General features: G+C 40.7%; 5 protein-coding genes, 2 long non-coding RNA genes and 1 pseudogene across 10 annotated transcripts in view; 2 read left to right on the forward strand and 6 right to left on the reverse strand.

The window, feature by feature from the left end:
* Nucleotides 1-82, reverse strand: part of LOC108261418 (glycine N-acyltransferase-like protein 3) — a 5,253-nt gene extending 5,171 nt beyond the window's left edge. The window contains exon 1 of one of the 2 annotated variants that reach the window (XM_017462316.3): nt 1-82. This exon is cut by the window's left edge and continues 1,405 nt beyond it. The gene's annotated coding sequence lies outside the window, so the exon portion shown is untranslated. The other variant, XM_017462315.3, reaches the window with a different exon arrangement.
* Nucleotides 83-20,959: 20,877 nt separating this feature from the next.
* Nucleotides 20,960-33,870, reverse strand: LOC108263175 (glycine N-acyltransferase). Its single transcript, XM_047154397.2, is given in 8 exon segments — nt 20,960-21,950; nt 21,953-22,278; nt 22,665-22,788; nt 22,968-23,076; nt 23,166-23,276; nt 24,082-24,158; nt 24,516-24,595; nt 33,513-33,870. Coding segments are annotated over 6 exon segments (801 nt in total). The 5' UTR covers nt 24,157-24,158; nt 24,516-24,595; nt 33,513-33,870; the 3' UTR covers nt 20,960-21,894.
* A 318-nt stretch (nt 33,871-34,188) lies between these two features.
* Nucleotides 34,189-39,335, reverse strand: LOC108263174 (glycine N-acyltransferase-like protein 3). 2 transcript variants are annotated; one of them, XM_053679445.1, is made up of 5 exons: nt 39,042-39,335; nt 38,034-38,141; nt 37,527-37,635; nt 37,291-37,414; nt 34,189-36,677 (listed from the first exon to the last, which is right to left on the reverse strand). In XM_053679445.1, exons 1-5 carry the CDS (start codon nt 39,168-39,170, stop codon nt 36,266-36,268), a joined length of 882 nt encoding a protein of 293 aa, XP_053535420.1. In that variant the 5' UTR covers nt 39,171-39,335; the 3' UTR covers nt 34,189-36,265. The 2 variants fall into 2 exon arrangements, with proteins under 2 accessions (XP_053535420.1, XP_053535421.1); XM_053679446.1 differs by lacking the exon at nt 38,034-38,141 and having other exon boundaries at nt 39,042-39,320.
* Nucleotides 39,336-41,442: 2,107 nt separating this feature from the next.
* LOC128632706 (uncharacterized) lies at nt 41,443-56,214 on the reverse strand. The gene is made up of 3 exons (XR_008396256.1): nt 55,937-56,214; nt 55,689-55,793; nt 41,443-45,174 (listed from the first exon to the last, which is right to left on the reverse strand). It is a non-coding gene; the product is annotated as an uncharacterized LOC128632706 (long non-coding RNA).
* LOC124627722 (uncharacterized) lies at nt 46,013-47,136 on the forward strand. The gene is made up of 2 exons (XR_006982241.2): nt 46,013-46,298; nt 46,719-47,136. It is a non-coding gene; the product is annotated as an uncharacterized LOC124627722 (long non-coding RNA).
* On the reverse strand, nt 46,736-49,086 carry LOC108263177 (glycine N-acyltransferase). Of its 2 annotated transcripts, none has more exons than XM_017463706.3 (4): nt 47,671-49,086; nt 47,231-47,341; nt 46,977-47,046; nt 46,736-46,866 (listed from the first exon to the last, which is right to left on the reverse strand). In XM_017463706.3, the coding sequence occupies exons 1-4, from the start codon at nt 47,743-47,745 to the stop codon at nt 46,739-46,741; spliced, it is 384 nt and encodes a 127-aa protein (XP_017319195.2). In that variant the 5' UTR covers nt 47,746-49,086; the 3' UTR covers nt 46,736-46,738. The 2 variants fall into 2 exon arrangements, with proteins under 2 accessions (XP_017319195.2, XP_047010351.2); XM_047154395.2 differs by having other exon boundaries at nt 46,977-47,085.
* LOC108263176 (glycine N-acyltransferase-like) lies at nt 49,703-53,231 on the reverse strand. Its single transcript, XM_017463705.3, is given in 9 exon segments — nt 49,703-49,946; nt 49,949-50,277; nt 50,665-50,788; nt 50,967-51,075; nt 51,165-51,275; nt 51,868-51,944; nt 52,311-52,390; nt 52,511-52,723; nt 53,097-53,231. Coding segments are annotated over 6 exon segments (801 nt in total). The 5' UTR covers nt 51,943-51,944; nt 52,311-52,390; nt 52,511-52,723; nt 53,097-53,231; the 3' UTR covers nt 49,703-49,893.
* Nucleotides 56,215-60,061: 3,847 nt separating the features above from the next.
* On the forward strand, nt 60,062-66,094 carry LOC108263173 (glycine N-acyltransferase-like protein 3; annotated as a pseudogene).
* Nucleotides 66,095-72,089: the final 5,995 nt, after the last annotated feature.

Genomic DNA, 72,089 nt, shown 5'->3' on the forward strand with positions numbered 1-72,089 from the left:
ATTTCAATTTACATTGTCCCATATCAGGGGTGGCTAACGACCTAACCACTGCAGTCAACACCTTGGACCTGGCTGGCCCAGACCTATGCAGAACAAAAAAGACAAGAAGAGGGGGAAATGGCTTATATATATATATATATATATATATATATATATATATATATATATATATATATATATATATATATATATATATATATATATATATATATATATAACATTATGCCATAGTTTGCGGCACTATAAGAATTTAATCGTATTTTTCCAGTTCCCTCTTTCCATTTTATCTGTCCTTTTCCTAATGCATCTATAATGACAGTTTTAAAAAAAACAAACCCACACATTTCACTCCTTAATGAGTTCCCAAAACTGAGTTTCCCTAACAAACATACCCTGCATTTATAGTGCATTAACTGTGTGGTTTACAGACCTGTTGTGACTGGGGAAAGTAATGTCTGAGCACTTCCTCAGCTTTCTTCATCTCCTCCTTATTCAGCACCTTCATGGCTTTATAAAAATATAATTTTTAAAAGTATTGGAGAGTCCAGAGATACCCAGATGGACACGGGGAGAACATGTCAAACTCCAAACTGACAATAACCTGAACTCAGGATCAAATCGGGTATCCTGGAGCTGTGAGGCAACGACACTGCCTGCAGAGATAGTACGGCATTTGAATAAGAAAACTGTCAGGAGAATTTTCATCAAATGTTATGATCAGGTGTAAACATACTCAACCTTAAGGGCCACTGTTCTTACATTCGTAATATTGGTACCCATTATACACGTTTTTCATGTATATTTATAATAAACATTTTGATAGATTTATTATGTAAAACAATGTGAACAGCATATTGTTTTTCATGTCATTTTATTTGTTATATGTTTTACAAACACTTTAACAACTACTCAGATTAGCATGGTCCCTTCAAAATAATTCAACGTTGTGATACCAGGTAAAGCTTATGGAATGGTGAGGGAAGCATTTGTATAAAACTGAATAAAATCTAAATAAACTAACATGATTAATTAAACTTAATCCAAGCAGCCCTGTAAGACGGATCCATAGTGAAACCTAAACTGGTAAAGAGCCTGTAGGACAACTGGTTCTCCTCCTCAATGAAGCAGTACACTGGGTAGCCCTCTGAATGCAGTTTCTTGGCCAATATGGTGACCAGGGCTTTGGCGTAGCCTTTCCGTCTGTGCTCCGGCATTGTGTACAGCATTCCCATCGCACAGGAAGCATAGGTCAATATCCATGACACCGGCTGACCCTCTGAGTCCAGTACACAACACGAAGGGAAATTCATGATCCTTTCCCTGACGTACCATTCACTGAATTCACCCATGCCAAACTTCCATGTGCTATTGACCAGAGCAAGGTGAGACTCGTTAAGTGAGGACACTTATTTGGTATTTGATATTTGGTAACATTTGTACTATTTACTAGGTTCCGTTTCTTTTGAAATAGAAAAACCCATGTAAAAATATTTTTTAAATCTATTCAGTATATATAGTATATATATTCCGTTATTGGCTTGATAAGGAAGATATATGAAAAGAATAAGTGTATCTCCCTCTCCATATTAGGCCACCAGTACTTCTTCCGTAACAGATGGTAGGTGCGTTGTGCCCCTGGGTGGCCTGTGCCAACCACCGTGTGGGCCCAGACGACAAGTTCCTGTCGATATCGTTCAGGCACAAATCGTCTTCCCGAAGGGCGTGTTTCTGGAACTTGTGACAGAGAGATGTTCTCTAGCGCTTGATCCAGCTCCCACTCCAGGGCACTAATAATACATGAGGGTGGTAAGATGTACTCGTCATTGTTCCTCAGAACCACAGTGTTGTCCAGATAAGACAGGGCATCAGCCTTAGTATTCTTGGATCCTGGTCGGTATGACAAGGTGAACTGGAACCTGGCAAAAAACAGTGAACATCGGGCTTGACAACTTCTTTGCAGTACGTAGATATTCTAAGTTTTTGTGATGAGTGAATATGACGAAAGGGTGTGTAGCTCCCTCCAGCCAGTGCCGCCATTCTTCCAGGGCTAGTTTAACGGCCAAGAGTTCTCTATTGCCCACATCGTAGTTTCTTTCGGCAGGTGACAGTTTTCGTGAGAAGAATGCCAAAGGATGGAGTTTGGGCTTCTCTCCAAAGCGCTGTGAGAGGAGCACTCCTACACCTGTCTCTGATGCGTGGACCTCCACCACAAATGGTTTGGATGGGTCTGGGTGCTTGATAAAGGGAGCGGTTGTGAAGGCCTTCTTGAGCTGATCTAGTGCTGCTTGGGCAGCTGGGTTCCATGGAAGGCATTTGGGTTTTCCTTTCAACAAGGACGTCAGTGGGTTTGTTATGGAGCTGAAATTTTGGAGGAACCTTTGGTAGAAATTGGCGAAACCCAGGAATCTCTGTAACTCCTTCATGGTTGCAGGCTTGGGTCAGTCTACTACTGCTTTTACTTTTACTTGGTCCATGGTAACCCCCTCAGGGCTGATGAAATGGTGTTTTCATGGAACTCACATTTTTCGGCTTTGACGTAAAGCTGGTGCTGGAGTAATCTTTGCAGGACTTTACGGACATGGTGAACGTGCTCCTCCTCGGAACTGAAATATATCAATATATCATCGATGTACGCGATTATGTTACGTCCCAGCATGTCCCTTAAGATTAAGACACTGGAAGACAGAGGGAGTGCTAGAAAGCCCATACACAGTGCCCGGAGGTGGTGCTAAACCCCGTCTTCCACTCATCTCCCTCTCTGATCCGGACCAGGTTGTATGCACTGTGGAGGTCCAGCTTTGTGAAGATGGTAGCAGCACAAAGTTGTTCTAGAGCGACTGGTACTAATGGAAGAGGGTAGCGATACTTGATACAGCATTGGTTTAAATCCCTGTAGTCTATGCATGGTTGTAGCCCTCCTCCCTTCTTCTCCACAAAAAAGAATCCTGCAGAGGCAGGGGACGTACAGGGTCTTATGTAACCCTTTTATAGTGCCTGTATTGGATGTACTCCTCCATAGCGCTCTGCTCAGTCTGTGATAGTGGGTAAACCCTGCCTCGGGGTGGCGTAGTTCCCAGAAGCAGATCGTTGGCACAGTCGTAAGGCCGATGAGGTGGTAATCCACTAGTCTTTTCTTTGCTAAACACCTCGCTGAGGTCCTGGTATTCAGTGGGAATGTGGACTGTGGTAGTTTTGTTTGGGCTCTCGATGGAGGTGGTCGCTAGGATGATCACGGGTGTCTGAAGACAATGGTTGATGCAATGGGGGGGACCAGTGCGTGATCTCCTTTTGAGTCCAGGAAATACTCAGGTTATGGTGTTCTAACCAGGGGAGGCCTAGGACCACTGGATGTCTGGCGGACACCATGACGTAGAACACCATGCTCTCCTGATGGAGTGCGCTGGTCCGGAAATTGAGTGGTTCAGTACAATGGGGCCCCCATCGATGGCTTGAATCCGGCGTGGTGTGATTAGTGGACGAACAGGGATGTTGTGCTACTGTATGGTGGTCTGGTCAATGAAATTCCCTGCTGCTCCTGAGTCAATCAGCGCTTCTAAAGTACAACATAGTCCTGAGTGTTCTACTATGACCGGCAGCAAGAATGCAGATTGAAGTATATGTTGGCTCGAATTTAGCCTATTACCCAAAAACATTTAAAATTCAACTTAGAAGCCAATACTCACATCTACCTCTGAGACCAGTTGGAGATAGAAAAAATACACCAGCCGTGAGTGAGAAGAAGCAAGGGTCCAGCTTTATTGTTCCATTCCACCACACGAGATCCACACCGATGAGAATTCTCAGAAGTGATCCCCCCTACCCTGAGCTTAAGCTCCAGTATTTATACTGTATTTACACACTAGATAACCCATAGGTTTCCAGAAAAGGCCTATTTCACTTACCCATAGAATTGAAACCCGGGGTTTTACTTTACACATAAAATCAGAACTCAGGCATTTCCAACAACCCAGGAAACAAAAACCCAGTGTCTCTATTTACCTAGGTTTTCAAAAACCAGGGTTCTCTTTTACCTAGGTCTTCAAAAACCAGGGTTCTCCCTTACCCAGGTCTTCAGAAACCATGATTCCCATTTCCCTAGGTAGTAAAAATGACGTAAGCAAGACGACTAAACAACCGGGAGGGACCTTGGTCTTATCGTTATCTCGAGGGGGGGGGCAGCCACCCTTATAACTGGCTTTCTTCATGGTTCTCTAAAAATTAAGGCTTTCCTTGCGAGACGAGAATCTTCACCATCTGAATCATGAGTAAGTTATATTTTCCTTTTTTCCCCGTACTTCTCATTTATAATTTATTTTCATATTTGCACTATATTTCTTATTTTATATATATTTATACTACTTGAAAAGCGGTTTACTGTACTTCCAACTTCTTAATATCATTACAGTTCTACTGTCCTGCATATCCTACTATTCTGTTTTTTATAGAGTTTCTCTATTACTATAAGATATTATTAAAGTTATTCATGTGTGTGTATGAGGAAGAGAGAGTGTGTGTGTATGTATGTTGTGTCTACTTGCCCGCCCTTGACTGTACGAGTGTGTGTGTGTGTGTGTGTGTTTTTAGCACTCCTTAGCTCGTACACTTCTTTTTGACTTTTTTGACTATTACTGATCTTAAATTGCTCGTAATTCCAATCTGTCAATGTCCGCCTAATCCCGCTTCTACGTGTCAAGGTGCCCGTTTTTCCTTCTTCTCCCTTATGTTTATTTTATGACATTTTTTATCCACAACATTTCCCCCTCTGAGGCTGTGAAGCCTCATACACTACCTTAATTAAGCGGGTATCTGTGGAGGAACTGGTTCTGCCGCACCCCATGGCCGTCCCCCGCTAGCTGTCGGAGGATTACTCTAACAAGGCCATAATCCCTGCGCCCGTCGTCCCCGTAATCCAATGGGTCCCTTACATTAACCACTTCTACGCAACACTGATCCGAACAGGAGCTGAGGAGGTTTTGTAGACCTGGTGGGAGACGTGCTAGTGTTGTGCGCCCTGGGGTCTCATAGTAGATTGGCAGCTGGAGAATGGGCCTTAGGACCCCCCTACATCCACTTTGCGCCGGACATGTGTAGATGTACCTAGCCATAACTCTTAACCCTTAACTTACTTCTCCTTTTAACTATGTATATATATATCTCATTTCGAATTTAACTACCTTGATTATACGTTTGTTTGCCTACATCGATTATAAGATTAACTGAGTTCCTCTAATCATTTATTACTACTACTACTGCCATACGTATGAGTACACTACAGTAACTAACTACTTGATCTACACGTCCCTATCTTTCTCAACTAGGCCTGTCAGCCCACAGTTTTGTATTTGTCGGGACCTGCAGATTCTTGCTTCCCCTCAAAAACCAACCCCAGTCTTTCGCAGTCAGGGGTGGGCGAAAAAACCTCTTACGAGGAAAAATTCCCACCCTGCCAGCACCATGTGCTCAGCAGCACCATTATACTTTTCTGTGCCTGATTGCGTCACACTTTTTTGCCCATCACATTACATGTCATACATACATACACATTTTATAACACTCGGCATAACAGTCTCTATCGGCAGTATCCCTCTGTATTCCAGTTGTCTTCGGCTCAAGCACTTTACGTACTGTAGAGAACCACCCTTTGGGGAGAGGTTAGGCTAGCACTTACACCCAGGGTATGGATCATCACATCTTCTTCTCACCCCTCAGGGTTCAGTAGATCTGCAACACACATGAACATATAGAAAACACCAATAGGTCCCGTTTGTCTCGGATAGGCCCATTACCTTGCCACTACCTTGTACAAACGGGTCCTTGCGCCCCCTTTCCCATCAGTCCTGGCTCATGTCCTGTCTCATGTTCTCGTAGACGCTGGTGTTGCTGCTGTCACTGCTCATTGACCCCCGTCGCATGGTCTCAATCACCACCCCCCGTTGAGGCGGTAACGCCTCACCCTTAACAACGTACTGGCCAGAAAAGGAGGCTGAGGACATCACCATCCGCCGTGCGCAGGGGATCACACAGCAGGCCACCAGAGCCATAAGGAGAAGGAGGACGAACAGGGACGCTCCCAAGCGGGTCAGGGTAGCATTCCAATCTCCAGAAAGAAACCAGGAGAGCCACGGCGGGAGGCGGAGACTAGACCCAAAGCCGGAGTTAGCCGCTTGCTCCGTCTGGAGGGCTTGTAGTTGGCCCAGGACCTTGGAGAGGGCTCCCTCAGAACCAGTGTGCAAAGGGATTGCAGCACAGCACTCGGGACCAATCATTGTACAGACACCTTCCTCGGGGGCCCGCATCTGGTCCAGGACAAAACGGTTCTGAGCAGCCATGAGGGAAGTGGCATGGAGCTGATCACGGACCAGTCCGAGAGCACTCAGTGAGTAGTTAATGAAGCGTTGCTCGTTGTACCACATGTAATTAATCCATGCCACGTTGCGGTTGATCTGCACGGCCGGGAGCAAAATAGACGCTACACCACTGCCAACGGCCTCCATGGCTCTGTAGCGAGCAGGAACGCCAACGGGGGTACCCCCAAAGTCAAGATGGACGGTCTCATCAGCAGCCCAGTCAGAATAGTTCGCTGCATCAGCGTCACGGACATACTGAGTCCATTGGGCCACGTCGCGGCGTGAACGGGACCGGCCGGATGACGGTCGGTCAGCCACCAACAAAACACGGGTCTTACCATCCAACCTAACCGGGGCGCAGCATCCCTGCCACTCCGCAGGCAAGGTCTGGCGTACACGTTGGCCCCCGCAAAACCAGAACACATCCGCAAGGGGAACAGTACCACCACTAAGATCAGGTAGGGGAATTACCACGTTGGGGGTGCATGGGGGTGAATCACAAACAGAGGGGGTTTCAATTTGCAAATCATTAGCGAACAGGGAGACATTACATCGGACAGACATATTTCCCACAGGATATACGCCAACAGAGGAGCAGAGGCAGATGGGAAAGAACGAGGGCAGAGATGGTTGGACGCGGACAAAAGTCGACACTTGAGTGGTTACAGGGTGAAACAGGCATGAGGAGCTTGCATTGTGCATCCACGATGGGCCAAAATCAGCCGAAAGGGCCCCAAGGAGGCACACAGTAGGACACAAAAAATCAACAGAATAGGGGTTGGTGAGACATTCTTTGAGGTTCCCCATGGACAAAATGGGGGGTGAGGCTACGATCATGACATACGAGACACGAGCGATCCGTCACAGATCGAGCAGTGTGGACCATCCATGCCATGTACATGTTACTCTGCTCCTCCGTGAGCGAAGTGTTAGCGGTAGAGATTGAATAATATTGTAATTTCATTAATTTATGTGCGAGCGGAGTTGACATCGGGGAAATGAGGAGGGGGTGGAGAGCCCGGGATGCGAAGGGTGACCCTGTACCATCATGGTAAGAACATGCCGTAGCCGAGCAAAGGAACGGTAGCCACAGGGGGCCAATCGTGGGCAGCTCGAAGGAGCACCTACTCGTCCGTGCCCTACCAGTAATTCTAAGATGTCCTACGCGAATCTCCACAGACCGAGCTGGGGAGAAAGTGAATGAGGCCAAATAGGGACTTCTCCCAATCAGGGACTCTTCATGGGCGAGTCTAAGGAGAGCTAACGCGCACATCGAGCTACGGGAACCTATAGTGGAGCCAGGGGCCGTCCAGGATCGAACACGCCTAATACGAGGATAGAGGGCTGTGCGGGAAGTAGCAGTCGCTAGTGGGTGTAATGTATGATAGGAATCCAGGGCATTTCTTTTAAACATTGGGTCGTAGAAAAAGAAAAAGAGTACTATTAGCCCTGCTGTAAAAATCAGTTTACCCACATACGTGCTACTATTCTGTGGAGCTTGTTCCACCGGTCCACTCCGGAACCGGGGGTAGGGGAGTGCGCAAGGATTCATGCGGAGACTGACGTTCAGGAGTAAGCTCGGGTAAGTTCAACTGTGCTGCTAGAGACTGTAGCGTATCTGAGTTGATTAGGCTCAGAGGCAAAGCGGTGTCGTCAAGGTCCTGACAGAGAGTGGCGAATGTAGACAGAAAATCCTCCGTTGCTGGGGTTACAACTTCCTGTGGGCAGATAACTACACCCGTCACTTCTATTTGGGGCGTGAGAACGGTGAGGCTACTGGCATCAGACTGAGACAGTCTATCGAGTTTTTCCACAGCTCGCCGCTTGTTCTGGGCTCGAGTGCTGTAGGCAGGGCTCAGGGATGCACCCGAATCACTGTCACTATCAGTGAACACCACTGCCCCAGTGGGCTTCCTTGTACTGTCTAGTCTTGAGGTCGATGGTTGTTCGTCGGTAGTGTCTTGCAGTAGCGGTCCCTTACCTGGTTCGGCGCTGCTGCAGTGGTTCAAGTGATACCAGTAATTCCTCCCCTCTACTTTCACAGCCGTGGGGGTTGCAGCGACCACGGTGAATGGTCCTTCCCGACGTCCCGCAAGGGGGCTCTTTCTCTTGAAAACACGAATGTATACCTGGTCCCCCGGTGCCACTAGGCGTACGTCCTCCCGTACCTCGCTCTCTCCATGGACTGCCTCACGAACCTGTGAATACAAATGTCTATGGATTTTGGTGAGGGTTCGCACATAATCCTGCATTTCGTCCTCCAATTGTGCCAAAGACGGCCCTGTGTATGGACCTCGGGTGAATGCCATAGGCATTGGGCGCCCAGTAAGCATTTCATGAGGAGTCAAGTGCGTCATACGATTGGTCTGAGAACGCATCTTCATCAAGGCCAGTGGTAAGGCCTGTACCCAGTTCAGGCGAGAGCTCTCGCATATTTTTGCCAGTTTATTAACTAGGGTACCATTCACTCGTTCTACCATGCCCTGGGATTGAGGATGATACACACATCCTAGCTTATGATCTATCCCCAAGGCAGATGCCACATTGTCAATGACGTTATTCACAAAGTGGGTACCGTTGTCCGAACTCAGAAAATCTGGAATACCGAACCGGGGAATGACTTCGCGACATAAAAATTTAGCCGCGGTCCTTGCATCTTCCTTGGAAGTTGCAGTTGCTTCCACCCACCTGCTGAAGCGGTCTACTACTACTAGAATGTAGCGCTTCCCTTCTTTCCGGTTGTCTGCTCCCATGTCTACATAATCCATCATTATATGCCGGAATGGCCCTGTCGGCGGGGGAATATGTCCTAAAGGAGCAGTGAAGTTCTTTCGCACATTGTTCTTGATACACACTTCACATCTATTCAATGCATAGTCCACCATACTGGCCAGAAATGGGGACCACCATTCCTGACGGATTTTTCGGATTGTTTCGGTTCTATGGGCATGATCCAAGCCATGGGCTTCTTTGATCAAGAGCGGGAGGTAACTGGCTGGGGCTATACACAATCCTTCTATGCTGCGCCACAATCCAGTACCCGCCTCTTTTCTCGCCCCCCGTTTTATCCACGCCGATACTTCAGCCACACCTGCGGTGTTCTGCAGCTCCACCAAGTGGGCTACATTGTCTACCTGCGGATGCCGCATCGGACTTTCCCCAGGCTGAGTTAGGGCCATCATCTGCCCCGGCCCTACGGCAGCTTTCTTAGCTGCCTCATCCGCCAGTGAGTTTCCTTTAGTGATAAAGGAGTCATCGGTCCTATGTGCCCTGCATTTCACTACAGCTAATTTTGCGGGCAATGTCATAGCATATAGTAAATCTGAAATCGCCTCCCCGTGGGTCACGGCGGTCCCATCTGCCCGCTGGAATCCCCTTTGAGCCCAGATTGGTCCAAACACATGGCAGACTCCATGAGCATAGGCTGAGTCCGTATATATATTGCAACTCTCATTACGGCCCAAATTACATGCAGCTGTCAACGCCCGTAGTTCAGCTAGCTGGGCCGAGCAGGGTTGGGGGAGCGGAACACTCATCACTACCTCAAACGTCGCCGGGTTTCGTCGTGCTTCTACTACTGCCAACCCAGCCTTATTGCCCGTATTAGTACGATAACAGGAACCGTCCACAAAATACGTATGCTTAGCATTATCAATAGGGCAGTTCTCCAAATCTGAACGCGCTTTCAAAAATATCTCTGATACTGCTACGCACTCATGGGGCACACCATCTATCGGGGTTACCAGTTTATCGGCCGGATTCACCGTGGTGCACCGTTCTATGGTGAGCTCCGGGGCTGACAGAATGGAGTCATATCCTGTTCGACGGGAGTTCGTTATCACAAAGGTCTGACTCGTTAGGAGCGCATGCAGTGCATGGGTCGTATATAATGTAACTGGGTGCCCCATGGTGATTGAGGACGCTTTCTGATATGCAAATGCGGCCGCTGCCAAAGACCGATAACAGGGGGGCATCCCTTTTTCCACGTTATCAAGAGCCGTGCTGTAATAGGAGATGGCCTGTTTTCCCATCCCTTGTTGCTGCTGAGTTAGAACGGCTGATGCGTACCCCTTTCTTTCGGATACATAGAGGTGAAAAGGTTTGCTATAATCTGGGTTAGCCAATGCAGGAGCGGTCATTAAGGCCATTTTAATATCTGCGAGTGCAGCTAGAGCTTCAGGAGTCCAGACGAGGGGGGCATTTGGCTGTGATTGGTCTGCTGCCTTAATCATATCCCGTAATGGTTGGACCCTTAGCGCGAACTCACATATCCATGGACGACTGAACCCCGCCATTCCTAGAAACGCCAACATCTGTCGCACGGTGGTTGGCTGTGGGGCCTTGCGTATGGCCTCTACATGCTTTGGTGCTATAGTACGGCTTTCTCCCTCTAACACACGACCTAGGTATTCCACTTTTTGTCTACAAAATTGCAACTTTTCTTTACTTACTTTGTGGCCATTTTCGGCCAACATTCTTAGAACCTTTAGAGAGTCGTGCTGGCATTGCTCTTTAGACGCACTACAAATCAAAAGGTCGTCGACATATTGCAAGATGGTGCTACGGCACTCCAGGGCTGAGAGGTCTTGAGCCAGTACCTGATTAAATATGGATGGGCTTTCACAGTATCCCTGCGGAAGTCTAGTGTATGTGTACTGCTGCCCTTCGTATGTGAAAGCAAACAAATGCTGTGAGTCTGGGTGCAGTGGCACGCTAAAAAATGCTGAGCATAAATCTATGACAGTATACCATTTGGTCCCTTCTGGAATGTTCGACAATAGGGTGTGTGGGTCTGGCACTACTGGTGTTTCCGGTATCACAATTTGGTTAATAGCACGCAAATCATGTACTAGCCTCCACTTCTCTGAGTCAGGTTTTCTAACTGGAAAAATGGGGGTATTGCACTGACTTCGCGTGGAGATTAGAACTCCGGCCTCTACCAATCCGTGTATTGTGGGCCGTATGCCTTCTCTAGCTTGCACTGACAACGGATACTGTTTCTGGTAGGGCAACCTTGCATTCTCTTTTACCTTAATCTGAGCTAGGTCGGCGGATTTAACCAACCCTACGTCGGTCGGATGTTTTGTCCATAGCTCTTCTGGAATAGTTTTCAGTATTTCCTCATTGTCCTGATCTTTTGCTGCCTTAACTGCCATTTGTAAACCACTCCGGTCCGTGTTCGTGCATATGCAGACACTATTGGCCACGGCGGTATCAACTGCTGTTACTGAGATTCGCACAAACTTTCCATCAGGCGACTTGTGCAAGGATGGATTGGTAGTTGGCTTCCACTCTTGTACTTCTTTTGCCTGCCCTATCATTGGCTCTACCTCTTCCCGTTCCAGGCCTTTGGTGACCATGAGTGTGACATGGGGCGCTGTCCCTTCCAGCTGATACCAGTTAGCGATTCTATCTGGGAGCTTTATAATAGCCGCCACTCCCTGTGGGCCGCTTATTATTTCCATGGTTTTAATGTCCATTACTTGTCCCTGTTCCATGTCCTCCCAAAGCTGAGCATATTCCTGGTCTCGTCCACCGTCATCATTTTTAATAGTGCAATATAAAGGGGCCTCCACTTCGGTGCAATCGGGCCGCATGTACTGTAACCATGGTTTCCATTCTGCGTATCTGTGCCAGAGTTCCGAGTTAGCTGGATCGGACATCTCTAGCCAGTATACCATCCTCACATTACGGGCGGTGCTAGGTGGCTCGTGCAACAGTAAGAATTGTGTGGATATTGATTTGGGGAACGTCACCCAAATCCCAGTCGCTTCGCACTGTATCTGAGCTCCCAACTTACACAGGGCATCACGTCCCAGTAAGTTAACAGGCGCTCCTGGCGAATATAACAGTGGTGCTTGTATTGTCACACCATCCAGAGATAGTTCTTGAGGCTCGGTGAATCGTAAGGTCTGTATTTTTCCTGAGAAGCCCATAGTTTGAATAGCCTTACAGGTGAGGGGGAGCTGTGAACCTTCTTTCCCTATACTTGAATATGTAGCTCCAGTGTCGATCATAAAAGGTGCTTGCAAGGTGTTTCCGATCGTCACTGTAACAGTTGGCTCTTGTTCTGGATGCAGTGTGGTGACGGACTGCATGAGCTCCCCCCCGGGCTTCTCTCGGCCTCCTCAACTCTGGCTGGGTCCCGGCTCCCCATAGGGGCCATACATGGGGCCACCTTGGGGTACTGGTGGCATTCCATAGCTCTCCGGTGCTCTCGGTCCAAGCACCTGACCTCTTCTTTCAGCCCTATCCACGCGGTCTCCCCAAGTTGGTCGTGGGACATGTGGACAATTTCTCCTGAAGTGGCTGGGATCACCGCATCCCCAACACCCTTCAGTTGCCATATTTGGCCTGGGCAAAACTCGACCCCGTCCGTATCCTCGTCCCCTCCCCCAGGCAGGTGGCATTCCCGGGTGCATGGGGGCCCTCATATGATATATGTAATCCATCCGGTCGGGGTGCAGCATAGTAGTTATGTGTGGGACTTGCTGTTGTGGGTGGGTTTGGTATCCCTTGGCCAACAGCATAGGGTCAGCCTGTGCTGGGGCTGACGCTTGTGTATGGGGCACCATCACTGCCGCTTGTTTAATGTGCTCCCTCCTCCGTTCCTTCTCTTCCTGTTTAGTCCTGGTCAGTTCGCCGAGCTGTGCTTTATAGAGTTGGCTCATTAGGGTTTCAGTGGCATCTTTAGCTTCTTTTTTCAGCTTCCTGTGTTGCTCCACGTGATGGGTCACATGTGCCAGAAATGAAGCCCATTCCATTGCGTTGAGCCCCACCACTTCCTCTAACTTCTTCTGTACCTCCCCAGGGAGAGCCTTCTTCAATAGCAGTTTGAACAGTCCCACACTTGCCACTGAATCGTCCCATTTGGCACCCGTTTCATCCCTCCATTTATCTTGAAACTTTTGTATGAAGGTTATCACGTTTTCTTCGTCTTTCAGTTTTATATTTTCAAGCTTCCCAGGGTCCATCTTAGCCGGATACATACTCCTCACAGCATCCCATATTTCTTGTCGGTATAGGCCAAACGGGATGGCATCAGCCTTGGGGTCGTCTATCAAATCCCTGTGTTCTGCCCCATCGAAAATTTCTTCAGCCCGTCCCTTGCCCACTGTTTGGCAGAGAATGGCTTTGATATCGCCTATCGCCAGGTGCTGTCCTGATGTTTTTTCCTCAAACTGTGTAATCCATTTCTGCCCCCCTTCACACATGTTGGGTAATCGTTGGATCAGGCCCGTTAGGTCCATGAAACTCCAGGGTGCATAATGTAGGGCTTTTCCTTTAACCATGAGGGGCATCTGAGTAAGGCTGGGCTCCGACTGGGAGCGGGCATGCGCCAAGCACGCTGTGACACCAGGTTCGAATCTCACTGGGGGCCTCAGGCTTTCCCTGTTCCGTAGTGTTCTAGCTCCTCTAAGCTTCAAATCGTCCAAGTCCTCCTCCTCATTGACGTCTTGTTCAACTTTTCCTTCGTTGTCTGTTTCAGCCCCCTCGCTCTCAGTCCCCACTTGGTCGTCCAGTTCCATGTCTGAACTTACTTGCTTCTTCTTCTGCTGGTGATATATTAGGACTTTTGAGGCCTTACTCAGGCTTTTCACATGTTTTCCTGCTGACTGGTTCAGTGCTCTTCCCGACCTTTGTGATTTTGACTCTCCCAAACGCGGCTTGTGCGCATACTTATTTTTCACAGCAGTCGCCATCTGGAACGCTTGACCTGCGAGATTTTTCAATTCATCCATTTTACCCACGCCGTATGATATCCCGTCCTCTAGCCGTCGAATCCTGCCCTCCAATTCCTTATCCTCCTCGACAGCATATGGGGAGAGCACCACATCCCCCTCTATATGGACCATCCGCCCCACATTGTCTCTCGGCTCACTTTTTCCTCCTCCTTTAGTATGTGGAGCCCCTCGTGCTCCGTTTCCACCCTCGTGCCCTCTCTCGCTCCGACAACTTTCTTGATTGCCCCTGGTCCCATGCCCCTCCTGCTCCTGTATTTCCTCCAGTTCCTTGTCTTTGTGCTTGTGCACCATCGGCCGTGACCCTGGCCTCGGGGTGCTAGTGCTGGGGGGAATCTCCCTGTGCTCCGGCCACCCCGGAGTGCGGGTCCAGTTTTTCATATACTCCTGTAGTTCCCTGTCCCTCTCCTTGTTGCCTACCTGTGGGAGGTCCAGCCGTGGGCTTTCGCTCTCGACCGGGGTTCTATCCTCGTATCCGGCAGCTCCTTCGTCCATTTTGATACGTTCTTCATCCTCCCGCATGCGATGACTCATTCTTTGGTATCCGGTGAATGTTCCCTTTATGTCCACCTCAGTTTCCTTCCATTCATCTTCTCTGTCTTCCAGGTCTTGCATCATGTAGAGCCCGGCGGGTGGGGCACTTCCGACAGGTCTCACTGGAGGGCGGTACTGAGGATTATATGAGGGCGGGGCCTCGGCCCATTCCTCCTGAATGGCTTCTTTTATCTTTTTTCCTAGGCTTGCTTCCCTTTCTTCTTTCTTCCGTATCACCGCCTCTTTTCGTTCTCTCTGCCGCCTATCCTTCTCCTTCTCTTCTTTCCCTGCCTCCACAAACCAGTCCACTATCTTCTCTGTCTTCACACATTTCTCCCTCACTCTCAAGCCTTTTTTCTGCTCATTCCATACAGCTAATCTCTCTTTCATTATCTGGCATAGCTGTTCATCAAAAGTACCTTCCTCGGGCCATTTCCACTCACCACTAGTCTTCTCACTCCATTTTTTACAATAATGTCTAATGTCCTTCTCATCTGTACAGTGTTTGCTTATCACCCTCTCTATCGGGCTCATCTTTTTCTTACATTCAGCCATAACTCTGGTCGTGTCTCACACCTCTCAGCTCTTAAAGTTGGCCGCACACACCCCCTAAATCCACTAAGTTATGCCTCACAGCCAAATGTTTTCCTCCTACCTTGTCCGTTGTTCCCGCCTGCTTAGCCTATCTCGTACCGATTTACGCCCGCTTTTCCCTTCCGTCGGTACTCGGCCCAGCCAGCCTCCCTAGGGACTCACATACACTCAAAGTACAATGTCAAAAAAAAAAAGTACAAAGTACAAAGTCAATTTACTTATGATGATTAATTAATTAAGTTAAATGATTCAATTACTCTTATAAGCTTTAAGTTTAACTTTAGGTAATTCACACAGCCTCACACAACAGACAATTCTTACATGTTTACAATATTCTTAGACATAATATTTACCTATTCAACATTACCCAATTTTGGGTAATTAAACAAAAATTAAATTGTATTATTATTTGTCATTTAACTGAACAACACCTTCATAATTTATGGAATATAAATGAAAAGGTCCCAATGGACTGACTCCCTGATTTCTCAACAATTTTGTTATATATTACTGGTCTGGAAGTTCTTATTCACCCAATGGGCAGTCTGACAGATGCCTAAAATATTAAAAAAACAAAAACAAAAAAATGTTTTTTTTTTGTTTGTTTGTTTACAATTCTTGCATGCTCCTCCAGTTTTTAAAACAGCAGTTATTGATACCAATAAAGTTATAATACACACAGTCACACTCGACTCACAGAAAGTCCATATCAGATTCAAAACATTAAAACAAATTTAAAAACAAAAATCTCACACTGTTCTATATTAGTCAGCTCAATCTGAAGTGCGCACACACACACATTTTTCTTCTTTTCCTTTTTTCCTTTCCACACAGAAGACAGGCCTGCTTGTGCAGATAAGAACAGATAGGAACACACACATACACCCCTTTCTATCAACAACGTCGGCACACTCATATACACATTGTGTCACACACTCTCTTACACATATTTAGTTATTACATACACACCATTGTGGTCTCAGAATATAAAACGCCTTCACACCAGCTCGCATGTATGAAGCTTATAGTCACATAAATTAAATACAACTTTTTCAAAAAAAAAAAAATTATTATTATTATTCTCCCTTTTTTTTTCCCTTTTTTCTTTTTCCCTAAATCTTATCAAGCGTCAAATGTATGGAGCTCTCTTGTTCAGAGCACTAATAAATACTTTTTCCCTGTCTCCAAAACTTACACGCTCTCACACCACACTCATATTATACATATTATAAGCACATATATTTTAAGCACACACATTTGTTAGTACATATTCCATTCATACACCGGGCATGCTGTATTGCACGACCCGGACCTGGGCCCAGGATTTATTCCCCTCTCTATCCAGCCCTGGAATCTAATCTATCTATCTTTTATCTAATCCTTTTCCAGCGGTATTAGGGGTCCCCACCAATGCAGCCACCACTAGACTGCTAGTCAAGTCTAGTAGCCGGTATCTGGGGTCTGAGGCCTCATTTTTCACCTGCTTTCTATCCCAGCCCTGGAGTATTTCTCTATTTCTCTTTTTTCTACCTTTTTTCTACCTCCTCCAGCGGTATTGCAGGACTTTCACTCACACAACACATATACCATTTCTTTATTATAATTATAAAAAGTACATTCTATAATCTATACTTCTCTTACCTCTTCTCACTCACTCCAGGTTCTTTTGGAGACCCACTTAGTCTTTCTTCCCACCCCGGGGCTTCTCAATCGTAACAACAGACCACTAAAACAGAGCTTTGAAATAACAGGCGTCTGCAATGCCTTTTCCTATACGGCCTGTCTGTTGCTTAGAGAGCGAAGTCCCACGGGAGAGATTCCAGACATATAGATCTTAGCCCAGTCCCATCTGGGGTGCCAAATGTTGGCTCGAATTTAGCCTATTACCCAAAAACATTTAAAATTCAACTTAGAAGCCAATACTCACATCTACCTCTGAGACCAGTTGGAGATAGAAAAAATACACCAGCCGTGAGTGAGAAGAAGCAAGGGTCCAGCTTTATTGTTCCATTCCACCACACGAGATCCACACCGATGAGAATTCTCAGAAGTGATCCCCCCTACCCTGAGCTTAAGCTCCAGTATTTATACTGTATTTACACACTAGATAACCCATAGGTTTCCAGAAAAGGCCTATTTCACTTACCCATAGAATTGAAACCCGGGGTTTTACTTTACACATAAAATCAGAACTCAGGCATTTCCAACAACCCAGGAAACAAAAACCCAGTGTCTCTATTTACCTAGGTTTTCAAAAACCAGGGTTCTCTTTTACCTAGGTCTTCAAAAACCAGGGTTCTCCCTTACCCAGGTCTTCAGAAACCATGATTCCCATTTCCCTAGGTAGTAAAAATGACGTAAGCAAGACGACTAAACAACCGGGAGGGACCTTGGTCTTATCGTTATCTCGAGGGGGGGGGCAGCCACCCTTATAACTGGCTTTCTTCATGGTTCTCTAAAAATTAAGGCTTTCCTTGCGAGACGAGAATCTTCACCATCTGAATCATGAGTAAGTTATATTTTCCTTTTTTCCCCGTACTTCTCATTTATAATTTATTTTCATATTTGCACTATATTTCTTATTTTATATATATTTATACTACTTGAAAAGCGGTTTACTGTACTTCCAACTTCTTAATATCATTACAGTTCTACTGTCCTGCATATCCTACTATTCTGTTTTTTATAGAGTTTCTCTATTACTATAAGATATTATTAAAGTTATTCATGTGTGTGTATGAGGAAGAGAGAGTGTGTGTGTATGTATGTTGTGTCTACTTGCCCGCCCTTGACTGTACGAGTGTGTGTGTGTGTGTGTGTGTTTTTAGCACTCCTTAGCTCGTACACTTCTTTTTGACTTTTTTGACTATTACTGATCTTAAATTGCTCGTAATTCCAATCTGTCAATGTCCGCCTAATCCCGCTTCTACGTGTCAAGGTGCCCGTTTTTCCTTCTTCTCCCTTATGTTTATTTTATGACATTTTTTATCCACAACATATACTCTGGGTTAAAGGACCCAAACTCTGGCTCATGTACTCTGGACCCAAACTCCCTGGCTGATGTAGCTTAGCCGTTCCATTGTCTCCTTCGTCACGGCATTGTGTGAGAAGTATTGCATTGTCTGACAAAGTGCTTCTCATCCACAAACTTGTGATTCATAGTCTTTTCCAAACAGTGTAGGAGGTGGTGATGCTGCTTCTCAAACGTAGGATTAGTCTTGCAAACTAGCGCCTTCCCTGCCTCATTCGATGACATTGAGAATACGTAAGCAGATGCAGGCAGCAGATTCAGGCAGTATAATCCAGAGGAATAGACAAAGTTTGTTGTCAAGAAACAGGCAAGGGTCAGGCGATCATGCAAACAAAACAAATCGACTTTGGGAACGTAAACAATGGTCAGTCACTTTGCAATAAACACGGTAAATGAGGCTTGGATAACGACAGAGAAATAAGTCAGCTGAACGTTTACTTCGCAAGGTCTGTATGCATCCAAAGTCTCTTATATGCTGTGGTGAGAGAGCGATAATGATTGGCTGCAGGTGTGTGTGATCAGAACACCGGGGAAGGTGAGCGCATGCGTGTGTGGGAAGTGTAGTCCTCAGCGGCCATGTTTGATGTAGGTGTTGTTTCTCGGGAAACAGAGTCATGGCTGGGCTGAGATATGACGATTCAAAGCTTTCATTTCAAACACACATGGATGAACCACACAGTACATCAGCCTCACATTTGTCCCAATACTGAATCTCACTACTAACATATCACCATGTCACTGTTCGACCTCACCTGTGACCCTGCCTCTCCACCTGCCTCTCCTCATGCTCTGTCAGAGATATTACCTGGCAGGTCTGCTTCTGTCACCTGACCTGACAAAATTACACATTGATGCATGCCACATGAACATTTATGGCTTAGTTAAGTATTATTATTACCATTATTGTTGACTCTACACATTAGAAATTGAGAAAATATTTTAAATGATTTACACTTTGACTTGTAAAGTAGCTCCTAATGACCGCTCGTGTGTGTGTGTATGTGTGTGTGTGTGTGTGTGGTAGGTTTTCTTCTTCTGCTTTGTGTGTGTTGTTAAAGAAATCCCACGCGATGATCCAGTTGTCATGTGATTTATTTTTGGTTTCCAGTTTCTGTATCAAAACAACAGACACCATTAGTGTCATATCACAGCAAACCAGTGACTACATTTCCCATACTTCCCGGCGGCTTACAAACATGGCCGCCATGAACTGCAATTCCCAGATCACGTTTATTTCGTGACAATTAGACACCTCCGACAAAAAGAATCTCTGCTCTAGCCGTGCCTCTCATTGCCAGGACATGATGGGAGAGAGAGTGTGTCCTGAAATAACATCAGCTGTGTCCTCACCGTTACACATAACTTGCGTAACTGTGCTTCCTGGACATTTTATTTAGATTAGCAAAAAAATTTTTGTAAAGGTTACACAAATAAATACGTATAATTGCATAAAGAAATTAAAACAAGACTTAAAATAACACTTATCAACATATCATGCTCATGATCACATGCCCATAGCTTACTCGAAAGTGTAATTTCTCCCAATATGATTTATTTTAAAAATAAAATACCACTGAATGAATACTATTAGTAATTAATGCGTTTTATAATCTAGTCTAACAACATACACTCGCCACATGTGTATGTGTGTGGCATTAGGAGCTACTTTACAAGTCAAAGTACACAAACGCACACAGTTAGTAATTACCAAAACATTCATTCTCATTCAATTTGAAAACTACCGGCAATAACCATATAAAATGCTGCTAATATTATGAAAAGGTTAACAGAAGATCTAGAGATCTCAGTATACCTGTCTACCTGTTGAAGCGAGACAAATAAACAGAAACATTCTCAGACTTTTCTTGTGATTAATTTGCTACTGTTTTGTACATGCTCTCAAGGTCATTTGAATTCAAATTCCTTTTACATAAAATAATTGTTTATTAATTAATGTTAAAAGGGGCACTTTTGAATAACTTAGAAAAAGGGCAGGGGCTCGACCCCCTCTTTTTTTTCTAAGCGTGTATATGAGTGGTTTATAGCATCTCTCTTTGAAATGTGACTTTTGGAGGCTGACATCATCCAGCAAGCAAATTTGAATGGGCAATTGTTTATGATCTGTAATATGTATTAAACACTCAAAACTGGAATAAAAAAACTGAAAAAAATAAATAAATAAATAAAAATCCAGTAGATTTCAGCATAACCTCACATGCTTTCTTTCACAAACTGGGACAGGAAGGTCAGCCCTGTGCAGTTAATATAAGTTCAACCAGAGATGAACATTATGAAATTGATTCAACTTTGTTTATTCCTCTTTCTCCCTCTTCTTTCATTGCAGCCCGTGTTGTTCCAGTATCTGTGGTAGTCTAATAATAAACTAAAATTGTTCAGTAATAAAATGTTTATTTACACCAGGGAATGACAACAAAAGGTTGGAGAAATGATTGTTCTTCGGTTGTACTGTTTACTACTGAACCCAAGAGCTGACAAAGGGTATATGTGATCTCATCAAAAGGTGTCAATCAGGAGAGGGGTACAAAATAATTTCCAAGAGGCAGTTTCTTCCCACCAATTCCTGCCCACATATGCCGCCACCACTAAATGGTGTTTATCCTTCGGGTTATCTCAAGGAGTGGTTGAATGTTGTAGGATTATTAGTGGATATAAAAAGTCCAACATTAACATGACATAGCAACCAACAAAAATCAAGTAAAAATACAATTTAATTTTATAATCCAATAGAAAAAACAATAACACTTATGTATAATTTACAAGACTGAGTTTGGTGTTGAAATTTGTTTAAATGAGATCAATCGACTTTTGGAAAAAGACATTTGGTATGGGGTTTCTACAATATGCATATACACCTGTTTAGTTTACAGAACACACAAGATTAACAACTAACAACATAATAAACATTAAGTTGTTTTCTCATGATTCAACTTTGTTTATTCCTCTTTCCCCCTCTTCTTTCATTGCAGCCCGTGTTGTTCCAGTATCTGTGGTAGTCTAATAATAAACCAAAATTGTTCAGTAATAAAATGTTTATTTACACCAGGGAATGACAACAAAAGGTTGGAGAAATGATGGTTCTTCGGCTGTACTGTTTACTACTGAACCCAAGAGCTGACAAAGGGTATATGGGATCTCATCAAAAGGTATCAATCCAGAGAGGGGTACAAAATAATTCACTTTTTATGTACAATTTACAAGACTGGGTTTGGTGTTTAACTTGTTTAAATGAGATATCATTCGACTTCTGGAAAAAGACATTTGGTATGGGGTTTCTACAATATGCATATACACCTGTTTAGTTTACAGAACACACAAGATTAACAACTAACAACATAATAAACATTAAGTTGTTTTCTCATGGTTTTATTTGTTTTACTTAATGCAAGAACAATGATATGATAAAGGAGGAGTGGACAGCCAACCAGTCATGGGGTACGTGTGGATAAGATAATGAATGTCTGCTGAACACACCCTTCAATCGTGCAGTCATGACAGGAATGTTCCTTGTCCCAAACTACTTTCAATGATTCAAGTTGTTATACCAGGTAAAGTTTATGGAATGGTGAGGGAAGCATTTGTATAAAACTGAATAAAATCTAAAACAAACTAACATGATTAATTAAAGTTAATCCAAGCAGCCCTGTAAGACGGATCCGTAGTGAAACCTAAACTGGTAAAGAACCTGTAGGACAACTGGTTCTCCTCCTCAATGAAGCAGTACACTGGGTAGCCCTCTGAATGCAGTTTCTTTGCCATTATGGTGACCAGGGCTTTGGCGTAGCCTTTCCGTCTGTGCTCCGGCATTGTGTACAGCATTCCCATCGCACAGGAAGCACAGGTCAATATCCATGACACCGGCTGACCCTCTGAGTCCAGCACACAACACGAAGGGAAATTCATGATCCTGTCCCTGACGAACCGTTCACTGAATTCACCCATGCCAAACTTCCATGTGCTATTGACCAAAGCAAGGTGAGACTCGTTAAGTGAGGACACTTGTACGGGAAACCTGTGGTAAATCAAGCGGTGGGTTTACCTTGATATTTGGTAACATTTGCACTATTTACCAGGTTCCGTTTCTTTTGAAATAGAAAAACTCATGTAAAAATATTTTTAAAATCTATTCAGTATATATAATATATATTCTGTTATTGGCTTGATAAGGAAGATGTATGAAAAGAATAAGTACAAAATAAAATTTAAAATGAGTCATTTTTACAAAACACAAACGAATTTAACAGTCATTAAATGAAAACAATGCAATGAAACTTTTGCATTTAAACAACATAGAATCAACAGCTTGTCGATTCCATGAAAGATTCGGCAGGTTAAAATATGGCATGAGTGGCTGTATTATTAACTGTTAACTAAGCATCCTAACGGTAAATCAGTTACCTTTCAGTTGTAAGGTTGGATGGATTTTGCAGTTTCATCATGTAGCAGACATGATCTTTTCTCATTGGCACGCTTCTGCTCGCTGCTACAAACTTTAGCATCTCCTCGTGGCACAGATCAACACCTGAACAGATGTTTTATAAGTTTCAGAGTTAAATTAACTTATTCAACTGGAGGAGAATATCTAAATTCTTGACAAACTGAAAGCACATCACGGGAGGGAGAACAACATCTCTTTTTGTGTGACACTGATTATTATGATGCTCTTAAAATGGCATAAAGGGAGGTCTGAGAAATGAATACTTAGACAGAGGTACTGCTTCCAGTCAATAACGTCTGTCCTGTTCAGTATGCTCCTGAGAGTTGTTTCATCCTTAGTAAAAACGCACATGTCCTTGAATAGGTCAGCTTTCTGTATGTGAGAGAAACAGGTCAATATGAAAAACTTAACCGTAGCTAGTTTTTGTTGATATTTTATACTAAAGTTATCTCATGCAATACCTCCTGCCGTTGTGGTCTGATGAGTAGCACATTAAAATCTGGCCACTGGTCCACCAGCACATCTATGGGATCAGCTTCTACTCGATTAATCATAAAAACATATCCATACACCTAGACACAAACCATTCCTCTTATAATGTATTCAATATAAAATATCTATAAAAGACCTATATATGTATTTCATTTATGGTTGAAATTATATATTAGATCATAACTCTAACATTGACTCTGTGAACAGAAATGATTCATTAACCCTTATGTTCTGTTTTGGTATAAATGAACCACTCTGAATTTCTACTAAAGCTGAAACATGATTGTTAGTGTTAGCTGGGGTAAAACCTCACAATCCTGACCTGTTCTAGCTGTTGTTCAGTTTTCTCTTATGGACATGAACACCACCAGCATATATTTCACTATATTGTGACTATTTTTTGCTTCCAGATTGGTGCTCAATATAAATATCGGAGTGATTTACACACAAAGACATCAGAAAAGCTTCAGAATACAAGAATCAGTATTACTCTGTATCGGATGGACAAATAAAGCAGTTTTTGGCATTCATTCGTTTCTCTTCTTTAGGTTCAAAGTCTGTGTGTAACCTGACAGAGTCAGATCAGTTATTCTATAGTTATATAACAGTAGAGTTCTAGTTAATGAGTCACAAAAGCCACTATACATTAGTTATTGATAAACTTTAGATTTAAGATTTGATTTTTACATTATCCAGCAAACTTTTCCAATGAGCAACTGTTTAAGCCACTCGCCATAAATATATGACTGATGCATCTGTAATGACAATTTAAAAAAACAACAACACACATTTCATTCCTTAATGAGTTCCCAAAACACTGATTTTCACCTGACACTAACAAACATACCCTGCATTTATAGCGCATTAACTGTGTGGTTTACAGACCTGCTGTGACTGGGGAAAGTAATGCCTGAGCGCTTCCTCTGCTTTCTTCAGCTCCTCCTTATTCAGCACCTTCATGGCTTTATAAAAATTAAATTAAAAACATGCCGACATGTCAGAAATGCAGGCCACTTTTGGCGCAGCTTATTTAAGATCATTCTGTGTTTCCAAAGTCCTGCCCACTTTTTTTTTTTTTACACTTACTCAGCAGGAGATTTATGGGAATTTTGCATGCCACAGATAGATTACTAGTGTAATATACATGTGGTCACACCTATTGACATTGGTGGGGATATAAAAGCAGTCCGCACAGACTTTCCTATTTAAAGCTTTCATTTCAAGCACACATGGATGAACCACACAGTACATCAGCCTCACATTTGTCCCAATACTGAATCTCACTACTAACATATCACCATGTCACTGTTCGACCTCACCTGTGACTCTGCCTCTCCACCTGCCTCTCCTCCTGCTCTGTCAGAGATATTACCTGGCAGGTCTGCTTCTGTCACCTGACCTGACAAAATTACACATTGATGCATGCCACATGAACATTTATGGCTTAGTTAAGTATTATTATTACCATTATTTTTGACTCCACACATTAGAAATTGAGAAAATATTTTAAATGATTTACACTTTGACTTGTAAAGTAGCTCCTAATGTCGGCTCGTGTGTGTGTGTGTGTGTGTGTGTTAATTCTTCTGCGTTGTGTGTGTTGTTAATTAAATATATCCCACGCGATTATGCAGTTGTCATGTGATTTATTTTTGGCTTCCAGTTTCTGTATCAAAACAACAGACACCATTAGACACCTCCGACAAAAAGAACCTCTGATCTAGCCGTGCCTCTCATCGCCATGACCTGACGGAACAGAGAGTGTATCCGGAAAGAACATCAAGAGCTGTGTGCTCATGATTACACCTAATGTAACTTGCGTAACTGTGCTTCCTAGACATTTTATATAGATTCATTTAAACAAATTCATTAACAAATTCATTTAAATAAATTAAAGGCTAAACAAAACCAATAAAACAGAAAAACAAATATAAATATATAAAGAAATGAAAACAACACTTAAAATAACACTTATCAATACATTATGCTTATGATCACGTGACCATAGCTTACTCCAAAGTGTAATTTCTCCTCATACGAATTATTTCAAAAATAAAATACCACTGAATGAATACTATTAGTAATTAGTACATTTAATAATCTAGTGTAACAACATACACTCGCCACGTGTGTGTGTGGCATTACTTCACAAGTCAAAGTGCGCGCGCGCACGCGCAGACAGTCTCTGTCTGTTTGGTATCGTGTCTTTGCTGGCTATATAACGTACATATAATATATAACAAGGTTACTTGCATGTAGCTGCTCCCAAACTTATTCTTCTGGTCAGATTAAAACGTACGCTTCGACCGATGTTTGTCGTTTCTTTTATTGCATTCCTTCACAACTTAAGCGCATTCAATCACCGTCAAACACCATCAAACACCGTGAAAAATTGAAATAAAGTACATAACACATTCTCACATGAGCATATTGTACACAAGCATGTTCTTAAGAGTCCATGAGTATTCATTCATCTTGCTCACATATTAAACTAGTATTAATGGCCTTAGGAAACATTTGCACTATTACATTACAATACAAACCAACATAGCGAACTTCCGACCAGAAATCTAGGAGTAGCTGTAATGCTTTACTGTTTAATTATACTCTTCTTTAGCACCTAACTCCGTGTACAGCGTAGCACCAAAAACTGCATGCACATTTTTACACTGCTATTAGTTAGGCTAATCACATGACCACAGTAACTTAAATTAAATGCAGCTCACTAGTTTAACCTGTAGGTGTGATTATTTCTACAACTTATTAATATTTATATTGCATTATTGTAATAACAACAACATAACAAATAAATACTTTAAAGGCTTAAAGAAAGAAAAGACCCATACATGTTTTCAGCGACAGCTACTCTGCCACCAAAATTACAAAGATTTATGTTAACCATATTCTGAATAAAGTGAATAAATCGTGTAATTTTCCTATACATTTAGCAACTAATTTTTGACACTTGGTTTTGACCAGCTTAGTCTGAAAGTTTAATATTTCCTGTTTAATAATTTAGGATACTAGTCTATGAATTCTGCTCCACTAGCACCACTAATTTTTTAACTGGACGCTCAAGTAAAGAAAGTTGCGTTATGCGCTCACCTTTCTTTCCTAAATTACTTTGTTCTATTTGAATTTTGACCTTTCGCACAAAACCATCACCATCTGCCCTTGCCTCAACAACTCTGGCTAGCTTCCACTCATTTCTGGGAATATTGTCATCCTTGACAATAACGACATCCCCAACTTGCACATTTATTCTGGGCACATGCCACTTTTGTCTGAGGTTTATGCTGGCCAGGTATTCCTTGCGCCACCTGCTCCAGAATTGTTCCGAGAGGTACTGCACTCTACGCCACCTCTACTTGGCATACAAATCTTCCTGGACAAATTTGCCTGCAGGCACGAGGGGCACAATGGACTTCATCGTGAGCAAATGGTTAGGTGTCAAAGGTTCAACACCTTTAGGATCATTGATTGTGTTTGTTGTGAGTGGACGACTGTTAACAATTGACATGGCTTCATAGAAGAATGTCCTCAAAGAGGTGTCATCCAGTCTCCTTTTAGCCTGTGCCAGAACAGAACTCATCACGCCCCTAACCGTCCGTATTTGGCGTTCCCAAATGCCTCCCATGTGGCTTGCTTCAGGCACATTCATCAGGAAGTCACATTGCTTTCTTGCAAGGTAAGTTGAAATCCTTTCTTTGTCAAATTCCATTAGACCTCTCTCCAACTCATTCTTTGCTCCAAGGAAATTAGTACCTTGGTCAGATCGGATTTGTCTTACCGCTCCTCTAATTGCTATGAAGCATCTCAAAGCATTCAACAATGCATCTGTTGTGAGATCCTCCAACATTTCTAAGTGGATGGCCCTGTAGCTTAGACATGTGAACAACAGACCATACCGCTTGAATTCCTTTCGACCTTGTTTCGTGTAGAATGGCTCGAAACAGTCAATTCCGGTGTACAATAATGGAGGAGATGGATCTACTCGGTCAACAGGTAAGTCTGCCATTCGCTGTTCTTCAGTCCGTCCACGCACCTTTCTGCAAGTGACAACTCTTGATGTGCTTGGCCACTACCTTGCTGGCACCTATTATCCCATATCCGCTGGCTCTGAGCTCATTCAAGGTTTGCCCTCGGCCTTGGTGCTGAGTCCTTTTGTGACAGTGGTCAAGTATGAGCTGTGTGACAATGCCTTCCTTAGGAAGGATCACTGGATGTTTCAACTCAACTGATGTGGAGGACATTCTCAACCTGCCACCAACCCTGAGCAATCCATTCTGAAAGATAGGGTCAAGTTGATACATCTTGTGAGTTTTTGGTAGCTTTGTGGATTCCTGACTAAACAATTTCAGCTCCTTTTCAAAGGCTTCTCTTTGTGCTGCTCTGATGAGCGCAAGAGCGGCTTCTCTTCGTTCCTCTACACTAATGGGTCCAGACCTGTCTTTATGTGCCAGTCTCTGAATCCGAGCAATAATGTTGAGGGTTGTATTCCAATCTGAGAGTCTTGACAGCCTATGGAGGAAGCTATCTCTTTCAACAGCATCTGTTTTCAGGACTTTGACCTCTGGGTCACCTACAAGAAGCTCTGGGGATCTTTGGCTAAAAACAATTTCTTGTTCCCATAAGAACTTTGGTCCTCTGAGCCAATTTGATTCTATTAGGTCTGCCACCTTGAGACCCCTAGATTTATGGTCGGCTGGATTCTGGCTTGTTTCGACGTAGAACCACTGACTAGAATCAGTAGTGTCTCTTATTTTCTGGACGCGATTTGCTACAAAAACATGAAAGCGCTGGACGTCATTCTTGATGTACCCGAGCACCACCTGTGAATCAGTCCAGAAAAACTCCTGGTCTATTTTCAGCTCCAGCTCTTCTCTAAGAACGCTACTCATAGCAGCAGAGACTGTAGCTGCAGTGAGCTCAAGGCGTGGAATGCTGACCATCCTTGTGGGTGCCACTCTGGCCTTACCCATGACTAATGCACAATGCACTTGTTCATCAGCAACAATCCTGATATAAGAACATTGCCCATAGCCATTGTTGCTGGCATCTGAAAAATAATGCAGCTCAATTTTTTGTACTGTGCTGAGGTGATCAGGAATGAAGCATCTTGGTATTTGAATTTTCTCAAGATTTTCCAGGTCATGGAGCCATGTTTCCCACTTTGGCTTCAGTTCAAGGGGAACATGTTCATCCCATCCTACACCTCGTTTGCACATCTCTTGCAGCACTCTTCTCCCAGTCAAGATGTAGGGAGAGAGAAATCCTAATGCGTCGTATACACTAGCTACCGTTGATAGGATTCCTCGCCAGGTGGCTGCCTTTAATTGAAGACGACATTGAATGAGAACGTATCCGTCTCTATGCTCCACTTCACTCCCAGCAAACTCTGCATTGAAAGCTCGCTGTAGTTCAGGTCCACATCCTTCACTGCACTTGCACATTCACTCTCTGGAATTGCATCCAAAAGAGACAAATTTGTGTAAGCGCAGCTGTCCTTTACTAAAGACTTCTCGTGCTTCATTCACAAGCTGGTTGACTCTTTGAACTGAATCGACACTGATAAACCCATCATCCACATAGAAATTTTTCCGGATGAAGACTGCAGCCAATGGGTAATCATTCTCATATTTGCTGGCGAGGTATTTCATGCCATAGTTAGCACATCCAGGCGATGATGCTGCTCCAAATATGTGAACTCGCATCTGGTATTCTTTGGGCTCTCTTGTTGTGTTCCCATTTTCCCCACCACAGGAACCTCAAGAAATCCCGATCTTCTGGGGTTACGTGGAAGCGGTGAAACATTTTCTCAACATTGCAATTATTCGCGATCTGATGCTGGTGAAATCTACACAGCACTCCAGTCCGAGTATTTGTTAGATCAGGTCCTGTGAGGAGGTGGTCATTCAGAGAGGTGCCTTCACATTTGGCAGAGCAGTCAAATACGACCCTAATCTTCTCAGGCTTCCTAGGATGATACACCCCATGGTGCGGAATGTACCATGTGTTGCCTTCCTTTGGGGTGGCATTTGTTTCTCCTGCATCACCATCTCTAAAGACATTGTCCATGAATTTGATATAATCTTCCTTGTACTTTGGACTCTTTTCCATTTTTTCTTTTAAATGTTTCAATCTGACTGTAGCCAGCTGCTTGTTGTTTGGAAGCTGAGGACACTCTCTAAATGGTAGAGGCATTTCCAGATGTCCCTCTTCATTATGTTGAATTTTCCCATTCAAGAGATGCAGAAATTGAATGTCGTCTTGGGATATTGTCTTTTCTCTTGGATTTGTGTCAAGAAAATCTCTCTCTAATGCTTTGATCACAGAGGCAGGTGTGATAGGTGGAAGTTCTTTCACAGAGATGCGATGGCAGAACCCTTCGCCATCCCTATGTCAGTGCAAGGCATGTTGGCTCCAACTATACTCCAGCCTAAATCTGTCTTGACTGCATAAGGTTCATACTCTTCCCCTGATATCACTGCTTTTGGTTTCAGAGCCCTTGCACAGTCATAGCCAATCAGAAGTCCTGCAGGACAGTTCAACAGATCTGGCATCTCTTCGGCTATGCTCAGAAGGTGAGTCCACCCTGCTACTGTTTCACGAGTGGGAATGCTATTCTTCTCTAGTGGGATGTATTCTTGAGTGTATGCTGGAGGTAGCTCAATGTACTCTTGTAAATTGTACCCTCTCACCTTCAGCAACTCTGTGACAATTCAGTATTGAACTCTTGTCAGTCATTGTTGACGACTTCAGTTTGACAGGTTCAGTGTGTGCTTGAATTTTTCCACAGACATCATGGTCAATGAAGGTACTGGTATTGTCCGTTCTCACAGTGCATAAGGCAAGAATTGTCCTTTTGTGGTAATGCTTCTAGCTTTTCTCCTACAGGGCGTTCTTCATGAAGTGGAGATGGATGACTCCGTCTACAAATATTGCAAGTAGCCCTCTTTCTGCAATTTTTTGCAACATGTCCGACTCTGAGGCACCCGAAGCACATATTGTTGCTAATGACAAATTTTTTCTTTTCCTCTAGAGGCATCGCTGCAAACTTTTCACAGTTATAAATAAAGTGATTTTGTTGACAGCACACACAATCTATTTGTCTTTTGGTTTGAGTGGCAGGAGAGTTGGCTGTAGAACTTCCTGATGCACTTGAGTCCTTTGAAGTGAAGCTTGATCTTTGAAACACCTTTGTTGACGTTGCTAGAGTGCTGGCTTTGAGAGGCTTCTGTTCCTTTCCATTTTTCTCATCTGCTTGTTTTAATGCAAAAAGGGAAGAAACTGGATTGCAAGCAATGCGTGCCTCTTCGGCTACAAAGTCTGAGAACTCCTTAAAGGCAGGATATGGCTTCCCTTCATCAAGTGCTTTAGTGACGTACCGGTTCCAGCGGTTTTTGCCCAGTCAGAAGTTTTTGTAGCAACTTTTGGTTTTCTTGACAATCATCTAAAACTTTTAGACCATGAACGTAAGGTATTGCATTCTTGCAGGAGATGAGGAAATCACTAAATTCCCTTAATTTCAGTGATTCCTTTGGTCCAGTCTTGGGCCAACTACTCAGCTTCCCCCTGAATGCTCTTTGAACTATGAAGGGGTGGCCATAACGTTTGTTAAGGGCATTCCAAGCCTGTGTGTAGGCTTCCTCATCACGTCTATAAAATGTTCCTTCTAACACAGAAAGTGCTTCTCCACTGATGTATTTTTTCAAGTAATATAGCCCTATGAGCTGGGTTTGTGCAACTTGTTGTGATTAAGGCCTTGAAGCAGGTACGCCATTCAGTGAATTTAAGTGGATCTCCTGTAAACATGAACGGCTCTGGTGCTGGAAGTCTAGTCATTGCCAGGGATTCTTTTAATGCTTGAACTAGCGAGGCTTCATTTGATTTTGGTTCTATTTTGCTTTCAGAACAAAAAGGGATTGAAAGGTCTTTGGGATTCTGGGTGCATGGAGTGCTTTTATGCTGCACTGGAAGCTGACTTGGAGACAAAGTGAAGGTTTCTCTAGTTTCACCTATTTCAGCATTCAATTTTAATTCCTCTTCAGCATATACATTGTATTCAGCTTCCATAGCTTCAAGATCCCTTTGTTATTCCATAAGTTTTAACTTCTCTTGCTGAGCTAGCACCTCTTTTCTTTGTGCAGATATTTCCCTTTCCCTGTTAAGTTCAGCACGTTTCGATGCCAAGTGTGCCACCACCTCTGCCTTCTTTACTGACACTTGACTATCTTGCACATTACCCACTCCAGCTCTTGACACAGTTGACCCATAAACTGACCTTGCGTCTTCTCTCTGGAGTAATTTCAAAAGAGTTTCCTTAACAGCTTCTGCAATAAACTCTTTATCAGCTTCTGCGTAACAAACTTTCAGAAGTGTAGTTATTTTAGAAGTCACTGATGTGCAGATATCCATTCCCCTTCGTATATCTTGGGCTGGTGTGGTCAGTGCACGTAAGCTCTTATATTCCTGCTTTAGTTCTGACTCATACTTTTCCAAGGTTCTTATCATTTCGCCTATGTCTGATTTACAACATTCTTCCTTTAGTTTAGTTCTAATATACTGAACCTCAGCTTTGAAGTTTACATATGTTAACATGAACTTTCTTTCCTTTTTTTGTGCTCTCCTGTTTAATGAGCTCAAGCATCTTTTCTGTTGGGTGTTTTTCTCTTTCTGACCGCCTCACTGCTTGTTCAGTGCCAGGTGTTGGCTCCTGGAGCCCTATCCTATGTATTTGGAGATCTTTATTAATTTCAGCTAACCGTTCTTCAATTCTTTGTTTCTCTGAGGTTTCAAGTTCAGTTTCTAATTTCTTCTCTAATTCTGTTTTCTCGTTTTCTAGAGCCTGTAGTACTCCTTCTAGTACACAAACATCTGGTGTGCTTTGATCCATTTTAGTAAACTATTTTGAAACAACACATATTGAAAGATTAAATGATGAAAGGTAAACTAGAATGACCAGGAAAATACACACTTTCAAATGATCAAACAAGTACATTATATACACACTGCTATTCAACTTACAAAACTATTCAGATGCAGTTCTCATTTTTCCTTTGTTTCAAATAATATATTGGAATTGCAAGAAATAACAATTTTAAAAAAACTGAGAAATGTAACTGTACAGTCTGACCTGGAATCCAGATGTAATGAATGTTCACAAAATCAATTTTCCAAAGATGTTGTGTTGTTGCTTCCGTGTGGCCGTTCTTGGCAGCTGCAGCACCGTCTTCTTCTGGGTTCCACTTTCGCGCTGAACTGAAGCTTGCGAGGTCACGTTGGACGATTGCCAGGATGGGTAGGCAGGTCTTTTACGTTGAGTGCGGGACGGAGACTTCATGAGGGGCAGGCCCGTACAATATTCCCTGGGATGCTGGCGATCATTGCTCACTCCCCAATGGCTACGTTGTCCATGTCCATGGATGGCGATGTTTTACACCACACCAAACAATATTTTTTCACTGCAGTTCACGAAGCAGTATGTTCTTCACTGTGGCTCGTGGCAGCAGGCCACGTTTTTCACTGCTTTTCCAGAATAGGCCTACGTTCTTCTTCACTGCCTTACCAAAGGCAGTAGGCCACGTTTTTCACTGCTTTTCCAGAATAGGCCTATGTTCTTCTTCACTGCCTTACCAAAGGCAGTAGGCCACGTTTTTCACTGTAGCTCCCAAACAAGAGTGTGTCCGGAAAGAACATCATGAGCTGTGTGCTCATAATTACACATAATGTAACTTGCGTAACTGTGCTTCCTGGACATTTTATATAGATTAACAAATTCATTTAAATAATTTAAGGGCTAAACAAAACCAATAAAACAGAAAAACAAATATAAATATATAAAGAAATGAAAACAACACTTAAAATAACACTTATCAATACATTATGCTTATGATCACGTGACCATAGCTCACTCCAAAGTGTAATTTCTCCCCATACGAATTATTTAAAAAATAAAATACCACTGAATGAATACTGTTAGTAATTAACGCATTTAATAATCTAGTGTAACAGCAAACACTCGCCACATATGTGTGTGGCATTAGGAGCTACTTTACAAGTCAAAGTACATACACACACACACACAGACACACACATACACACGTCCTCTCTGTCTATTTGGCATCGTGTCTTTACTGACTATATAACGTACATACAATATGACAAGGTGACTTGCATGTCTGTAAATGTAATGAACTTGAGTAGCTAGTACTTACATTCCCTCTCAGTCAATTTGAAAACAACCGGCGATAAACATATAAAATGCTGCTAATATTACAAAAATCTTAGCAGAAGAGCTAGTGGTTTCAGCATACCTGTCTACCTGTTGAAGTGAGTGTAACTGGTTGGTGTCTGCGTTGTGTGTTTTCTTTTAACCAATTAAATAGGCAGACGGCAACTGGGTCGACGCTTCATTTACTCTCTGACAAAGAGATAACACAGTCTCATATAGTGTGTGCTTTCGCCCTCAACGTATCTGTAAAATAAATTTCAGGTTCACTGCGATTAACACGTGCTTCAAGTTCACGGATGACGCATAAAACTAATCATAACCTTAATTAAAATGAAAACATGAAAATAATAAATCATGCATGGGAAGTAATAAATAAGATTTAGAAAAAGAATGCTTGTTTAAAAGTGATTTTTAAGGCAAAGATGAAATTGGATTTATCAGAGCTTATTAAAATCCTACCTCTCCCATGCAACCACACTGCGGAAAGGGAAGAGGAGGTGCAAAGACAACAAGTTAACCTTTACATGCTGCAGTCAGAAAATTAAAGGGAAAGATGCACACATACAGACAGTCACTTCAGGTATACATTTTTTGTGCAATTCTATATATTAAATGTATGGAATACTTTCCATACTCATTACACGTGATTGAACAAAAAGACTATCTGACTGCAGAGTCGGACAAATAAATAAAAAAATGCGGCCCGTGTTGCTCCAGTATCTGTGGTATTCTAATAATAAACCAAAATTTTTCGGTAATAAAAACGTGAACATGTTTATTTACACCAGGGAATGACAACAAAAGGTTGGAGAAATGATAGTTCTTCGGCTGTACTGTTTACTACTGAACCCAAGACCTGACAAAGTGTGTATGGGATCTCATCAAAAGGTGTCAATCAGGAGAGGGGTACAAAATAATTTCCAAGAGGCAGTTTCTTCCCACCAATTTCTGCCCACATAGGCCGCCACCACTGGGTGATGTTTATCCTTTGGGTTATCTCAAGAACGAGTGGTTGAATGTTTGAAGGATTAACAGTGGATATAAAAAGTCTATACTCCCATGTTAAAATGACGCAAGATAAGTCACGTCAGATATTTCTTCCACCATTAACATGATATAGCAACCAACAAAATTCAAGTACAAATACAAGTAGAAACATTTTAGGGAAACATTTGCAAACACTTTTATAATGGGGCATTGTGACTGTGCTCCGAATTAATCAAACACTTTCAAACTCATGTTCAAAAGTAATTATCATACATCTGTCATCAATGTGATTTTCTTGACATATTCTTGGTTTTATCTGACTGCTGAACCCATGAGCTGACAAAGGATGTACAAGATCTCATCAAAAGGTATCGATCAGGAGAGGGGTACAAACGAATTTCCCAGACATGGCTGTAACATGGAACACTGTGAAGGCCATCAACAAGAAGTAGAGAAAATGTAACATTACCAAGAACAGGATGTCCCTCCAAAATTGACAACAGGACAAGAAATAAATGTATAAGGGAGGCTGCCAAGGGACCTACAGCAACGTTAAAAGAGCTGCAGGAATATGTAGCAAGTACTGGTCTCTCCCTGCATGTGTCAACAAGGTCTCATGTTCTTCACGTCTTGGCCGTGTGTTAGGGAAGCTAGACGAAAGCCCTTTCTCATAAAAACAAACAAACATCCAAGCCCACCCAAATCACACCAAACCATGTGGTAAATTTAGAAAATAACTGTAAAATATATGTTTGGTGCAAAACCAAGATTATTATCACCCAACAAATACTACACCCACAGTGAAACATGGTGGTGGCAGCATGCAATCTGGCTGCTTCTCTTCAGCTGAGACAGGGACTGTGTGGGACTGGGAAACCCACATTTATAGAGGTTAACCTTTATTTTATACACCAACGTCGGAAAAGACAACTTTTACCAACTAAAACCAACTAGTCATTTCAGACTTCAGCGAGTAACAAAGATTAAGTAAGTGAATTGTTACTTACTTCCTCCAGAGTGTAACATTAGCTAAGATTCAACACCATAAATACAGTGAGAGCTGATCAGCAGCATTCCATAATGTTATGATAGCTACAGTTTTAGCTAGACAGCAGGCTGCATGTTTTCAAAAATATTTGAAGCCTAAACTCAAACAGAGATTTTGTTTTACTTTTTGTGATTGTCTGGTGAAGTCATAGGCCACCGGAATTGTTAAAATTATATTTCAAAAAGTGTGTGGAAGTTAGAAGAGCTTCTAAACAGACATTCATGCTGCATCAATATCATCATCTGACCCATGTGAAATGTGAGCTTAGAATTAACCTAAAAATAAAATGAACCTAATAATAAAGAAAAGAAAAAGAAAGCGACCACCAAGAAGACGTTTTTACTCCAATACCCAGCTTTCACTACCATAAGAAACAGGGAAGTATCCATCTTTTTTAGAGCTATCATTATGTGTAATTTACCAAATAATGTTTACTATAAATTTAAATTGCTAATCCAATAGAAAAACAATAACATTTTTTATGTATAATCTAAAAGACTGGGTTTAGTGTGGAATTTATTTAAATGAGATATCATTCGACTTTTGGTATGGGGTTTCCACAATATGCATATACACGTGTTTAGTTTACAGACAACATTAACAACTGATGACATAATAAACACTGAGTTGTTTTCTCATGGTTTTTTGTTTGCTTTACATAATGCAAGGACAATGATATGATAAAGGAGGAGTGGACAGCCAACCAGTCATGGGGTACGTGTGGATAAGATAACGAATGTGTGCTGAACACCCTTTTCAACCGTGCAATCTTGACAGGAATGTTCCTTGTCCCAAACTACTTATGGAGTCAGAGACAACTGATTGAAGTAAAACCAAGCATTCCTATAAGACAGATCCTCAGTGAAGCCTAAACTTTTTAAGAGCCTGTAGGACAACTGGTTCTCCTCCTCAACGAAGCAGTACACTGGATAGCCCTCCGAATGCAGTTTCTTTGCCAATATGGTGACCAGGGCTTTGGAGTAGCCTTTGCATCTGTGCTCTGGGAGTGTGTACCCCATTCCCATCGCACAGTTAGAATAGGTCAATATCCATGACACCGGCTGACCCTCTGAGTCAAGTACACAACATGAAGGGTAATTCAAGATCATGCTCCTGATCATGGGCTCAGTGAATTCACCCTTGCCAAACTTCCATGTGCTGTTGATCAGAGCAACATGAGACTCCTTGACTGATGAGACTTGAATAGATAACCTGTAGAGGTTGAAGGAGAGTTTGGGTTTACATTATGTTTAACTAACTACTACTATATATAAACCACTACACTGCTGACATCTCAATACTAATTGGTCATAAGGTGGTGATTAAATTTATATAATTTCAGGCTCAGACAGTAGTGCTGACTGTACGGCAAATCACAGCATTATCTTTATGTGCTGGTTCCTATAGGGTATCATTTATAGAGTTATAGCAAATTACAGCGGGCTCATATGGCAGACAGTCCACATAATATAAGACTAATAATAAAGAAAAAACAACAACAATAAAACCATAAAATTGTTGATATGGTGGAACCTTCTGTAAGGAAACATTTATTTAAAATTTATGGAAGGAGTCTCCAGTGTCAGTCAGTGTTAGAGACCACAATATTAAAGGTTATTATAAACAGGTAAAAGGTATGGCATTCTGATCTGTGATAAATAAACATTGTAATCTTTGGCAACATTCTGTGGTATAAGAGGAATAAAGCACTGCGGGATGGGCATGTTGAAGCAGTTCATTTATTTACAGTGTGAAATTCTTTGCAGTTTTTTTACTCTGAATGGATTTTTTTTTAATTCAGTTACAGTAAGAGTAAATCACTTACTTGTCAGCTGGAAGGTTGGATGGATCCTCCAGGCTCATTACGTGGCTGGTACTTATTTTGTTCATTGGTACACCATAGTTCAATGCTACAGCATTTAACATTTCCTCATGCTGCAGATCAACACCTATATGTTATAGATATGTAGATATAACACAGGTATGTTATAGGTTGCAGTGTTAACGCGTTCCATGGTGGCAGTGTTTGTACTGCTGCAATAAGAAGTTCGAAATTAATACTTAGACTGATGAACTGCTTCCAGTCTAGGACGTCTGTCCTGGTTAGTATGTTTCTGAGACATGATTCGTCCTTAGTAAAAATGATCACATCTCTATAAAAGTCTGGTTTCTATATATGAGAGAAACAGGTCAACTATTAAAACTGAGATATATTGTTACATTTTTCCAACACTTTGTCTGTTATTCCTAACACGGATTATTATACTTTAAGCCCCAATCATTTCCATATTGAAGTCATCTTGTGCAAAACACTGTCATGGATTTCCCCTGCTCCAGCACTCACTTGACAGCATGCACTTCTATTGTTTCTGTTTTTCTATTGTTTCAACATATTGTGTATGTTTATTGATTCTTGATTCGCCTAGTTTGTGTTGTTTGTAGATCACTTGAACCTCGTCTGTTCTTTGACTACATTCTTGCTTATTATTTTGGTTTTGTCTGCCTGGCTCTCTTAATAAAGCTCTCTGCACTTGCATCCTGCATTACCCTTGCATTTGTAACAAATACCTGCCAGTTTGTTTTAACAAGTAGCACACTGAAATCTGGCCACCGGTCCACCAGCACATCTCTGTGGTCAACTTCTGCTCGATTAATAATAGAAACACATCCATACACCTGAAGACGTAAAAAGTACAACATCTTACTTTAGCTATTTACGTCTTTTTTTCTATTAAATGTTGCATTAGAACATTTTGTAAATTTATGCCTTTTTAAAAAATAAATCAGTTTTAAGTAAATAAATCTATACCGGTTTTCTGTACGCTATTTTCCTTTTCCTTTTAAACTGCAACCCTTTCCCCCTGGGACGTGCAGAAGGGGGGGCTCTGGGGCTTCGAGCCCTTACCCTTTTTCTAAATTATTTAAAAGTGCCCTTCTCAACATTAATTAATAAACAATTAAATTATGTAAAAAGCATTTGAATATAATATATTAATATATATACATATATTAGTTATACAATATACATATACTAATTTTCCACTAATATGGTAAATGCAGTCCTGTAGCCTAAGTGATATGGAAAAATTGTGATATAAGATCATTAAAATCTCAATTTATCTTTTTTAAATGAAATTCAGAAGGGAAAAAATCACAAGCTGTGAGACTAAAAAGACAGTTCAGGAAGCAGTGCTGCAGTTTTATGGAAATCAGAGTGCTGTTGCAAAATGTAAATTTAATTGTGAAATTAATAGTTTTACTGACTTTACAATAAGTCACATACAGTGGGTGTGTCACTACAGTTGTGGATGGTAATATATGTAGTAATAGATAAATAGATGTAGGGTTTTTTTTCATTTCATAATGTTTAAATTTTCTTTTAAAGATTCTTTGGATTCATCTCCCCACTAAAAGTTGCGGTGTTGTTTCAATTATTTCTATGATAGTAAAAATAAAATATTGTTAGGTTATATTAGTAGTGTCATTATCATATTCATTCTTGTGACCACACACACAGTCTGTTTACAATGTCTACCAGGGTGATAAGAATATGCAGTTAAATTAAAGTTTACAGACCTCTTGTGACTTGGGAAAGTAATGTCTGAGTGCTTCCAAAGCCTTCTTCAGCTCCTGCTTCCTCAACACCTTCATGATTCTGCAAAGCCCCTGCTGCTCACAGTCACATATACAATGCCATTGTGACATGTTTTATGACACTCCTAATGTCAAACATAGCAAATGACATCAGAACATACTCTAACAGAGCCACAGTTGAGGAATAATAAAGGACATTAGACATTGGATGCTTATTAACTTCCTTTCACTTAATTCTGAGAAGAAAGAAGTACTTTTACTAGGACCACATGTAAATACAAGTAAGCTCTCTGATTACACAGTGACTCTGAATGGCTTACCTATTTAACCATGTGCCGCAGTAAAAGACCTTGGTGTGATGATTGACTCCAGTCTTTCATTTGATACTCATGTAGACAGTATTACTATGATAGCCTTATTTCATGTCAGAAATATTGTTAAGATAAAAACTATAATGTCACTACATGATGCAGAAATATTAGTTCATGCTTTCATCACCTCTAGGTTGGAGTATTGTAATGCCTTACTGTCTGGATGTTCCAGTAGTAGCATAAACAAGCTTCAGTTAGTCAAGAATGCAACTGCAAGAGTCCTTACTGGAACCACAAAGTATGACCACATCACATCTATCTTATCCACAATATATTGGCTCCCAGCAAAATTTCACATTGATTATAAAATACTACTATTGACCTATAAAGCACTGAACGGTGTTGCTCCACAGCAGCGAAGTGAACTTTTGGTCTTCTGTGATCCGCCACGTCTACTTCGATCAAAAGGTGCAGGCTATTTGTTGGTACCTAGAATAGTGAAGGCTACAGCAGGGGGAAGAGCGTTCTCTTACAAAGCCCCACAGTTATGGAACAGCCTTCCAATTAGTGTTCGGGACTCAGACACAGTATCGGTGTTTAAGTTTAGGCTGAAAACAAAGTAAAGTACACAGTCTTATCCATCAGAAGATAGTAAGCATACCTAATAATAGCTCCCTCTTTTTACCTCCCTCTCTCCTTCTGTCGAGCCACACCTGATTTTATGGCGATGCCAGTGACCCTGACCCTTTCTGCTCTCCGGACGTGCCCGATCCATCCTGATGCCCTACTTCTGGATGGAGCCGTCATCAACTGGAGGCTACAGCCTGGAGATTGCTGAGGATGGTACTGCTTGGACTGCAATAACCACACGCATTTTTGCACTCAGGTCTCCTGAACAGTGAAGCAGAACGTTTTAACTATATGTGATTTAGTGTGGATTTACTATTAAAAGTGTTCACAATAAGCAAGGCTTCAAAACAGCGAATAACACAAATGGAAGTAAAGCAACAAACTCCCTGTGAACATTTTCTTGGTGTGAACACTCCTGGATAAACCAGGAAAAACAGGGAACATGGACAAATGTCAATTTCAATTTACATTGTCCCATATCAGGGGTGGCTAACGACCTAACCACTGCAGTCAACACCTTGGACCTGGCTGGCCCAGACCTATGCAGAACAAAAAAGACAAGAAGAGGGGGAAATGGCTTTGCACTTGACTGACTCACTCCATACAGTTAAATAAATGTCTGAGTTCTAGTTAAGGAGTCCCAAAAGCCAATATAGATATAAATAAAACTGAACTTTAGATTTAAGATTTGATTTTTAGATTATCCAACAAATGTTTTCCAATGAGCAATTGTTTACACCACTTGCCATAAAATAAATAAATAAATTATATATATATATATATATATATATATATATATATATATATATATATATATATATATATATATATACACACACATACACCCAGTAAAAGTGAGTACACCTTCATGTGACAACATTGAGGAAATGGCACTTTGCTACAATGTAAAGTAGTGAGTGTACAGCTTGTATAACAGTGTAAATTTGCTGTCCCCTCAGAATAACTCAGCACACAGCCATTAATGTCTAAACCGCTGGCAACAAAAGTGAGTACACCAATAAGTGAAAATGTCCAAATTGGGCCCAATTAGCCATTTTCCCTCCCCGGTGTCATGTGACTTGTTAGTGTTACAGGGTCTCAGGTGTGAATGGGGAGCAGGTGTGTTAAATTTGGTGTCATCGCTCTCACTCTCCCTCATACTGGAACTGGAAAAATACTATTAAATTCTTATAGTGCCGCAAACTAGGGCATACATTCGTAATATTGGTACCCATTATACACGTTTTTCATGTATATTTATAATAAACATTTTGATAGATTTATTATGTAAAACAATGTGAAGCACTCAGTGGCTTATGTACTAGTATCTACTTATATTCAAGATTGTAAAATATAAAGCATGAAAAGATCTCATAATTATAGAGTTTTTTAACTTCTAAAAATTGAAATAAATCTAGAATAAGTCAATAATGAGGCAGAGAGAGGATAGAACAAAGCTGCATTGCAGAAACCATACAGACGTTCCAGCCAGGTCTAGGTGCACCAGGAAAACATGCAATTATGAACAGATTTGACTTCAGCATATTGTTTTTCATGTCATTTTATTTGTTATATGTTTTACAAACACTTTAACAACTACTCAGATTAGCATGGTCCCTTCAAAATAATTCAACGTTGTGATACCAGGTAAAGCTTATAGAATGGTGAGGGAAGCATTTGTATAAAACTGAATAAAATCTAAATAAACTAACATGATTAATTAAACTTAATCCAAGCAGTCCTGTAAGACGGATCCATAGTGAAACCTAAACTGGTAAAGAGCCTGTAGGACAACTGGTTCTCCTCCTCAATGAAGCAGTACACTGGGTAGCCCTCTGAATGCAGTTTCTTTGCCATTGTGGTGACCAGGGCTTTGGCGTAGCCTTTCCGTCTGTGCTCCGGCATTGTGTACAGCATTCCCATCGCACAGGAAGCATAGCTCAATATCCATGACACCGGCTGACCCTCTGAGTCCAGCACACAACAACTGAAAGTGACCTTTCAGTTGTAAGATTAGATGGATTTTGCAGTTTCATCATGTAACACACATGATCTTTTCTCATTGGCACGCTTCTGCTGGCTGCTACAAACTTTAGCATCCACTTGTGGCACAGATCAACACCTGAACAGATGTTTTATAAGTTTCAGAGTTAAATTAACCTATTCAACTGGAGGAATCTAAAGGAGAATGTCTAAATTCTTGACAAATTGAACGTAGGAGAATGACTTCTTTGTTTTGTGTGACACTGATTATTAGGAGGCTCTTAAAATGGCATAAAGAGAGGTCTGAGAAATTAATACTTAGATAGAGTTACTGCTTCCAGTCAGGAATGTCTGTTCCGACCAGTATGTTCCTGAAAGTTGTTTCATCCTTAGTAAAAATGTTTATGACTTTAAAAAGGTCTGATTTCTGTATGTGAGAGAAACAGGTCAACGAAAAACTAAAGGTTAGTTACACTTTGTCCGTTCTTTCAGTGCAGCATATTATACATTAAGCCAAAATCAGTTACATATTGAAGTCATCTTCAACCTGCTGCCATTTTGGTCAGATGAGTGGCACACTGAAATTCAGCCACTGGTCCACCAGAACATCTATGGGGTCAGCGTCTATTCTATTAATTACACAAACATATCCATCTATCTGAAGACAAAAAACAAGAACAAAATAAATATACAGAGTTTTTCAATTTCTTGAGACCTTTTCCAGTGGTGTGCATCAAAGGTGGTTTGGTCATGCTTATGTCAAGGTGCTCTGGATTTCCTGTTCCCCCACTGCTACAGAGGTTCTGCTACGGTCCAACATCAACATGATTGTGTGATTATGGCCTCTGGCAAAGCTGCGTATCTACAGTGTACAATTTTGTCACCAGAAAAAAAGGTGAAAGCAGGTCAAAGTATCCCCACACCCTCAAAAAGAACGGCAAAGTCCAAAGTAACAGGTAGAGCAACGGTTTCCTGAGGAATCAAACGAAGACTTTGAACATAAACGTAAATGCTGCTTTTGTGTTTTAATCAGCTTTCTTTTTTTAAAATTCATAACTTGAATTTACCGCTTGGTCCATTTCGGCAAATCAAATTTTGAAGGCTTAGCTCTAGGCGTTGCTTTGGTCTTCAACACCACCTGTCGATAAGGCGGACTAGCAGCAGGTAGAGATTTTGCATCGGTACTCTTCTGCTTTTCCTACAATTCCTGGATTTGCAATCTGGAATATCCAACCGAATTTGAACTACTGGATTTGTGGAAGCAAAATGAAATGGACCAAAATCTGCCTGTCGAATATTATTGGTGGTATTTTTAAACAAACTGAATATTTTGGAAAGGAACGGTCATGTAATGGATGCTTGAGGTGGATGCAATCGCAGTTATGAGTGTTCATGGAGAGTTTATAATCCAGAGGGTATGGCAAAAACAACAACAAATACAGGTAGCAGTCAGACGATCCGGTACAGCGGCTAGAGCAGCTGACACTGCGATCAAGGTCAAAAGCAACTGAACATATTATTTTTACTAAAGACACAGTGAGTGAGCAGTCACTTTTAAAGGGTGGTGTGAGTGCGCGTGTGATTGGAAACAGGTGTGTGTGATTAGTCCTCAGGAGAAGGTGACGTGTCTGTGTGTAATTTTGGGAGTTGTAGTCGTCGGCCATGTTTGTAGTTTGCGTCGCGCTCTGGGAAATGGAGTCGCTAGTTTGTCGTGACGTGACATGAACTTTGGAAGGTGAATATTGATTTTTGAATTTTTAATAATCACAGTGTGAAACGTTTCCAATTGAAATATTCACAGCTTAAATATACCATGTTGAATCGCAGCTCCCAAGAATGCAAGCACTGTAAATACAATGCATTAAAATGCAATTCAACATGCTTTTTTGTTTCAAAGACGTATCATTATTTTACATCCATAGATGAAACCCTTAAAGGTTCTATGTAGAACCCTACAACAGTGTTTCCCTATCAGATAGGGTGCCAAGCAGAACCTAATGTGGAAGCTAAGAACCCTTAATAATTATACAATATAGCCTTTTTTTTTCTAAGAGTGTAGATGACTCTTATTTACATCGGCACTAGGGGGCGCCAACAAACCAATTTGACCAAACAAACATTTCTGAGCTAATAATTGCTCATGTCTTATTATCTCAGAAAGGTTTGTTTGGTCAAATTGGTTTGTTGGCGCCCCCTAGTTGCCGTTAAATGTGGCTCGGTATTTTAATCGGATTCGGCAGGGCTGCGCCCCAGAGGTGGCTGCCTATGACGCCTAATGGATTGACATATTATAGATATGTAGATATAACACAGATATTAGCGGGTTGCCAGTGTTTATACTGCTGTAATAAGAAGTTCGAAATTAATACTTAGACTAATGAACTGCTTCCAGTCTAGAACGTCTGTCCTGGTTAGTATGTTCCTGAGACATGATTTGTCCTTAGTAAAAACGCTCACATCATTAAAAAAAGAGAAAAAAAAGTCTGGTTTCTGTAAATGGGAGAAACAGGTCAACTTTTAAAACTGAGATATAATGATACATTTTTTCAACAATTTGTCTGTTAGTTTACAGAGAACATTAAAAACTAACAACATAATAAACACTGAGTTGTTTTCTCATGGTTTTATTTGCTTTACATAATGCAAGAACAATGATATGATAAAGGAGGACGGGACGGCCAACCAGTCATGGGGTACGTGTGGATAAGATAGTGAATGTGTGCTGAACACCCCCTTCAATCGTGCAATCATGACAGGAATGTTCCTTGTCCCAAACCTCTTATGGAGTCATAGACTACTGATTGACGTAAAACCAAGAATTCATATAAGACAGATCCTCAGTGAAGCCTAAACCTTTAAAGAGCCTGTAGGACAACTGGTTCTCCTCCTCGATGAAGCAGTACACTGGATAGCCCTCTGAATGCAGTTTCTTTGCCAATATGGTGATCAGGGCTTTGGAGTAGCCTTTCCGTCTGTGCTCTGGCATTGTGTACAGCATACCCATCGCACAGCTAGAATAGGTCAATATCCATGACACCGGCTGACCCTCTGAGTCAAGTACACAACATGAAGGGTAATTCAAGATCATGCTCCTGACCATGGGCTCAGTGAATTCACCCTTGCCAAACTTCCATGTGCTGTTGATCAGAGCAACATGAGACTCCTTGACTGATGAGACTCGAATAGATAACCTGAAGAGGTTGAAGGAGAGTTTGGGTTTACTTTATATTTGACTAAATACTGCTATATATAAACCACTACACTGCTGACTTCTGAACTGTAATTGGTCAGAAGGTGATGATTTAGTTTATATGACATCAGGCTCAGACAGTAGTGCTGGCTGTACGGCAAATCACAGCGTTATCTTAATGTGCTGGTTCCAATAGGACATCATTTATAGAGTTATAGCAAATTACATGGGGCTTTTATGGCAGACAGTCCACATAATATAAGACTAATAATAAAGAAAAAACAACATAAGTAAAACATGAAATTGTCGATTTGGTGGAATTTTCTGTAAGCAGACAATAATTTAACATTTAAGGAAGGAGTCTCCAGTGTCAGTCAGTGTTAGAGTCCACAATATTAAAGGTTATTATAAACAGATAAAAGGTATGACATTTTGTTCTTTGATAAATAAACATTTTAATCGTTGGCAAATTTCTGTGGTATAAGAGGAATAAAGCACTGCGGGTTGTACTGTTAGTAGAAAACCAAGTTCGGGTGGTGGCTGGATGATTATTTTCCTAAAACATCCGGTTATGTTTTTTTTTATTGTAACATACTGTGTTATAAAAGAAAAACTCCTTGTTGATCCTATGTGATGTTTCTGAAATCCATAGTCACTAGTCCATACAGTGACTAATTATTGCTAACACATATTTTATCTTGTTCCTCTCAGTGTCACAGCTCAGTCAGATCAGAACTCAAATTCCCAAGATGCAACACTCACTTCTCAAGCACGCATGCGCTCACCATCCCCGGAGTTCTGAGCAGACACACCTGTCACCAATCACACACACACACACACACACACACACTCACTGCTAGTACTTAGGGATGTCATTCACCCAGAATCTATGCGAAATATACGTTCAGTCAACTCGTTTCTCTGCGTTACCAAGCCGGTCTAGTTAGTTTGTCTTCTCGTGATCCTCGACCCTTGTTTCCGGTTTCGACTGCGCTCTCTGCCTGACCCCGTTTGTGTTGTTCGTCCGATCGCTTGACATTTGCCTGTCTTACGACTACGTTTCTTGTATTTCCCGATACGACGCTCTACACCTGCTGCCCGCTCCTGCTTCCGTGCCAATTCGAGGTTCGTGACACTCAGGATCAAATTATTCTGAGTAAACATTAATGGGGAAAAAGAAAGTACACCCTACTTCAATTCAAACAAATACCCTGAAAAAAATTGAAGGGTTATAAGGCCATCTCCAAACAAGGAGGGTGTACTTTCTTTTTCCCATGTACATGTGGCCCAAATAAAATAACCTACAAAAGGGACTTTAAAGGGAGAATGCTTTTGGTAGCTGTATGATGATTCAATACTGTAGCTTTAAAAGGGTGTGTTGAAGCAGGTTGAACATTCCAAAGAGCTCTTATTAATGGTTAAAGGGAGCAGCTGATAATACCAACTGTATACTTTATTTACAGTGTGAAATTCTTTGCAGTGTTTTTACTCTGAATGGAACTTTTTTTAATTTATTTATTTATTTATTTATTTATTTTAATTGAGTTACAGTGAGAGTAAATCACTTAACTGTCAGCTGGAAGGTTGGATGGATCCTCCAGGCTCATTAAGTGGCTGGTACTTATTTTGTTCATTGGTACACCATAGTTCAATGCTACAGCCTTTAACATTTCCTCATGCTGCAGATCAACACCTATGTTATAGATATGTAGATATAACACAGATTTGTTATAGGTTGCAGTGTTAAGGTGTTCCTGGTTGCCAGTGTTTATACTGCTGTAATAAGAAGTTCGAAATTAATACTTAGACTGATGAACTGCTTCCAGTCTAGAACGTCTGTCCTGGTTAGTATGTTCCTGAGACATGATTCGTCCTTAGTAAAAATGATCACATTATTAAAAAAGTCTGGTTTCTGTGTATATGAGAGAAACAGGTCAACTATTAAAACTGAGATATATTGTTACACTTTTCCAACACTTTGTCTGTTATTCCTAACACGGATTATTATACTTTAAGCCCCAATCATTTCCATATTGAAGTCAACTTGTGCAAAATACCTGCTGCGGTTTTGTTTTAACAAGTAGCACACTGAAATCTGGCCACCGGTCCACCAGCACATCTCTGGGGTCAACTTCTGCTCGATTAATAATAGAAACACATCCATACACCTGAAGACATAGTCATTTTTTTCTGTTAAAATGTTGCATTTGAACATCTTGTACATTGATGCATTTTTTTTTATTATTTTTTTAAATGAATCAGTTTTAAGTAAATAAATCTATGCCTGTTTTCTTTATTTTCCTTCCTTTTAAACTGCAAGCCTTTCCCTAAACATGCCTTTCTCTGACACAAAGACTGGTGATCCTGTAATAACAATCTCTATAGTCTAATGATAAAACACATTTGGCACCATAATAAATACTTAAAACATATTAATACCAAAGATCAGCGAAGAATATTCTACATAGACAATTATAATGCTGGGTAGTTTACAGACCTCTTGTGACTGGGGAAAGTAATGTCTGAGCGCTTCCTCAGCCTTCTTCAGCTCATGCTTGCTCAACGCCTTCATGATTCTGCAAAGCCCCTGCTGCTCACAGTCACATATACAATGCTGTTTAACATAAATCAAGTCGAATGTGTTTTGTGACACTCCTGAAGATCAAACATAGTCAGCAAATAATGAGTGACGAGACCAAGGTGGAGAAGTTTGGCCATCATGCACAGTGCCATGTTTGGTGAAAACCAAACACATCATATCACCAAGAACAGCTTGTACCAAATGTCAAGCATGGTGGTGGAGGGGTGATGATTTGGGCTTGTTTTGTGGCCACAGGACCTGGGAATCTTGCAAGACAGGACAATGATCCCACGCACACCAGCAAATCGACATCTGAATGTCTAAAGAAGAAAAAAAATCAATGTGGTTGAGGTCTGGACTTTGACTTGGCCATTCCAGCACATTGAGATGCTGTGGTGGGATCTTAAGAGAGCTGGGCATAAATGAAGTCCCTCAATCATCATTGAATGAAGCAATGTCGTAAAGAAGAGTGGGCCAGAACTTCTCCAAAACTCCTACAGAAAATATTTACTTCAAGTTATTGTTGCTAAAAGATGTTCTAAATGTTATCGAATTATAGAGTGTACTTTTTCCCCATCTGGTCTCTGAATGTTGGTGTACTTTTAAGAAAAAATGACTGCATATTGAAATCTGTTGTGTTGGTTCTTTTTTGTTTTTGTCACTTTAGGTTATTTGTTTGTTTATAGAAGTTAGTGAGGACCACACAATTGTTATTTAGGCTCTGATAACTAAAAACATAGACTTGAAGGAGGGTGTACTTTCTTTTTTCCATGACTGTATAAATGTGCATTGATTCAACACAAAAATATAAGGTAATTTAACTATAAAAGGCAATTTAATCAGCTAAATAAATATAAATGTTTTGAAGATGCCAATTCAACATAATTTAGTTATTTTAATATTTATCCTATTTTTATCATGTTATTTTTGATTATGAACATCCAATCTAATGTACTTATGTCACTTAAACATTATTTCAATAGCTTATGTGTATACAGGGAATGGAAAATTCATTCTCGGGTGGTTCTCCTGGTGTGGCAGAGGTTCAGGCTGCCGTAGATCTCTTCGCAATGCGCGAAAACGTGAAATGTCCTCTGTTCTGTTCCCTGGGTGTGGATGCGCTGGCCCATGTATGACCAGACGTATTATTGTAGTTTCTGTAGTTTCTATCACAACCTTTACGGAGACCCACTAGGGACATCCCTAAAAATAAAATAAAAACCTGTGGCCACGGGTTGGTAACGGGTGGAGAAGAGATCTGTGTGGCCACAATTTAGTAATCAGTGGGAACAAGATCTTTAAGGACATGGGCATTACTTGTCTTCAGCTTTCTTCAACTCCTCCTTTTTCAGCACCTTCATGGCTTTAAAAAAAAATTTATTTTTAAGTACTGGAGAATTCTGGAGATAACCCACACGGACACGGGGAGAACATGTCAAACTCCAAACTGACAATAACCCGAGCTCAGGGTCAAATCGGGTATCCTGGAGCTGTGAGGCAACGACACAGCCTGCAGAGATACTATGGCATTTGAATAAGAAAACTGTCAGGAGAATTTTCATCAAATGTTATGATCAGGTGTAAACATATTCAACCTTAAGGGCCACTGTTCTTACATTCGTAATATTAGTACACATTATACTCATTTTTCATGTATATTTATAATAAATATTTTAATAGATTTATTATGTAACACCGTGTGAAGCACTCAATGGCTTTATGTACTAGTATCTACTTATATTCAAGATTGTAAAATATAAAGCATGAAAAGATCGCATAATTATAGAGTTTTTTAACTTCTAAAAATTGAAATACACCTACAGTAAGTCAATAATGAGGCAGAGAGAGGATAGAACAAAGCTGCATTGCAGAAACCATACAGACATTCCAGCCAGGGCTAGGTGCACCAGGAAAACATGCAATTATGAACAGATCTGTCTTCAGCATATTGTTTTGCATATCATTTTATTTGTTATATATGTTTTACGAATATTTTTAACAACTACTCAGATTAGCATGGTCCCTTGCGAATTCAAAATAACTGAACGTTGTGATACCAGGTAAAGCTAATGGAATGGTGAGGGAAGCATTTGTATAAAACTGAATAAAATCTAAATAAACTAACATGATTGATTAAACTTAATCCAAGCAGCCCTGTAAGACGGATCCGCAGTGAATCCTAAACTGGTAAAGAGCCTGTAGGACAACTGGTTCTCCTCCTCAATGAAGCAGTACACTGGGTAGCCCTCTGAATGCAGTTTCTTTGCCAATATGGTGACCAGGGCTTTGGCGTAGCCTTTCCGTCTGTGCTCCGGCATTGTGTACAGCATTCCCATCGCACAGGAAGCATAGGTCAATATCCATGACACCGGCTGACCCTCCGAGTCCAGCACACAACACGAAGGGAAATTCATGATCCTTTCCCTGACGAACCGTTCACTGAATTCACCCATGCCAAACTTCCATGTGCTATTGACCAGAGCAAGGTGAGACTCGTTAAGTGAGGACACTTGTACGGGAAACCTGTGGTAGATCAAGCGGTGGGTTTACTTTGATATTTGGTAACATTAGTACTATTTACTAGGTTCTGTTTCTTTTGAAATAGAAAAACTCATGTAAAAATATTTTTTTTAATCTATTCAGTATATATAGTATATATTCTGTTATTGGCTTGATAAGGAAGATGTATGAAAAGAATAAGTACAAAATAAAATTTAAAATGGGTCATTTTTACAAAACACAAACGAATTTAACAGTCATTAAATGAAAACAATGCAATGAAACTTTTGCATTTAAACAACATAGAATCAACAGCTTGTCGATTCCATGAAAGATTCGGCAGGTTAAAATATGGCATGAGTGGCTGTATTATTAACTGTTAACTAAGCATCCTAACGGTAAATCAGTTACCTTTCAGTTGTAAGGTTGGATGGATTTTGCAGTTTCAGCATGTAGCAGACATGATCTTTTCTCATTGGCACGCTTCTGCTCGCTGCTACAAACTTTAGCATCTCCTCGTGGCACAGATCAACACCTGAACAGATGTTTTATAAGTTTCAAAGTTAAATTAACTTGCTCAACTGGAAGAGTATATCTAAATTCTTGACAAACTGAAAGCACATCACGGGAGGGAGAACAAAATCTGTTTTGTGTGACACTGATTATTATGATGCTCTTAAAATGGCATAAAGGGAGGTCTGAGAAATGAATACTTAGACAGAGGTACTGCTTCCAGTCAATAACGTCCGTCCCGACCAGTATGTTCCTGAGAGTTGTTTCATCCTTAGTAAAAATGCTTATGACTTTAAAAAGGTCTGCTTTCTGTATGTGAGAGAAACAGGTCAATATGAAAAACTTAACCGTAGCCACTTTTTATTGATATTTTATACTAAAGTTATCTCATGCAATACCTCCTGCCGTTGTGGTCTGATGAGTAGCACATTAAAATCTGGCCACTGGTCCACCAGCACATCTATGGGATGAGCTTCTACTCGATTAATCATAAAAACACATCCATACACCTAGACACAAACCATTCCTCTTATAATGTATTCAATATAAAATATCTATAAAAGACCTATATATGTATTTAATTTATGCTTGAAATTATATATTAGATCATAACTCTAACATTGACCTCTGCAAACAGAAATGATTCATTAACCCTTATGTTCTGTTTTGGTATAAATGAACCACTCTAAATTTCTACTAAAGCTGAAACATGATTGTTAGTGTTAGCTGGGTAAAGCCTCACAATCCTGACCTGTTCTAGCTGTTGTTCAGTTTTCTCTTATGGACATGAACACCACCAGCATATATTTCACTATATGGTGACTATTTTTTGCTTCCAGATTGGATGCGTTTCATTCAAACCACTTCTCTCTTGATGTGTCAGTAAACACTCAATATAAATATCAGAGTGATTTACACACAAAGAAAGGCTTCAGAATGCTAGAAACAGTTTTACTTTGTTTCGGATGGACAAAGAAATCACTGTCTCTTAATTTTTGGCATTCAGTCTTTTCTCTTCTTTAGGTTCAAAACACTGATTTTCACCTGACACTAACAAACATACCCTGCATTTATAGCGCATTAACTGTGTGGTTTACAGACCTGCTGTGACTGGGGAAAGTAATGCCTGAGCGCTTCCTCTGCTTTCTTCAGCTCCTCCTTATTCAGCACCTTCATGGCTTTATAAAAAATAAAATAAAACACATGCCAACATGTCAGAAATGCAGGTTACTTTTGGCGCAGCTTATTTAAGATCATGCAGTGTTTCCAAAGTCCTGCCCACTTTTTTTTTTTTTTTTTTTACAGTTACTCAGCAGGAGATTTATGGGATTTTTGCATGCCACAGATAGATTACTAGTGTAATACACATGTGGTCACACCTATTGACATTGGTGGGGATATAAAAGCAGTCCGCAGAGACATGTGCCTATTTAAAGCTTTCATTTCAAGCACACATGGATGAACCACACAGTACATCAGCCTCACATTTGTCCCAATACTGAATCTCACTACTAACATATCACCATGTCACTGTTCGACCTCACCTGTGAACCTGCCTCTCCACCTGCCTCTCCTCCTGCTCTGTCAGAGATATTACCTGGCAGGTCTGCTTCTGTCACCTGACCTGACAAAATTACACATTGATGCATGCCACATGAACATTTATGGCTTAGTTAAGTATTATTATTACTATTATTTTTGACTCCACACATTAGAAATTGAGAAAATATTTTAAATGATTTACACTTTTGACTTGTAAAGTAGCTCCTAATGTCGGCTCGTGTGGGTTTTCTTCTTCTGCGTTGTGTGTGTTGTTAATTAAAGAGATCCCACGCGATGATGCAGTTGTGATGTGATTTATTTTCGGCTTCCGGTTTCTGTATCAAAACAACAGACACCATGAGACACCTCCGACAAAAAGAACCTCTGGTCTAGCCGTTGCTCTCATCGCCATGACCTGACAGAAGAGAGAGTGTGTCCGGAAATAACATCAGCTGTGTCCTCACGATTACACATAATGTAACTTGCGTAACTGTGCTTCCTAGACATTTTATACAGATTAAGAAATTTCTTTATTTTTTAAATTAAAAAGGCTAAACAAAACTAATAACACCGAAAAATAAATATAAATACATAAAGAAACGAAAACACTTAAAATAACACCGAGCAACGTATGATACTTATGATCACGTGACCACAGCGCGCGCGCACACACACACACGTCCTCTCTGTTTGGCATCGTGTATTTACTGACTATATAACGTACATATAATATAACAAGGTGACTTGCATGTCTGGAAATGTAATGAACTTGAGTATCTAGTACTTACCAACACATTCCCTCTCAATCGATTTGAAAACTACCGGCGATAAGCATATACAATGCTGCTAATATTACGAAAAGTTTAGCAGAATTAAGAGAAGCATACGTGTTCAAGCGAGACGCGTCGTGATTGCGTCATAACAACGAGACTCTGACTGCAGACTCGAGTCGGACAAATAAATCAGAAACTTCTCAGACTTTCCTTGTGAAACACTAAAATGTGTAAAAATCAGTTTATGATATAAAAAGTCTACACACCAATGTTAGAATTACAGGTTTTTGCACTGTAAACTAAAGTAACGCAAGATAAGTCACGTCAGATTTTTTTTTCCACCATTAACATGATATAGCAACCAACAAAATTCAAGTAAAAAAAAAAAAACAAGTAGAAACGTTTTAGGGAAACATGTGCAAACCCTTTCATAATGGGGCATTGTGACTGTGCTCCGAATTAATCCAACACTTTCAAACTCATGTTCAAAAGTAATTATCACACTGGTCACTCCCTGCATGTGTCAACAAGCTCTCATGTTCTTCACGTCTTGGCCGTGTGTTAGGGAAGCTAGACAAAAGCCCTTTCTCATAAAAACAAACAAACATCCAAGCCCACCCAAATCACACCAAACCATGTGGCAAAATGTGTTCTTAGAATTTTTTTTTTTTTTTTTTTGAAAATAACTCAAATATATGTTTGGTGCAAAAACAAGATTATTATCACCCAACGAATACCACACCCACAGTGAAACATGGTGGTGGCAGCATGCAATCTGGCTGCTTCTCTTCAGCTGAGACAGGGACTGTGTGGGACTGGGAAACCCACATTTATAGAGGTTAACCTTTATTTTATACACCAACGTCGGAAAAGACAACTTTTACCAACTAAAACCAACTAGTCATTTCAGACTTCAGCGAGAAACATAAAGGTTAAGTAAGTGAATTGTTACTTACTTCCTCCAGAGTGTAACATTAGCTAAGATTCAACACCATAAATACAGTGAGAGCTGATCAGCAGCATTCCATAATGTTATGATAGCTACAGTTTTAGCTAGACAGCAGGCTGCATGTTTTCAAAATATTTGAAGCCTAAACTCAGATTTTGTTTTACTTTTTGTGATTGTCTGGTGAAGTCATAGGCCACCGGAATTGATAAAATTATATTTTAAAAAGTGTGTGGAACTAAGAAGAGCTTCTAAACAGACATTCACGCTGCATCAGTATCATCATCTGACCCGTGTGAAATGTGATCTTAAAATAATCTAAAAATAAAATGAACCTAATAATAAAGAAAAAAAAGGAAACAACCACCAAGAAGACATTTTTGCTCCAATTCTCAGCTTCACCACCATGAGAAACAGGGACCTGTCCATCTTTTTTAGAGCCATCATTATGTGTAATTTACCAAATAACATTTAGTATAAATTTAAGAAGACTGGGTTTGGTGTTGAATTTGTTTAAATGGGATATCATTCGACTTTTGGAAAAAGACATTTGGTATGGGGTTTCTACTATTGTTACGGAACGAGACTTGGACAGGAAGTAAGCACAGGAGGGAAGTCTTTGATACTCAAACAGAGGACATGGAACAGAAACACTAATTGAACTAAGGCCCTCATCTAACTTAGGCATGGCATAAACACTTAACTGTGGCTTGACATGAATACTCAACTATGGCATGGCATGGACACTCAACTATGGCATGATAGTCCACATAATATAAGACTAATAATAAAGAAAAAACAACAACAAAAACATAAAATTGTTGATATGGTGGAACTTTCTGTAAGGAAACATTTATTTAAAATTTATGGAAGGAGTCTCCAGTGTCAGTCAGTGTTAGAGACCACAATATTAAAGGTTATTATAAACAGATAAAAGGTATGGCATTTAGTTCTTTGATAAATAAACATTTTAATCGTTGGCAAATTTCTGTGGTATAAGAGGAATAAAGCACTGCGGGATGTACTGTTAGTAGAAAACCAAGTTCGGGTGGTGGCTGGATGAATATTTTCCTAAAACAGCTTATGTTTTTTATTATTAATATTCCTAACATAATGTGTTATAAAACAAAAACTCCTTGTTGATCCCTTGTGAGATTTCTGAAATCCATAGTCACTAGTTCCATATTTACAATGATTGTTAACACTTATATTTTATCTTGTTCCTCTCAGGATCAAATTATTCTGACTAAACAGTAATGGGGAAAAAGAAAGTACACCCTACTTCAATTAAAAAAATTAACCTAAAAAAAAGAAAAAGAAAACAACAGATTTCGTCAATCTGTGAGGGGTTATAAGGCCATCTCTAAACAAGGAGGGTGTACTATCTTTTTCCCATGTACATGTGGCCCAAATAAAACAACCTACAAAAGGGACTTTAAAGGGAGAATGCTTTTGGTAGCTGTATGATGATTCAACACTGTAGCTTTAAAAAGGGTGTGTTGAAGCCGGTTGAACATTCCAAAGAGCTCTTAGAAATGGTTCAAAGGAGCAGCTGATAATACCAACTGTATAATTTATTTACAGTGTGAAATTCTTTGCAGTGTTTTTACTCTGAATGGAATTTTTTTTTAATTGAGTTACAGTGAGAGTAAATCACTTACCTGTCAGCTGGAAGGTTGGATGGATCCTCCAGTCCTGGTTAGTATGTTCCTGAGACATGATTCGTCCTTAGTAAAAACGCTTACATCTCTATAAAAGTCTGGTTTCTGTATATGAGAGAAACAGGTCAACTATTAAAACTGAGATATATTGTTACACTTTTCCAACACATTGTCTGTTATTCCTAACACAGATTATTATACTTTAAGCCCCAATCATTTCCATATTGAAGTCAACTTGTGCAAAATACCTGCTGCGGTTTTGGTTTAACAAGTAGCACACTGAAATCTGGCCACCGGTCCACCAGCACATCTCTGGGGTCAACTTCTGCTCGATTAATAATAGCAACACACCCATACACCTGAAGACATAAAAAGTTGTTTTTGTTTTTCTATTAAAAATGTTGCATTTGAACATCTTGCACATTGATGCATTTTTAAAGTTGATCAGTTTCAAGTAAATAAATCTATGCCTGTTTTCTTTATTTTCCTTTCTTTTAAACTGCAAGCCTTTCCCTAAACATGCCTTTCTCTGACACAAAGACTGGTGATCCTGTAATAACAGGTCCTGAAGATCAAACATAGTCAGCAAATAATGAGTGACGAGACCAAGGTGGAGAAGTTTGGCCATCATGCACAATGCCATGTTTGGTGAAAACCAAACACATCATATCACCAAGAACAGCTTGTACCAGATGTCAAGCATGGTGGTGGAGGGGTGAACATTTGGGCTTGTTTTGGGCAAAACAGGACCTGGGAATCTTGCAAGACAGGACAATGATGTCACGCACACCAGCAAATCGACATCTGAATGTCTAAAGAAGAAAAAAAATCAATGTGGTTGAGGTCTGGACTTTGACTTGGCCATTCCAGCACATTGAGATGCTGTGGTGGGATCTTAAGGGAGCTGGGCATAAATGAATGCCCTCAATCATCAATGAATGAAGCAGTGTTATAAAGAAGAGTGGGCCAGAACTTCTCCAAAACTCCTACAGAAAATATTTACTTCAAGTTATTGTTGCTAAAAGATGTTCTAAATGTTATCGAATTATAGAGTGTACTTTTTCCCCATCTGGTCTCTGAATGTTGGTGTACTTTTAAGAAAAAATGACTGCATATTGAAATCTGTTGTGTTGGTTCTTTTTTGTTTTTGTCACTTTAGGTTATTTGTTTGTTTATAGAAGTTAGTGAGGACCACACAATTGTTATTTAGGCTCCGATAACTAAAAACATAGACTTGAAGGAGGGTGTACTTTCTTTTTTCCATGACTGTATAAATGTGCATTGATTCAACACAAAAATATAAGGTAATTTAACTATAAAAGGTAATTTAATCAGCTAAATAAATATAAATGTTTTGAAGAAGCCAATTCAACATAATTTAGTTCTTTTAATATTTATCCTATTTTTATCATGTTATTTTTGATTATGAACATCCAATCTAATGTACTTATGTCACTTAAACATTATTTCAATAGCTTATGTGTATACGGGGAATGGAAAATTCATTCTCGGGTGGTCCTCCTGGTGTGGCAGAGGTTCAGGCTGCCGTAGATCTCTTCGCAATGCGCGAAAACGTGCAATGTCCTCTGTTCTTTTCCCTGGGTGTGGATGTGCTGGCCCATGTATGACCAGACGTATTATTGTAGTTTCTATCACAACCTTTACGGAGACCCACTAGGGACATCCCTAAAAATAAAATAAAAACCTGTGGCCATGGGTTGGTAACGGGTAGAGAAGAGATCTGTGTGGCCACAATTTAGTAATCAGTGGGAACAAGATCTTTAAGTCATGCGCATTACTTGTCTTAATTAAACAAAGTTATGACAAATTAACATTCAATTATATGGAAAAATGTCATGTTCAGTAATTAATAATAAATTGTATATACAAACATTTCTAGTCTCTAAATTTTTACTAAAAGACCTCCAAGGGTGTTTCCATAAAATCCTGTATATATGCACACACCAGCTGGGGGAACAACACAATGATCACGTTGTATCAAAGGGCTCCAGGAATACCAGGAATCAGAGATATTATCAAATCCAAATGGCTAGGCAAAAGCAGAAAGGCAAGGCAAGGTCATACACAGAATATCAATCCAATAAACACGGCTCAGTAATGTAAGGCTTCGCAATGACTGAAAGGTCTGTCTGCTTTTTATGGGGAACAAACAGGAAATGAGTGGAGTAAATGAAGAAGTGATTCTAAACTTGGCAGAGGGCAGCCAGTGGCAGTCTGGAGGGGAAACAACTGGAATAGACGTTACATACGCTGTATTACTATGTGGCCTCTAATTAATTTTCTATTTATCTAGCGTTAAAAAGTAATGGCCATAACTTAATTATCTCATTCCCACACATAGTTGTGGCTATGCATAAGGATCTCTTTCCAAGCGTTAAAACTTCCTGCCCAGTTTTTTTTTTTAGTTTTTTTAAAGTAGTCTTGTGACCAGTGTGGCTCCGTACAGACTAGACATGAACTTCAGATGAGTGGGCAGAGAAATGAATGAATTTTGAGATGATAATCCTTTTAATCAAATATGTGTCAATCACAAGCAAGTTGAGAGCTGATTTACATGCGTGAATCGGTTTTCTTTTCTTCTTTTTACAGTCTTTATATACAGGATAAAGTTGTTACGGAAGATGAATGAATTGAAGCTGTATTAATGTAAGTGGTGTTGGTGTTGTGAAAGCGAGTACAAGCTCTAGTCCTTGGTGTTGTTCTGGTTGAGGGCCCGAATGGCCTGTGGGAAGAAGCTCCTACTCATTCTCTCTGTGTTGGCCTTGAGGGAGTGGAAGTGCTTCTCTGATCACAACAGAAGAGTCCAGTGTTTGGATGGCTGAGGTCCTTCACCATCTTCATGGCCATAAAATTCTGGAAAGTTACTGGAGCCTAAGGGGAAATGGCATTTTGTTTTGTTTTCTTAAGAGTGTGTGGTAGACTTATTGGACTTGATCCTGAACTACATTTTTTGTGACTGCATTTGTGTAGCCTGAGCTTGGCAGAATTCATGGTGGTGCAAAGACAGCTGGAAAAAAAAAGTTTCCTCCGAAAAGTGTGAATTCTGAATGTGAATATGCAAAACATAACCCAGAGATGGGCACTCGAGTTTGAATCACAAGTCCAAGTCATACCTAAATGAGACTTGAATCACAGACTTGACTTGCAGCTCATACTTTATGACTACTTTATGACTCGTCAATAGTAATTTGTGAACGATAAGTCTTTCCATGATTACCTGGACACTATGTGTGTGAAAGTTACAGTAAAATTTCTTTTATTTGCATGTGTGTATTTGCTTTATTTAATTGATTTATTTTGGGCTTCACAGTAAACTTCACAATACATCTGTAAACACACCCAGACCGGTTCATTTAGTTTCCATTAGCGTCAGAGTGATGTTTTTGTTGTTAATAAAACATCCCTTTGTTTACATGTCATATTCATAATACATAATTATCAAAGGTGGTTGACATTCCTGCTACATTTGGTAACACTAGAATTAAACATCTACGTCTACCATTCATTTTAGTAAGGCTAACAGTTGTGCACTTAGAATCCATTTCACATCCACATTTGGAGAACAAACTCTGGATAAGTTTTGAAACAGAACTGTTGCTGGTCATTTATATATTGTTCACATCAACCAGCAGAATGGGGATCTCAGTGATTTTGGACCATGGCATAATTGTTGGTGCCACTTGGGCTGGTTTGAGTCTTTCTTTAACTGCTGATCTCCTGGGAACTTCACAGTCTCTAGAGTTTACTCAGAATGGTGTGAAGAACACCAAAAAATAATAATAAAGTGAGTGACAATTGTACACTTGGGCTGCTTCTGAAATCACATACTACATCGTAGGCGAAAAGCAGTACGCCAGAGGGGTATGTCTCTCAGCAGGCGAGAAAAAGTTGTCGAGAAATACCCGGATGGCGTACTGCTCCCTGCGAGATTTTATAGTATGCAACCGATGGACACTATGGGAGTTTTTAATGCCATGATAAAATCTAAACATGCTTTAACTCATTAGTTTCGGGGTGTGCCCACTTATGCAAGCATGCACAAGTTATTGTGCTTTTTTTTTTATTGTTCATGTTTTTCCCTTTATTGTTTTTCACTTTAATTTACAGCTTGCAATTTCACAATAAAAATAGAAAAAAAAGCTATTGATATTTGGTCTTTGTTTGCAAATACGTTTCTCTGAGCTAATCTGATAACTATGCCATGTTTGTTGTTTGGTAGGTGACAAAACTCATCACTCTCTTGCAAGTGTAGTGAAGTTAAGTTATGTGAAGTTATATAAAGCTTCTGTGGTCATGTGATCTAAAAGCTTACAGGGATTATCTTAATAGTGCGAGTTAGACTCGTTGGACATGTTCTTAATCTGCATTTAGAGCACTAAACTGCATTAAGGCAGAAGAAGCTTGGCTGAATCATGAAGGTGTTGAGCATCAGAGAGCTGAAGAAAGCTGAGGAAATACTTAGACATTACTTTCCCCAGTCAGAAGAGGTCTGTAAACCACACTTTATTATAATTGTTTCTGTAGGATACTCATTGTCAGTATTCAGCATTGTGCCACTCATTTGGTGCCTTTTTTTTATCATTAGGCTACAGAAAAGTATTTTTCAATTTGTTTGTGAAAAGGATTGTAGTCGCAAAGAACCAAAAATCATCGGGAAAAAAAGACTAATTTAAATGACATTAAATCACTTGCAGTGTTCATGTGTGTCTGTGTACACTTAAATGAATACTGTACTGGGTTAATCTGCCCAGCTTCATGGGGGGGTGGGGGGGTGGATGGGGGACGACATGATGGAAGTGATGCTGAAATAATGAACACAAATAGTGGATTTAATATGTTTTGATATGTTTTACATGTTTTTATTTGCTTATTGGAAATATTCTGCTACATTGTACAGTTTTGAATCATTCACTAGAAATCTACTGTGATATAACTAATCAAAGATTTTCAATGCACTGCAAAATTACCTACAAAGTTTATTTAATAGATACTCCAGATGAATCCTGTAAGAGATTGTTTAGCACAATTTTGCTAAGATTTGATAAGGCTGTGAACTTTGCACTTGAAGAGAAGAAATAAGTGAAGGACAAAAACCTGAAAGACAGTGATGTCCTTTTCCATCTAATAGCAGTTAATGACAATACGAATATCCCAATACAATCTGGATGACAAAACTTTAAAAAATGTAAAAGAAGAAGAAGAAATGCAAGCAGTGACCTGCGAGGTCCAAGCACTCCTTGCAAATGGCCAGTTCCTGCCAAAGATACATTAACAACAAAGAGACTATGAATATGGATATGACCATGAAGACTTATGTTTTGTGATGATAGTTATGTTTTGTGATGTACTTCAGTCTGTCAGATTTCAGCAGGCAATTCACATGACTAGCCTCCTGAAATCTGACAGACCGAAGTACACCATGTTTTTGGAATAATTAAGTAATGATTGAAAGGTTCCGTTATGGACTAGCAGAATGATACAGCACACCAAATTTCAGCTTTTTTAAATTTCAGTTGGACTTTTGGTTCCGGAGAAACAGCTATTTTAACTCAACAACAATGAACATGAATAACGCCCCATCAATGGCCACTTTGAGCGAGACTGCAGCAGTTACCAGTGGGTCACTCCCAGAACTTGTCATTAAAGTTTCGTCATGATAGCTCAATGGTAACTACTGATGACCTGCTGAAATCTGACGGGATGATGGCTGGCATTTTTAAGTAATTAGATCATCATCAAAAACCCTCTTACACATTAGCATATAGCACCTACCAAATTTCAGCTTGCTGGGATTTATACTCCCAGAGAAACAATTACCTGACCTCAACTCTACCCCCTCTGAATGACCACACATTGTCTTTCAAGTTTATGCAAAGCCTTTTAAGTGACTGTGAGTTGAATAAATTAGACTCATCCTTGATTGATATACTGTATAAAAATGTCAACATGTTAATGTTGATAATTATTGAGGCTCACCCTCTGTTAAGTATTCTGACATCAAGATTGTGAAGATTGGCCAAAAAAAAAAAGCCAAGGACTAGTTTGCAAAAAAGAAAAAGGAGAAGAAGAAGAAGAAGAAGAAGGTTCCAGCACCTTGGGTGCTTGGACCTCTAATAATGGGACAGTAAATGGTGTGCACAGACCCACGCCCCAGTTTTAAATGTACAAATTAAAAGCTTTAAAAGTAAAACAAATTGTAAACTTAGTAACTTATAACCATAATTCAAATATAAATTATTTATTCTACTTTAAAGACTGACATTTAATAGACAAGGCATAGTAAATACATTAAAAGAAATTAATTTCTTTAATTAAGAAAAATAAATAAATACATTTTACAAATTGACTGTAAAATAAAGAAATTGACAAACTTGTAAAGTAGTGAAAGTAAGATTTTGTTCTTACTTTTTTCTTCAGGCTTATGGATATGTTTTTCTGATGAATCGAGTAGAAGTCGACCCCACAGATGTGCTGGTGGACCAGTGGCCAGATTTCAGTGTGCTACTCGTCAAACCAAAAAGGAAGCAGGTATTACACAAAGCGACTTCAAAAATTAAAAGGATTTGGTCCTAAAGTATAATACTCTGTGTTGGAATAATGGACAAAATTCTGATTTAGTTACAAGTTTAATGTTGACAGTTTACCTGTTTCACTCATATACAGAAAGCAGACTTTTCCAAAGAGATATGCATTTTTACCAAGAACGAATCATCTCTCAGAGCCAGTATAGACATTCTAGACTGGAAAGAGTACCTCAATCTAAGTATTTATTTCTGCCTTAATATTACAAAAGTACAAAGACCCTCCAAACACAGAAAGTGATACTGGTTAACCCTGCAACCTATAACACATCTGTTTAGGTGTTGATGTGCTGCAGGAAGAAATGATAAAGGCTGTAGCATTGAACAAAGGTGTACCAATGAAGGAAATATCTCTGTGCCACTTAATGAGTCTTCAGGATCCATCTAATCTTACACTTGACAGGTAACTGGTTTACTATCGGGCTGCTCAAGCTACACCTAATCCTCAAATTAAGCTCTCTCTCTCTCTCTCTCTCTCTCTCTCTCTCTATATATATATATATATATATATATATATATATATATATATATATATATATATATATATATATATATACACACACACACACACACACACAAATTTATTTATTCATTTTCATGTGATTCATTTTCATGTGATTCATTTACTGATTTGCTTCTCTTTAAATCCAGTTTTAGACTGTGATATTACAAAGGTATTTCCAGATTATTACTTGCCACACTGTATGAGATAACCCCAATAAAATTGCCTGAATTCTATGATATAATTTGTTCACCATGTTAGGTTTAAATCCTCTAAAAACAGATTCGCAATTGAATAACATTACTCTGTTCCAATTCACATCCTTCAAAGCATTGGCATGTTTTGTTCACTCTCACAATCCCCAAACACACACACACACACACCCAAAGTCTCCATAAAAAAAAAGCAATATTTTAACCAGCATGTGCAAAAAAAACACTGCAAAGAATCTCACAGATTAAGTAAATTATACGTCAGACGGTCCCTTCAACCTTTTACAAGAGCACATTAAAACATCCTGCTTCTACAGCTAGCAAAAGCATTCCCTGTTTTAACTCGCTTGCATAGGCTTCAGTTATTTCATTTGGGCCATGGGTATAGTCCGATTGTTTTGAGAGTAACAAGATAAAATACACTCACCTTCCACTTTAATAGGAACACCTGTGCCCCTGCTCATTCATGCAATTAGCCAATCAGCCAATCATGTGGCAACAGTACAATGTAACAAAAACAAAAAAAACAAACAAAGCATGCAGATACAGTGGTATCGCTGAAACTGTACAGTCAAAGAGTCTTTTTCAAATCTTCAACTATACAGGTTCAGTGCCCAGTGAAGCCTGTGCCCATTTCTGTAGCTGACAGGAGGAACCTGATGAGGTCTTCTGTGGTTGTAGCACATCCACCTCAAGGTTCGAGGTGTTGTATATTCTGAGATGCTTTTCTGCTCACCAAGGATGTAAAGAATGGTTAATTGTGTTATAATAGACTTCCTATCAGCTTGAATCAGTCTAGTTATCCTCCTCTGACGTCTCTCATCAACAAGCCCACAGAACTGCCATTCAGATCCTTTCTTTTACCACACTTTGGCCTTTCCATTACTTTGGTAGAGGTCAATCTTGGTTCCAGAACATTTGTGGCTCTTCTCTGTATTTCTTTGTGAATTCCAATCTGGCCTTCAGTGTCTTATTGCTGATGAGTGGTTTGCATCTTGTGGTATGGCCTCTATATTTCTGAACGGTGGATTCCTTCACCTCTGCCCTGTGGAGGTTGTTGGTGATGTCACTGACTCTGTTTTTTTTTTTTTTTTTTTGGGGGGGGGGGGGGGGGGGGGGGGTTTCACAGCTCTCACAAATTTTCTGTCAACTGCTGGCGTTTTCCTTGCTGACCTGTTCAGTGTCTGGTTGTAAATACACCAGAGTTTGTTTCTTTTTCAGGACGTTCCAAGTTATTGTACTGGCTATGTGGCATGCTTGTGCAATTTATTTTTCCTCTTTTCTCAGCTTAAAAAAATGACTTGCTTTTCTCCTTTAGATAGCTCACTGGTCTTCGTGTTGGTTTATCCTTTTTAACAACAAAGGCAAAACTCAGGGCTCAACCCAAGAGTAGACATCCAGAGCTATTAACTGTTTAAACAAGCACTCTAACAGGGCATACCCGAGCAACAAGAAACACCTGCCAGCCACAGGTTTCAATATTTCTAAGTTCACTTTAAAAATGGGTGGATTCAAACAAAAGGTACCATGTTCTAAGTTGTTTAAGACATCGAGATATAAATATCAGGAAATTAAATCTGAAATTCTGATCTAGTGCCTCATATTCATTTTTTAAGCTCAAAGCCAAATCAATGAAGTGAAGTGAAGTGAATCTGACAGCAAGCGTAGGGATCTGAGCAATTTTGACAACTGCCAAATTGTTATGGCTAGATGACTGGGTCAGAACATCTCCATATCAGCACGTTTTTCCACTATGCAGTGGTTAGTACCTACCAAAAGTGAAGGACAGCCGGTGAACCGGTGACAGGGTCATGGGCGCCCAAAGCTCATTGATGTGCATGGGGAGCGAAGCCTAGCCCATATGGTCCGATCCCACAGAAGAGCTACTGTAGCACAGTTCATTCCTGAAAAGTTCATGCTGCCTATGATAGAAAGGTGACAGAACACACAGCTTGTTTATGAGGCTGTGTATACACAGACCGGTCAGAGTGCCCATGCTGACCCCTGTCCACCACCGAAAGTGCCTACATTGGACACATGAGCATCAGAACTGGACCATGGAGCAATGGAAGAGAGTGGCGTAGTCTGACGAATCATGTTTTATTTTATTTTATCATGTGTACGGCCGGGTGTGTGTGCATTGCTTACTTTTGTGCTACAGTAGCTCTTCTGTCGGATCGGACCAGATTGGCTAGCCTTCACTCCCCATGCGAATCAGTGAACCTTGGGAGCCCATGACCCTTTCGCCGGTACTAACCACCACTGCACAATGAGATAATCAATGTTATTCACTTTACGTGTATATATTTACCCAACTTACCTTAACTCTCTACAGGTCATTTCAAGTGTCATCAGTCAAGGAATCTCACATTGGTCTGATCAATAGCAAATGGAAGTTTGGCATGGGTGAACTCAGTGAGCCACTGCTCAGGACCATGATCATGAATTTCCCTTCGTGTTGTGTGCTGGACTCAGAGGGTCGGCCGGTGTCATGGATATTGACGTATCCTTCCTGTGCGATGGGAGTACTGTACACAATGCCAGAGCACAGACAGAAAGGCTACGCCAAAGCCCTGGTCATCATAATGGCAAAGAAACTGCATTCAGAGGGCTACCCAGTCTACTGCCTCGTTGAGGAATCAAACCAAACATCCTATAGGCTCTTTACCAGTTTAGGATTCACTGGGGATCCATATTACAGGGCTGCTGGTTTGGCATCAATCAAGTGTCCATGACTCCATGAGTACGCTGGGACAAGGCACATTTCAGTTATGATCACATGAATGCAAGTTATTAGGTTAAGTAACCCTCTAAATTTTGGGTGTTTTTTGGAACTAGTTCCATAACTGTCTTTGCTTTGTTATGTTTGCTTTAACATTCTTCTTCTGCAGACTGCAGATGTAGTAGAGTGAGATTTATTATTATTATTATTATTATTATTATTATCATCATCATCATCATCATCTGCAATTGTATATTCAGATGCAAGACATAAGCTAGTAAAGTATTCCTGGACTGAACATATTAAGGAAATGCCAATTAATGTAGTGCTTAAGATTCTGGGTTGACAGGAAGGTTTTTTTTTGTTGTCGGTTATGTGCAGTCCTTTCAGAACAGCAGGACAGATCTACAGATGTATTAACAGATGCTCGTTCAGATGTCAAGTGCAGAGTTGAAGCTTTAAAAAGGACCACAGAAGATAGATTTAGGCTTGTTTAATTTCCATTAAAAATTGTACAGATTCCAACAAATAGCTCAGTATTAAGATTGAAGCACACTGAAGCTCAGGATCATTTGATAAACAAAAAAAAAAAAAAAAAAAAAAAAAAAAAAAAAAGCCAAGGCCCTAGACACAAACTAGATGCAAGGTCACATTAACTTAACAGGGCCTTCAAACTGATGAGGGCATAAGTGTTACTGCAAAAACACAAAACAAACCTCAATTAGGATGAAAAATGTCAGTAAAAACCAAACGATTCTAAATCAGCTCCCTACTCTTGTGGCTAAAGCAGTTGCAGGTTTTCCTTTAAAGGGAGCCAAAACCCTTTTGGGGGGGGGGGGGGGGGGGGACTAAGTGATTCAGGAAAAAAAATAAAACCCTTCCCACCCCTCTTGTTCTTGATCAAAATATCAGCAGCTGAAGATACAGTTCAAGTTCAGTAAAAAAAGAGAAAAACATTCTTTAGTAAAATCAGTCTCTCCACATTGTACCTCCTCCACAGTACTGTTACCGTACCTACTGTTACCTTGACCTGTTCAGTGTCTGGTTGTAAATACACCAGAGTTTGTTTCTTTTTCAGGACGTTCCAAGTTATTGTACTGGCTATGTGGCATGCTTGTGCAATTTATTTTTCCTCTTTTCTCAGCTTAAAAAAATGACTTGCTTTTCTCCTTTAGATAGCTCGCTGGTCTTCGTGTTGGTTTATCCTTTTTAACAACAAAGGCAAAACTCAGGGCTCAACCCAAGAGTAGACATCCAGAGCTATTAACTGTTTAAACAAGCACTCTAACAGGGCATACCCGAGCAACAAGAAACACCTGCCAGCCACAGGTTTCAATATTTCTAAGTTCACTTTAAAAATGGGTGGATTCAAACAAAAGGTACCATGTTCTAAGTTGTTTAAGACATCGAGATATAAATATCAGGAAATTAAATCTGAAATTCTGATCTAGTGCCTCATATTCATTTTTTAAGCTCAAAGCCAAATCAATGAAGTGAAGTGAAGTGAATCTGACAGCAAGCGTAGGGATCTGAGCAATTTTGACAACTGCCAAATTGTTATGGCTAGATGACTGGGTCAGAACATCTCCATATCAGCACGTTTTTCCACTATGCAGTGGTTAGTACCTACCAAAAGTGAAGGACAGCCGGTGAACCGGTGACAGGGTCATGGGCGCCCAAAGCTCATTGATGTGCATGGGGAGCGAAGCCTAGCCCATATGGTCTGATCCCACAGAAGAGCTACTGTAGCACAGTTCATTCCTGAAAAGTTCATGCTACCTATGATAGAAAGATGACAGAACACACAGCTTGTTTATGAGGCTGTGTATACACAGACCGGTCAGAGTGCCCATGCTGACCCCTGTCCACCACCGAAAGTGCCTACATTGGACACATGAGCATCAGAACTGGACCATGGAGCAATGGAAGAGAGTGGCGTAGTCTGACGAATCATGTTTTATTTTATTTTATCATGTGTACGGCCGGGTGTGTGTGCATTGCTTACTTTTGTGCTACAGTAGCTCTTCTGTCGGATCGGACCAGATTGGCTAGCCTTCACTCCCCATGCGAATCAGTGAACCTTGGGAGCCCATGACCCTTTCGCCGGTACTAACCACCACTGCACAATGAGATAATCAATGTTATTCACTTTACGTGTATATATTTACCCAACTTACCTTAACTCTCTACAGGTCATTTCAAGTGTCATCAGTCAAGGAATCTCACATTGGTCTGATCAATAGCAAATGGAAGTTTGGCATGGGTGAACTCAGTGAGCCACTGCTCAGGACCATGATCATGAATTTCCCTTCGTGTTGTGTGCTGGATTCAGAGGGTCGGCCGGTGTCATGGATATTGATGTATCCTTCCTGTGCGATGGGAGTACTGTACACAATGCCAGAGCACAGACAGAAAGGCTACGCCAAAGCCCTGGTCATCATAATGGCAAAGAAACTGCATTCAGAGGGCTACCCAGTCTACTGCCTCGTTGAGGAATCAAACCAAACATCCTATAGGCTCTTTACCAGTTTAGGATTCACTGGGGATCCATATTACAGGGCTGCTGGTTTGGCATCAATCAAGTGTCCATGACTCCATGAGTACGCTGGGACAAGGCACATTTCAGTTATGATCACATGAATGCAAGTTATTAGGTTAAGTAACCCTCTAAATTTTGGGTGTTTTTTGGAACTAGTTCCATAACTGTCTTTGCTTTGTTATGTTTGCTTTAACATTCTTCTTCTGCAGACTGCAGATGTAGTAGAGTGAGATTTATTATTATTATTATTATTATTATTATTATCATCATCATCATCATCATCTGCAATTGTATATTCAGATGCAAGACATAAGCTAGTAAAGTATTCCTGGACTGAACATATTAAGGAAATGCCAATTAATGTAGTGCTTAAGATTCTGGGTTGACAGGAAGGTTTTTTTTTGTTGTCGGTTATGTGCAGTCCTTTCAGAACAGCAGGACAGATCTACAGATGTATTAACAGATGCTCGTTCAGATGTCAAGTGCAGAGTTGAAGCTTTAAAAAGGACCACAGAAGATAGATTTAGGCTTGTTTAATTTCCATTAAAAATTGTACAGATTCCAACAAATAGCTCAGTATTAAGATTGAAGCACACTGAAGCTCAGGATCATTTGATAAACAAAAAAAAAAAAAAAAAAAAAAAAAAAAAAAGCCAAGGCCCTAGACACAAACTAGATGCAAGGTCACATTAACTTAACAGGGCCTTCAAACTGATGAGGGCATAAGTGTTACTGCAAAAACACAAAACAAACCTCAATTAGGATGAAAAATGTCAGTAAAAACCAAACGATTCTAAATCAGCTCCCTACTCTTGTGGCTAAAGCAGTTGCAGGTTTTCCTTTAAAGGGAGCCAAAACCCTTTTGGGGGGGGGGGGGGGGGGGGGGGGGACTAAGTGATTCAGGAAAAAAAATAAAACCCTTCCCACCCCTCTTGTTCTTGATCAAAATATCAGCAGCTGAAGATACAGTTCAAGTTCAGTAAAAAAAGAGAAAAACATTCTTTAGTAAAATCAGTCTCTCCACATTGTACCTCCTCCACAGTACTGTTACCGTACCTACTGTTACCTTGACCTGTTCAGTGTCTGGTTGTAAATACACCAGAGTTTGTTTCTTTTTCAGGACGTTCCAAGTTATTGTACTGGCTATGTGGCATGCTTGTGCAATTTATTTTTCCTCTTTTCTCAGCTTAAAAAAATGACTTGCTTTTCTCCTTTAGATAGCTCGCTGGTCTTCGTGTTGGTTTATCCTTTTTAACAACAAAGGCAAAACTCAGGGCTCAACCCAAGAGTAGACATCCAGAGCTATTAACTGTTTAAACAAGCACTCTAACAGGGCATACCCGAGCAACAAGAAACACCTGCCAGCCACAGGTTTCAATATTTCTAAGTTCACTTTAAAAATGGGTGGATTCAAACAAAAGGTACCATGTTCTAAGTTGTTTAAGACATCGAGATATAAATATCAGGAAATTAAATCTGAAATTCTGATCTAGTGCCTCATATTCATTTTTTAAGCTCAAAGCCAAATCAATGAAGTGAAGTGAAGTGAATCTGACAGCAAGCGTAGGGATCTGAGCAATTTTGACAACTGCCAAATTGTTATGGCTAGATGACTGGGTCAGAACATCTCCATATCAGCACGTTTTTCCACTATGCAGTGGTTAGTACCTACCAAAAGTGAAGGACAGCCGGTGAACCGGTGACAGGGTCATGGGCGCCCAAAGCTCATTGATGTGCATGGGGAGCGAAGCCTAGCCCATATGGTCCGATCCCACAGAAGAGCTACTGTAGCACAGTTCATTCCTGAAAAGTTCATGCTGCCTATGATAGAAAGGTGACAGAACACACAGCTTGTTTATGAGGCTGTGTATACACAGACCGGTCAGAGTGCCCATGCTGACCCCTGTCCACCACCGAAAGTGCCTACATTGGACACATGAGCATCAGGACTGGACCATGGAGCAATGGAAGAGAGTGGCGTAGTCTGACGAATCATGTTTTATTTTATTTTATCATGTGTACGGCCGGGTGTGTGTGCATTGCTTACTTTTGTGCTACAGTAGCTCTTCTGTCGGATCGGACCAGATTGGCTAGCCTTCACTCCCCATGCGAATCAGTGAACCTTGGGAGCCCATGACCCTTTCGCCGGTACTAACCACCACTGCACAATGAGATAATCAATGTTATTCACTTTACGTGTATATATTTACCCAACTTACCTTATCTCTCTACAGGTCATTTCAAGTGTCATCAGTCAAGGAATCTCACATTGGTCTGATCAATAGCAAATGGAAGTTTGGCATGGGTGAACTCAGTGAGCCACTGCTCAGGACCATGATCATGAATTTCCCTTCGTGTTGTGTGCTGGATTCAGAGGGTCGGCCGGTGTCATGGATATTGACGTATCCTTCCTGTGCGATGGGAGTACTGTACACAATGCCAGAGCACAGACAGAAAGGCTACGCCAAAGCCCTGGTCACCATAATGGCAAAGAAACTGCATTCAGAGGGCTACCCAGTCTACTGCCTCGTTGAGGAATCAAACCAAACATCCTATAGGCTCTTTACCAGTTTAGGATTCACTGGGGATCCATATTACAGGGCTGCTGGTTTGGCATCAATCAAGTGTCCATGACTCCATGAGTACGCTGGGACAAGGCACATTTCAGTTATGATCACATGAATGCAAGTTATTAGGTTAAGTAACCCTTTAAATTTTGGGTGTTTTTTGGAACTAGTTCCATAACTGTCTTTGCTTTGTTATGTTTGCTTTAACATTCTTCTTCATATTTAATGAATGTTATAGGTTACATTTTTAAGCTATGTTCACACATGCAGCAACTCGCAGCGACAAAGCGTCCGGAGACCATTCATTTTCAGCAAGAGCTGGTGACTTCCGGTGTGTCCAGATATGGGCGTGTCCAAACACACGACAAAGTTGAGAAAACTTTATGCAAATATGGAGTGACTTGGTGCAGTGAATACCATTGCGAGCGAAGGCCATTTTGTGTCCTACCTTGCATTTCAGAGTCCCATCTTCAGTCTCGTGGACCCAGAGGGTCTGGCTCTTGCACTTTTGCTGCAGAGAGATGGCCACAAAAGCAAAGAGCACACACTGTTTATCCTTCATCATGTAGGATATGATGCACATATACACTGGTGAATTTTACATACACACGCTCTACCTCCAGAACGTTTCATTTTAGCGGCAAAAAAACTTTGATGTCATGGATTTGGTGTCAAAAGTGGAATGCTAGTTGCACTACCCACTGATAAATGTTACTATGGCAACCAGTAGTAGGAACGCCTACTTGCGACTTCATAGTGTAGTGGCTTTAGTGTACTGTTTCTCTGCCATTGTATAACAGAAATAAAACCATGAAAAACACCCATTGTTTATTCACTTTGTCACTCTGTAAGCTAAATTATGCATAACATTTTTTTTATATTTAATTACTTTTTGAAAATAGCTGTACAACTATTTCAGTTCAAATCACTTCTCCAATACGTAACTGTGTCTTCAATAGGACTCAGAAGACAAGGTGATTGACTCACTTTCCTCTCTATACCGATCAGCCATAATATTAAAACCACCCGCCTAATATCATGTAATATTGTGCCACCAAAACAGCCCTGACCCGCTGCAGCATGGACTCCACAAGACCTCTGAATGTGTGCTGTATTATCCTGCTAAAAGAAGCCACTGCCATTATGGAATACTGTTGCCATGACAGGGGTGTACTTGGTCTGCAACAATGTTTAGGTAGGTGGTACGTGTCAAAGTAACATCCACACGAATCCCAAGGTTTCACACCGTCTCCGCCG

This window comes from Ictalurus punctatus, chromosome 3 (assembly GCF_001660625.3).
Source record: "Ictalurus punctatus breed USDA103 chromosome 3, Coco_2.0, whole genome shotgun sequence".
NCBI classification, from domain to species: Eukaryota; Metazoa; Chordata; class Actinopteri; order Siluriformes; family Ictaluridae; genus Ictalurus; species Ictalurus punctatus.

Excerpts from the sequence above, each read along its gene's own strand:
- LOC108263174 (XM_053679445.1), bottom strand. The coding sequence starts at position 39,170 with ATGTCACAATGGCATTGTATATGTGACTGTGAGCAGCAGGGGCTTTGC. Across the intron at positions 37,415-37,526 it reads GAAGCAGTTCATCAGTCTAA|GTGTTGATCTGCAGCATGAG; the intron begins GTATTAATTTCG and ends TATAACATATAG. Across the intron at positions 36,678-37,290 it reads TCCAACCTTCCAGCTGACAA|GTTATCTATTCAAGTCTCAT; the intron begins GTAAGTGATTTA and ends CAACCTCTACAG.
- LOC108263177 (XM_047154395.2), bottom strand. The coding sequence starts at position 47,745 with ATGAAGGCGTTGAGCAAGCATGAGCTGAAGAAGGCTGAGGAAGCGCTC. Across the intron at positions 47,342-47,670 it reads ACTTTCCCCAGTCACAAGAG|GTGTATGGATGTGTTTCTAT; the intron begins GTCTGTAAACTA and ends CTATGTCTTCAG. Across the intron at positions 46,867-46,976 it reads GAAGCAGTTCATCAGTCTAA|GTGTTGATCTGCAGCATGAG; the intron begins GTATTAATTTCG and ends TCTATAACATAG.